The 64,136-nt window shown below is 34.3% G+C and overlaps 6 protein-coding genes, 2 non-coding genes and 2 pseudogenes across 9 annotated transcripts; 8 read left to right on the top strand and 2 right to left on the bottom strand.

The window, feature by feature from the left end:
- Positions 1-11,354: 11,354 nt before the first annotated feature.
- LOC120197187 (probable transmembrane ascorbate ferrireductase 3) lies at positions 11,355-12,321 on the top strand. Its single transcript, XM_039198789.1, has 4 exons — positions 11,355-11,555; positions 11,636-11,684; positions 11,768-11,967; positions 12,054-12,321. Exons 1-4 carry the CDS (start codon positions 11,382-11,384, stop codon positions 12,309-12,311), a joined length of 681 nt encoding a protein of 226 aa, XP_039054720.1. The 5' UTR covers positions 11,355-11,381; the 3' UTR covers positions 12,312-12,321.
- Positions 12,322-12,518: 197 nt separating this feature from the next.
- On the bottom strand, positions 12,519-14,262 carry LOC120197154 (zinc finger protein 7-like). Its single transcript, XM_039198758.1, has 3 exons — positions 14,251-14,262; positions 13,383-14,104; positions 12,519-13,207 (listed from the first exon to the last, which is right to left on the bottom strand). The coding sequence occupies exons 1-2, from the start codon at positions 14,260-14,262 to the stop codon at positions 13,427-13,429; spliced, it is 690 nt and encodes a 229-aa protein (XP_039054689.1). The 3' UTR covers positions 12,519-13,207; positions 13,383-13,426.
- Positions 14,263-18,380: 4,118 nt separating this feature from the next.
- Positions 18,381-18,971, bottom strand: LOC120197221. Its single transcript, XM_039198823.1, has 2 exons — positions 18,849-18,971; positions 18,381-18,709 (listed from the first exon to the last, which is right to left on the bottom strand). Exons 1-2 carry the CDS (start codon positions 18,952-18,954, stop codon positions 18,474-18,476), a joined length of 342 nt encoding a protein of 113 aa, XP_039054754.1. The 5' UTR covers positions 18,955-18,971; the 3' UTR covers positions 18,381-18,473.
- A 23,037-nt stretch (positions 18,972-42,008) lies between these two features.
- On the top strand, positions 42,009-43,693 carry LOC120197134. Its single transcript, XM_039198746.1, has 4 exons — positions 42,009-42,101; positions 42,512-42,772; positions 42,994-43,152; positions 43,233-43,693. The coding sequence occupies exons 1-4, from the start codon at positions 42,099-42,101 to the stop codon at positions 43,464-43,466; spliced, it is 657 nt and encodes a 218-aa protein (XP_039054677.1). The 5' UTR covers positions 42,009-42,098; the 3' UTR covers positions 43,467-43,693.
- Positions 43,694-48,752: 5,059 nt separating this feature from the next.
- Positions 48,753-51,030, top strand: LOC120197133 (small nuclear ribonucleoprotein Sm D2-like). 2 transcript variants are annotated; one of them, XM_039198744.1, is made up of 6 exons: positions 48,753-48,851; positions 50,124-50,179; positions 50,306-50,324; positions 50,456-50,533; positions 50,630-50,734; positions 50,835-51,030. In XM_039198744.1, the coding sequence occupies exons 2-6, from the start codon at positions 50,175-50,177 to the stop codon at positions 50,949-50,951; spliced, it is 324 nt and encodes a 107-aa protein (XP_039054675.1). In that variant the 5' UTR covers positions 48,753-48,851; positions 50,124-50,174; the 3' UTR covers positions 50,952-51,030. The 2 variants fall into 2 exon arrangements, with proteins under 2 accessions (XP_039054675.1, XP_039054676.1); XM_039198745.1 differs by lacking the exon at positions 48,753-48,851 and adding an exon at positions 48,912-49,212.
- On the top strand, positions 48,964-49,055 carry LOC120197250 (annotated as a pseudogene).
- LOC120197249 lies at positions 49,129-49,214 on the top strand. Its single transcript, XR_005523252.1, has one exon. It is a non-coding gene; the product is annotated as a small nucleolar RNA Z159/U59 (small nucleolar RNA).
- LOC120197251 lies at positions 49,338-49,421 on the top strand. Its single transcript, XR_005523253.1, has one exon. It is a non-coding gene; the product is annotated as a small nucleolar RNA Z159/U59 (small nucleolar RNA).
- Positions 51,031-52,728: 1,698 nt separating the features above from the next.
- Positions 52,729-55,554, top strand: LOC120197131 (vacuolar iron transporter 1-like). The gene is made up of 4 exons (XM_039198743.1): positions 52,729-53,130; positions 53,261-53,346; positions 53,444-53,558; positions 55,134-55,554. The coding sequence occupies exons 1-4, from the start codon at positions 52,886-52,888 to the stop codon at positions 55,429-55,431; spliced, it is 744 nt and encodes a 247-aa protein (XP_039054674.1). The 5' UTR covers positions 52,729-52,885; the 3' UTR covers positions 55,432-55,554.
- Positions 55,555-57,257: 1,703 nt separating this feature from the next.
- Positions 57,258-58,838, top strand: LOC120197153 (annotated as a pseudogene).
- The last annotated feature ends 5,298 nt before the right edge of the window (positions 58,839-64,136 follow it).

Here is a 64,136-nt window from a genome sequence, read left to right as displayed (position 1 = left end):
GCATGCGTCCCTCAACATTGCTCTTGTTCTTTCTAACAAGGTTTTGTTCATCCGCTCTGCCACTCCATTTTGTTGAGGAGTGTTTGCCACTGTGAACTGTCTTTTGATGTATTCTTTCCTGCAAAAGTCATCAAATTCTTCGCTTGTGTATTCTCCTCCATTATCTGTTCTGAAACACTTGATCTTATTTCCAGAATCAAGTTCCACCCGCACTTTAAAGTTTTTGAAAGTTGAAAACACGTCTGACTTCTTCTTAATAGGGTGCACCCAACATCTCCTGGAGTAGTCATCAATAAATGAGACAAAGTATTTTGCTCCACCTAGGGACGTTACTGGTGCTTGCCATACGTCAGAGTGAACCAATTCTAGAACACTTTTGCCTCTAGAATTTGATGTGTTGAATTTCAACCGGTGCTGCTTACTTGTTATGTAATGCTCACACAAAGGAAGTGATACCTTTGTTAAGCCTGGAAGTAGCTTTTGCTCCACAAGGACTTTCATTCCTTGTTCTGACATGTGTCCAAGTTTCTGATGCCATAGCATTGCCGAATCTGAACTACATGAGGCAACAGAGACTTCTGCTTCTACCAAAGTCCTCCCTTCAGCATGTACAAGTTTGCAGCTATTTTTTCGCCTTTCAGTACCACAAGCGCTCCACGGAACACTTTCATGATTCCTTTCCGTGTTTCAATCTTGCTAGCATTATTATCCAACAATCCGTAGGATAATAAAATTTTCTTCAGACCTTTCACGTGCCGCACATCTCGAAAAACTTTGATTGTTCCATCGTACATCTTCAATTTGATGGTCCCCACGCCAACGATCTCTAAGGCATGATCATTGCAACTATACACAGATCCTCCTTAGACAGGTTCATAATGATGGAACCATTCTCTTCTTGAGGTCATGTGATATGTTGCTCCCGAATCAATGAGCCATATATCTGTAAATCGTTTTCTTCCTTCCACGGTGGTTGACGCTTCACAGCATAGAGCATCTCCATCATCTGAAGTGTTTGCGGTATTGCCTTGTGGATTGGAGTTTTTATTTAGACTCCAACAATCCTTCTTCAAGTGACCCTTCTTTCCACAGTTGTAACACTTTAAATTCTTCTTGCTTCTCGACTTCGATCTACCATGTTTGTGACTGCTGCTTTGGCCACGTTCTGTTGATCTCCCTCTCATCGTTGTCATTGTTGTCAACGCTTCTGCTTGTTGCAGATTTACTTGTCTGTTTTCCTTGTTCTTGCGTCGATTTTCTTCTTGTAGAACAGCAGCTGCAACGTCATCGAAGACTAAACTGGTGACATTACTGTTTGTCAAGTTGATGATGAGTTGATCATACGAATCCGGTAGACTTTGAAGTAGAAGTTCAGCACGTTCTTGTTCTCCTATTTTACAACTTAAAGATGTAAGCTGAGAAAATAAAGTGTTCAGTGTATTTAAGTGCTCCGTCACTGAAGTAGATTATTGCATACGGAGAGTGTACAATTTCCTCTTAAGGAAAATTTTATTGTGCAGCGATGTGGCCTCGTACAGTTTGGTGAGATGATCCCATATCTTCTTAGTTGTCTTCTTCTCCTCGATGCTTGACAATACTTCATCTGCTAATGCTAGATGAAAGTTTTCCATAGCATTCCCGTCCATCTTGTTCCATTTGATGTCATCTGCGAAATCCACCGGCCTTTCATTGATAGCCGCTAGATACCCGTCTTTCCTTAGGATGGCCTTCATCTTCAATTTTCACAATGAGAAATTTCTCCCATTGAATTTTTCAATATCAAATTTCGTTGCCATAGCTTCTTCTACGGATAGCTCCCACTATTTCACTATCGTGAATAGTTCTCTGGAACCTTCAAAAAATGGGTAATAACTTCTTATTTTCTTATTTTGGAGGATCCATCTTTTGGTGGCAACCACAAACACAATAAGCAGATATTACACACTATAATCTAGCTCTGATACCAATTGTTACGGAAGACGACTATCGGATAGAGTAAAATCGCAACTGATAATTTGAGAAAATAAAAATAAAGATAAAAAGAGACACAAAATTTACGTGGAAAACCCCTAAATAAAATAGGGTAAAAACCACATGCAACGGTAGAAGAATTTCACTATGAGAAAATAGGAATTACAACCTCTCTCGATCTACCAATGAGAAAACAATGATAATTCTCTTTCGATAAAAAGGAGAAAACAACTCTCAAGAAACTCTCTAAATTCTCTCTAGTATTGGAAGAAAGCTAGAATGCTTTGGGATGGTTTTGAAGCTAAATGAGCTAGGGTATTTATAGTTGAAAGGACTAATTTGTAAATACCCTAAATTATAATGACTAAAATTTAGATTTTACCATTTCAAAAGTCATAAAAATCATGCTGCCAATTACTCCAATTGCTCTAATTGCACCGAAAGTTTCTCAATTAATTTCCACCGAAAGTTTGGTGGTTTGCAGTTATTGTTGACTTTTCAATTTGTATTTCAACAAGGAGTGTATTTGTAATTGACTCTATATTTGCCACCGTTAGTAGCCCAATCGGATCCATCCCATATTGTAGCATACATAGACATTGGCTTAGAGGGGAAATCTCCACCCATTGCAGTTGTTCTTTTGAACTCTTTAATGGGGATATTGTCTACGTAAAATCTGCAAAGCATGAGAAACATATCCGTTTCAAACACATACACGTACCCGACACTCGTTCACGAGTCCGAGCAACGTAGAAAAGCCCGGACGGATGAAACAGGGGGTGCCATTAGAAGCAAAAACCAGAGTTCACATTGTGTAATAAAATTAAACATGCCAAAATAAGAACTCCAACCCTACATTACAATTGAAACATCAACATCAAAATCAGAAACTCTTCAAAACAGCTAATCATACAATGTATCAATGGTAATTTCTTAGGCTCTTTCATTGAATATGATATTTCTTCTGTTTCATTGGGGTATAAGGGTTGTCTTAGAATTCGGGTGGAGTTGGATGCGAATAAGCCTCTAAATTGACGGAAGAAACTGGCCTTAGCTAATGGTGGGTACATTTATGCGACATTTAGGTACAAGAAACTGAGACTTTTTTGCTTTCTTTGTGGGAAGTTGGGGCATGGCGACCTATACTGTCCTCTGCGGGTGCTAAGGGAGAAAAGAGATTTAATCCCACAATGGGATATTTCTATTAGGGCGCAGCTGCCTAGAAGGGGTATTCTGACAAGTCCTTAGTCGGTTAAATCCTAAACATAGGGGAGTATATGCATAGTTTACCCTAATTTATTTTATAAATTTCCAAAAGTTTATAGTATTTTTATACGCCCGACTCTCATGGGGGTTATATATTATATCCTATAGAACTCCACACAATTGTGGGGTTTATCTGAGCTGACGTGACATCTTTTCCCCTTCCACGTCAGCACCTATTAACCGTTGCACTTTTGCTTGACAATATAATATTTGGATAAATTACAGAAGTAGTCATCAATTTATTTATTTTTTTATAAATAACATTGTTGTGGAAAATAATTCGAACTTAAAGTATTTATAACAATATCAGTAATGTTAACCAATATTTTTCTTTTTTTTTATAAAAGTAATTTGAATTTACTTTAATACCTTTTTTGTCTATTATTATATTAGAAAATGTAATATATGTTTAGAATATTTCTTAGTTATTGATAACGTACGCAATTGTTTGAACTTAAAATCTCTAAGAAAAATAATAATCCCTTCGATTATTGAGGTCGTTTGATGAATTCTTCTCGTCGTCATCTTTCCCACTTTAATTGTTTATTTGAAGTGGCGGAGCCATAGCTTAGTGAGGGTGGGCACGTGCCCACCCTAAAATATGAATTTTTTTTGATTAGTTACTTATTTTACTGATAATGTTCACCTTGAAATTTTTCGTGTTCACTCTTGAATCTTAGTTTTTCTTCAATTAGTTATTTATTTGCCCACTATGAAATTTTATTTATATCCATCCCATTAAAAATTTTATATTGTTAATATTGTGTGCTCACTCTGAAAAATATTTTTGGATCCGCTATTGCTTATTTGGTTTCACAAATGATAAATTTAAATGAGTACATATATATATAACATGGAATTGGGAGAGCTTGCGCATGCATATGTTATAAAAGGTTGCTTGGGGGACCTAGAAAATAACCAAATATACCAAAAATTGGAGGAGAACTAAGGTCCCCACGCACATGAAATGATGGATGGAGCCAATGGCCAAGGTGTTGGCAATTTGTCATTGTTAGGCTTTCGACCATTTGGAAGAATGTGGTTCAACCTGGGAATGGGTATGGATCGGGTTGAGTTTTCGCTCAAATCGATCCGATACAAAATTATATATCCCTATCTGACTCGAACACCCATCATTTTGAGATAAAATTCAAATTTGATCCAACCCGAAATAATATTTTATAAAAAAATATTACTTTTATTTAGTAAAAATAATGATTAAATAAAAAAAATAATATATAGAATGGTTTTATTGTATTTATCCATAAATATATGGGGTAAAATTATATTTTTTTAGGTCGAGACGGGTCGGATATTTTTCAACCTAAATCTAAATCTACTCGTACCCGAACATAATCTTTAAAAAATCTGACCCAACCCAACTCGAACCTGAATTTTTTTAAAATATCTAATTCAATAGGGTCGGATTGGATCGTAACTCATCGGATTTGAGTCCCCTGTCCATCTCTAGTTGAACCAAAAGAAAATGATTTTTAGCTTTAAAATAGGCTTAAATATAAAATAAGTGCCCAAACTATATCACTTTTCATAAATAGGCGCTTGAAGTATTTTTTGACTCATCTCGGTGTCTAACGTTACAAACGTCATAATTTTAGGTGTTCAGGCCGTCAACGTTGTTAATTTTCTTCGTTAAGTAACACGTGTCATAATATGATAATTTTATAAATTTACTTTTTTAAAACTTAAAAATACTTTATTTTAAAAAAGCCCCATTTTTCTAAAATACCAAAAAAACCTCAAACTCTTAAAATCTTTTATTCTTGTCCCATTAACTCCAACCGTCAGTCATCTCTGGTCACTAATTTACCGGCGATCGACCACCCATACGTCGCCAACCACCCAATGATCGGTTACAACCCTTACTATCTTTTTAAAACAAAAAATTTCTAAATCCCTAAATTTTAATTTCTATTCTTAAAATCTCTAATACTCAATTCCTCAAATTCGATTGTGATAATCGGCCGTTTAATCGACTGTGACGGTCGATCATTTGGTAGGCCGCTAATCTACCGTTTGACCTTTGGTCGTTTGACAATGAAAGCAGGGAGCAGGGGAGGGAAAATAATATTTTTGTTTTTTTAATAAATTTAATAAAATTTTTATTTTTTAAGAATAATAATATTTCGGTTTTTTTGTTTTGAAAATAACTATAATATTTTATTTAGCGAAAGTTATATCAACAAACGTCTTGTCAATTATAGACTGAACAAATAAAATCAAGACTATCGAAGATAAAATATAATAATGATCGCTTAGTTATAGCCTGATTGTTAAAAGTTTCAAAGTTTGGCAACCAACTTTGGAAAATGTTTTTTTTCAAAGTTTGGTATATGTTTCTTTGAAAAATGTTTTTCAAAGTTTGGTAAAATTTTGGTAGATGTTTGTTGAAAATAGGAATGGGTAAATTCACTTTAGTCATTGCACTTTAGGGTATTTTCAAAGATTAGTCCCTAAGTTTCTACTATAAATACCCTTACCCATTTAGCTTCAAAATCATCCCAAAACATTTCTTTCTTCCTATACTAGAGAGCTTTCTTGTGAGTAGTGAGTGTTTTGTAAACACCTGTAAATTTTCTCTCTTAGTAAAAGATCTGCAGCAGCCCGGAGACGTAAGCACAATTGGCTGAACTCCGTTATCAATTTTCGGGTATTATTTTTCCGCTTTTATTTCGCATTCTCACTAATCTGGTTATAGGGAAATTACTTGTACTCGGTTTATTTTCCTAACAACTGGTATTAGAGCTTTTGGTTGTGAATTTTGTCAAATTTTCTGCGAGGTTACTATTCATTACTATTCACGTGAATAGTGAATTTCGTGAATAGTGAAATTCGGTCGGCGATACGAGTTTGTCGACGGTGGTGTTCTAATACACGGTGATTCGCAAGAATTGTCAGAAACGATCCAAACGAAGCCAGATTCGAGTGGGAGCGATGGCTGCAGACGAAGGGAAGGTGAAAATTAAAAAGTTCGATGGTGCGGACTTTGGCTTTTGGAAGATGCAGATTGAAGATTTTTTGTACCAGAAAAATCTATATCAACCTCTCTCAGGAAAGCAACCAGAGGGCATGAAGGATGAATATTGGGCTCTTCTCGACAGACAAGCCCTCGGAGTTATCCGACTGACATTATCCCGCAATGTTGCTTTTAACATAGCAAAGGAAAAGACCACGGCGGGTCTTATGGCAGCTCTCTCCAGTATGTACGAGAAGCCATCGGCCTCAAACAAAGTTCATTTGATGAGGCGATTATTCAATTTGCGGATGGCGGAAGGGGCATCGGTGGCACAACACCTAAATGAACTCAACACAATCACAACCCAGTTGAGTTTAGTGGAAATTGATTTCGATGATGAAGTTCGAGCTTTAATTCTCTTATCATCTCTACCAGACAGTTGGAATGCTACTGTTACAGCAGTCAGCAGTTCGTCGGGAAACAGCAAATTAAAATTCGACGATGTTCGGGATCTGGTATTGAGTGAAGAAATTCGACGAAGAGAATCGGGTGAAGCATCAACCTCCTCAGCCTTGCACACGGAGTCTAGAGGGAGAACTTCAGAAAGAAATTCAAATCGTGGAAGATCAAAATCCAGAAGGGGCAAATCAAGAACAGGAAATAAAGATTTTACCTGTTATAATTGCGGCAAGAAGGGTCACTTCAAAAGAGATTGCCGAGCACCGAAGAAAAATACCGGCGCACAGGAATCTGCCAACATGACGGAGGAGATAGGTGATGCCATGATTTTAAGCGTCAAAAGTCCGATTGAATCATGGATCTTGGATTCAGGGGCATCTTTTCACTCCACCCCATGCCGAGAAATCATGGAGAACTATGTCAGTGGTGATTTTGGGAAGGTTCATCTAGCTGATGATGAAACCTTGAAGATCGTCGGAAAAGGAGACATCCGACTAAAGCTGCCAAACCAGACCACCTGGAAGCTGACAGGAGTGAGACATATTCCTGGCCTCAAAAGAAATCTGATTTCTGTTGGGCAGCTTGATGGAGAAGGATATAGTACAACTTTTTCAGGCTGTGAATGGAAGATTACCAAAGGAGCACTCGTCATTGCTCGTGGTAAGAAGACCGGTACTCTCTATGTAACCTCAAATTTAGAGAATATCATTGCAGTAGCAGATGCTGATGGAAAATCAAACCTATGGCACCAAAGGCTCGGCCATATGAGCGAGAAAGGAATGAAGATACTTCTGTCAAAAGGGAAGCTGCCAGATCTAAAGAATGTAGATGTCGGACTATGCGAGGATTGCATCTTTGGAAAACAAAAGAAAGTCAGTTTTACAAAGATTGGCAAGACTCCCAAGGCATAAAGGTTAGAATTGGTTCATACTGACTTATGGGGACCATCCCTTGTTCCATCTCTTGCAGGCTCACTATATTATGTCACCTTCATCGATGATTCAACAAGGAAGGTGTGGGTTTATTTTCTGAAGAAGAAATCAGAAGTCTTTGATACCTTCAGAAAATGGAAGGCCATGGTGGAAAATGAGACTGGTTTGAAAGTCAAGTGGTTGAGGTCTGACAATGGAGGAGAGTACAGAGACAGTAGTTTCAGAGATTTCTGCACAAACAATGGGATCAAGATGGAGACAACAGTTCCCATAACACCGCAGCAGAATGGCGTAGCAGAGCGCATGAACAGAACTCTGAATGAACGTGCCAGAAGCATGAGGATACATGCCGGATTGCCCAAATTTCTATGGGCTGAAGCTATCAACACTGCAGTTTACCTGATCAACCGTGGGCCCTCAGTTCCTTTGGATGGCGGAATACCAGAGGAAGCTTGGAGCAAGAAAGAAATAAACCTTTCACACTTAAGAGTGTTTGGTTGTATTTCTTATGTACACATAAACTCTGCTGAAAGAAGTAAACTTGATGCCAAGTCCAACAAATGCGTCTTTGTTGGTTACGGTGGTGATGAGTTCGGTTACCGGTTTTGGGACTACGAAAATCGAAAGATCATCAGAAGCATAGACGTCATTTTCAATGAAAATGTGATGTACAAAGATAGGTCAACCGCAGAATCAAGTAATACCGAAGCTGAAACAAAGGAATTTGCTGAGTTCGAGGATATTTCTGGAAATGATGTTCAGATCAATCCTGAAGCAGTTCAAGAAGAACCACACACACCAGAACTGAGACGCTCCTCCAGAATTCCTAAACCAACCCAACGGTATTCGCCTTCTTTGCACTATTTGTTGCTGACTGACAATGGTGAACCAGAGTGCTATGATGAAGCAATGCAGGTGGAGGATTCAGTCAAGTGGGAGTCTTCCATGAAAGATGAGATGGACTCGCTTATGTCAAATCAGACTTGGGAATTAGCTGAATTACCACCAGGCAAGAAAGCGCTCCATAACAAGTGGATTTACAGGATCAAAGAAGAACATGATGGGAGAAAACGCTACAAAGCAAGATTGGTTGTCAAAGGTTTTCAGCAAAAAGAAGGTATTGACTACAATGAAATTTTCTCTCCAGTCGTAAAACTGTCTACAATCAGACTGGTGTTGAAAATTGTAGCTGCGGAGAATTTACATCTCGAGCAGTTAGAGGTAAAGACAGCTTTCCTTCATGGTGATTTGGAGGAAGAGATCTATATGAGGCAGCCAGAAGGCTTCATAGAGGCAGGAAAGAAAAACCTGGTATGCAGGTTGAAGAAGAGCTTGTATGGTTTAAAACAAGCTCCTAGACAGTGGTACAAGAAGTTCGATAGTTTCATGAGTAGCAGTGGTTTTACCAGATGCCAAGCAGATCATTGTTGCTACATCAAGAGGTTCGACAATAGTTTCATTATTTTATTGTTGTACGTTGATGACATGCTCGTTGCAGGCTCAAACATGCAAGAGATCATAAACTTGAAGCAAAAATTGTCAAAGCAGTTTGCTATGAAGGATCTGGGCGCTGCAAAGCAGATTCTTGGGATGAGGATCAAGAGAGACACAAAGTCGGGGACTTTGATGTTATCGCAGGCTGAGTACATCAACAAAGTACTCTCCAGGTTTAACATGCAAGATGCTAAACCAGTAAGTACACCTTTAGGTGTTCATTTCAGACTCTCCAAAGACCAATCACCAAAGACGGAGGAAGAACGTGCACACATGGTGAAGGTGCCGTATGCCTCAGCAATTGGAAGTCTAATGTATGCCATGGTTTGTACCAGACCAGATATTGCTCATGCAGTGGGAGCTGTTAGCAGGTACATGAATAATCCGGGCAAGGTACACTGGGAAGCAGTCAAATGGATCCTCAGATATCTTCGGGGTACCACAAACAAAGCACTTTGTTTCAAAGGTGGAGATATGATACTGACAGGCTATGTAGATGCTGACTTAGCCGGAAATGTCGACATCAGAAGGAGCACTACAGGGTATGTCTATACTCTAGGAGGAACTGCAGTGAGTTGGGTTTCTCAACTACAGAAGATAGTTGCTCTCTCCACAACTGAAGCAGAATATGTCGCTGTTACGGAAGCCAGCAAGGAGATGGTTTGGCTCCAAAGTTTCTTGGAAGAGTTAGGCAAGAAACAAGAAAACAATATCTTGTATTGCGACAGTCAAAGTGCTATCCATCTAGCAAAGAATCCGTCTTTTCATTCCAGGACAAAGCACATACAATTGAGATATCATTTTATCCGGTCTCTTCTGGAAGATGGGATTTTGAAACTTGAAAAGATTAGTGGAGCTCAAAATCCGGCAGACATGTTGACAAAGACGGTGACTACGGACAAACTGAAGTTGTGTTCAGCTTCAGTTGGCATGCTAGAATAACAAGACCAGACATGCTGCTGCATTGATCGAGGTGTGAAGACATATTAAAATCAGTCTTCAAGTGGGAGATTGTTAAAAGTTTCAAAGTTTGGCAACCAACTTTGGAAAATGTTTTTTTCAAAGTTTGGTATATGTTTCTTTGAAAAATGTTTTTCAAAGTTTGGTAAAATTTTGGTAGATGTTTGTTGAAAATAGGAATGGGTAAATTCACTTTAGTCATTGCACTTTAGGGTATTTTCAAAGATTAGTCCCTAAGTTTCTACTATAAATACCCTTACCCATTTAGCTTCAAAATCATCCCAAAACATTTCTTTCTTCCTATACTAGAGAGCTTTCTTGTGAGTAGTGAGTGTTTTGTAAACACCTGTAAATTTTCTCTCTTAGTAAAAGATCTGCAGCAGCCCGGAGACGTAAGCACAATTGGCTGAACTCCGTTATCAATTTTCGGGTATTATTTTTCCGCTTTTATTTCGCATTCTCACTAATCTGGTTATAGGGAAATTACTTGTACTCGGTTTATTTTCCTAACACTGATAAACAAAACCATTAACAAGTGGAGCAATGACGTACATAAACTGAACACACCAACGACTTCGAGCATTAAAACATGGAGGAGAGAAACTTGAAGAAGAACCAAAATGATCAATGAAAAAAGCAATCTCCCATTAACAACAATCCCATCCAGCACATATATGCGATAACCAACGAACCGTCTTGTACAAACGAACAGAGGAACCAAACATCAGGAAAACAACCAACCATGTATCCAGTGAAAAACAAAAGACCGATAAAAAAACCAATAAAAAACCTGTACCAAGAGTCTAAAACATCGGTAGCCATGATACCCTTTATTAGAAAAAAGGTAAAGAAAAATTATTATTGAAAATACAATAAAAAAAACTACAAATGACATGGTGGTGGCCGGAGAAGACCACCACCGCTGCCATAAAACAAAAAAATTGTAAAAACTGCCCAGTAAACTATGTAACTTACGCAGCAGAGCAATTTGAATATTAATTAAAGAGGTTATTTTTGTTTAAATACTCTTTTAATCAATTTTTCGTAAATAATGTTATGTTAGTCCCTACAAAAAGAATTAGTAACCATTAGTCCGAATTGTGCTTTGCCAAATCTCAAAGTTTTCCCACATCCAAAGTGCCAAAACCCTGCAATAAGCAATCCAAAAGTTGCAGATTCGTCCTTTAATTTCTTCTTTTTGACAAAAGTTGTCCCTGTAAGAAACCAAGCCACTTTAGCAGAATCAATGTGATCATTATATATCTAAGCCCTCATCCCTTGTTCTGTCATGCACATCAACCCCATCCACCGAGTTCTCAATCATCATGCATTCCGATCACCAAGTAACGGTCCCGCATAATTATCGACGTTCGGCCTCTCGGCTAACAATATTCTCTCACTTGTTCGGGATTCTAGCTTTCATCCTCATGCTGGTTTGGTTGCTGCATTATCGCGGAGGTATCGAGTACGGTTCATACGACGGTTCTCGAGTTTTCAATGTGAGTAAAAAACCGAACAATCTTTATACGTTCTTCATTAAATGAGTTTCAACTTTTAATCTCATGCCATGCACATGCAGGTTCACCCATTTCTTATGTTCTGTGGATTCATATTTCTCTCCGGCGAAGGTAATCGGTAAATTAATGAAGACTAATTGGATTTTCATTAGAGCTTCGTACTGATAACACGAATTATTGTCAAAAACATGCAGCGATGATGGTGTACAAGACGGTGCAAGCGACACATATGGTCCAGAAGGTGGTGCATATGATGTTTCAGCTCGGGGCATTTGTGCTCGGAGTGGTCGGACTTTGTTCTGTGTTCAAGTTCCATGACATGTCCAACGTCGAAGATGTTTACAGTCTACATTCATGGATTGGGATCGCCACTATTACTTTGTTTGCAGTACAGGTAAATCGAGCCGGAGATGAACGTATAATTTTATGCAACTATTTCGTTTATATGGTTTGATTTCAAATATCTCCGTGTCGGTGCAGTGGTTGGCGGGGTTGATATCCTTTATGGCTCCTCAACCGGAGGTGACAAAGCACAGCCTGCTTCCGTGGCACATTTGCGGCGGCCGGACACTGCTATACATGTCGATAGCGGCGGCGCTCACGGGGTTGATGGAGAAGGCTACGTTCCAGCAACTGCAAAGCGACCGGGAAGCTCGTTTGGTTAATTTCTTGGGGCTTTTCATCCTGTTGTTCGGCATTTTTGTTGATCTCAGTGTTGCTCTTGCACGTTATGTTTGATCTTTGTTCTCTTTTGGGGTGAATTTTTTACGATTTGATTGATGTTGTATTAATATTTTATAATTATATTTTAATTAATCAACCCAAAATAAATAAAATACAAGAGAATTTTAACAAATAAAGCAGAATCCAAAAATAAAAAAAGAGCTTAAACTGGCAATAAAATAGAAGAAAATTTAAAGAGAAAAAAGGGGTGTTTAAGCCCATTGTTGCTTTGTAGTTTGCATTCTTTCCAGCAAACCGGCAATCTCTGCTTGCATTCTTAGTTTCAATTTGTAGTAATCACAGTGTGAATGTTCCAAAACATTTAGTTCTTCGATTTTGTTCCGTCGTCTTTCCTCGGTCTCGTGTAAACAGAGTTTCGATAGCTTCTCGGCGTACTCCTCTTCCAACTTATCGGATTTTGCCTGGATCATCCTCCTGTAACTCTCGACTTCTCTCAGTGCTTCGCCTGCTTTGCTTTGGAACAATATTGCTTCTGCTTCCTTGATCCTTATAGCACTTTGAGAGTGTCTCCTTGGTGAGATCAGATCTCCTCTCGAGTCGGCTTCAAAGTCGAACTAATTCTTCCTTCCTCTCGGGTGTTGCTATAAGGTTCCTCAAGTATTCTTTGGTCAATTCAAGTGTTTCATCAGGCAGCTCCTGCATCATTAGAGCCACGGCAGGAATCGACTCGAAGACAATGTCGAGAAGCATTCTTTCCTAATCTTCCTGGTTCTCCTTCCATCCATACTGTTCAAAACTCTCCAATTCTCTGTATCCCTCCTCCTCGAATCCACCGAATGATTATCGACACACGGCTTAGCGACCAATTTCGATGGGAACAATGAATGATTATCCGAACTAGAAGTCCTATGAAGACTATTGCACGAATCCTTATTCACATGCCGGTTAACCTGCATCATAACACCAGCACCAGCCAGAGCAACTCCATCACGCGTTATAAACATTGTTTTTATGAGGGAGCATGCACGTGGGTTGAGTTTCAATTGTTAAATAAAAGGTACACTATCAATAATGAACATTTTCACAAATAAAATTAAAATCATATTAGCTACTAATCAAACCTACACATAATCAGTGTTTCGTTTAGATGGAACCGAAAACGAAAAATATTAGAGCTTTAAGGTAAGATCGAGTGCAGATGGATCTGTTCCTGGTGGTGATGCCATTGCTACAAATCCTATATTTGAACTTTGAGCCGTGTCCAAATTTTGGTCGGTGCCGGCTCTTTTATCGTCGTTCACCTGCCTGAAACTCCCGGGCCAGAACAAGTCTACATCATCATCTTCCATGTGCATTGGGATTCCGAAATACCCTTGATCAAACCGTGCTCCGGTTCTCTCATCTATCAGCCTATGGCCGGATGATGGCATGGTTCCTTGGTGCATGGCGGAATGAGCTTCGATCCCGAGGGACCGGAATGTTGAGCCGTGAAGGGGCAGAGATGCTAAGCTCGTGTAACTATAGGATAATATGCCTATCCGCATGGCACGCTTTGCCATTGTCCGCTCCCTCTTGTGCGCATTCTGGTGTCCCCCCAATGCCTGCGAGCTATAGAACTTGCGCCTGCAGTAATTACAAGAGAAAACCCTCGGCGTCGTCTGGCTGAAGTGCAGAGTCAGGTCGAGGGAGACCGACCCTGAGTCCGGTCGACCCTTCGAAGGACATGAAGCAGTAGTCATGACGTCCTTCGAGGGATCGGGTGATGCAGATACGTCGGAAACCACTCGGTCGGGTAAATCAGGACGTTTTGTGCCTGTCCCCTTTGGTATCCTGTATGGATTGCTACACTACTAATAAGTTACCTCTTCAACACCTGCAGTACATACCAGAAAACAATGGATCATTTGCTACACTACTAAATGTACGCTATCAATTGATTACGAAAATTTCTGATCAGATATTATATTATAATCATCCGAGTCTCAGAATCAACCGGATTATACATCTATCGAAGTGAATTATACTAAAACCCCAAGCTGAAAACAGCAGCAAATTTAGGAAAAAAAAATAACACTGCAAAAGCTGGATTCCTGTGAGATGGTGAAAAAGATTCTTACTTGGAATGATATAATACCTTGTAAGCTATGTGTGCTTCTTCTTCTTCTTCTATTTTCTATCACAGACAGTACAGTGATTGTTGAAGAAGAAAAAGAATGTTAATAAATGGGGATAAGATTACCAAGCAGGGGAGAGACAGACAGAGAAATAAAAAAGAGGTTTATAGAGATGGGTACGAGGGAGCAAAGTCAGAGAATTCACAAATCCAAAGAGAGAGAAAAAAAGATATTACACTTAACAAGTGTGTGTTAAATTTTGGGCTGTTCCAGTGTTCCAATAACCTGCAATTCAATGAGTGGAGAGAGAAAGTGAAATATTTTAGTATAAATTACATATTTAATACATAAATTATTAATTTTGATATATTTTCAAATTAACATTTACTTTTTATTTTATTTTAGTATTATTCCGTTAAAAATTTATCGCGTTTAGCATCTAAACTATCAATTTTGGTCCGCTTTAATACCTAAACTTTCAAATTTTTCAAAATTTAATGTTGAATTTTGAACATGGTAATAAAATGAAAAAAAATTAAACTTTAGGTATGATTTTAAAAAAATTAAAAGTTTAAGTACTAAAACAGACTAAAATTGATAGTTTAGATACTACAAAGTTCATTTACCCAATATTTTACCATTCACAACAAAGAGGTAAGCAAAACAATACTTTTACTGTGATTCTCTTCACACAGGCCACAGCTCATTTAACATGGCTAGTCAATTGAATAAATTATAAGTAAATTATACGTTTAATATCTAAATTATCAGTACGTTTTGGTATTTAAATTTTTAATTTTTTTAAAATTATATTTAAATTTTAGTTTTTGTTTCATTTTAGTATCTCATTCAAAATTTAACGTTAAGTTTTGAAAAAAAAATTAAAAATTTAAGTACTAAAACAACCAAAACTAATAGTTTAGGTACTAAACACATTAAATTTTCAATGATGGATACTAAAATGAAACAAAAACTAAACGTTAGACATGATTTTTAAAAAAAAATTAAAAGTTTTGGTACTAAATCGGACCAAAACTGATAGGCTAGGTACTAAACGCGTTAAGTTTTTAACGACGAGATACTAAAATGAAATAAAAATTAAACATTAAGTATAGTTTAGATACTAAATACATAATTTATCCTAACTTTTTCTTAATTTAAAAAGTTGTTTGTGGTCAGATTCTTCTTCCCATTATCACTCCACAGCATTGTCAGATTCATTGCCATGCTCACTTATGGAATTTGCATGGATATGCACCAATCTAGCCCATACATTTTGGCCTTTTTGCTGCTCTGCTCCTTCGACTTTTATGAATATCACTTTGGCATAATTAAAAACATTATCCTTTGTTTGTGGAAGGGAATATAATGTTATGTATGTTACATGTACATGATTAATCTGATTCAGATGATCAAATCTACAAGATAAGCTTGCTTGATGTTTCTATTCAGCAGTGGGGGACAAGAATCATAATGCAAAACAAGTGGTAAGTGGACCATACTTTCTTTTTAATTTTTCTCTCTCAATATTTCTTTTAACAATTACGTCGATAGTTGATAATTCACTCTATTAATTTGGGTGGAGAATCGTACTCAATGGTTATGAATAAGACTTCCGGATAACTCCTCCGCAATTAGGACTCCGAAAAAACATCTTCATACATAGGACCTCCGAAACCTTACATCTCTCGAAAAGTCATGATCTTTTGACAAGACCAAGTCTGAGCTAAAATCAATTAACAACTAACCACATCAACTGGGTCTATTCACCATATCAACCTACAAATAGTTATCATGATTTTACACTAGACATTAACGTGAATAAAAAGTCAATATATAAACCTTATACTATATGAGAGAGAGAGGGGGGACATTCTTCTCCTTTTTCATCCTTTCTCCTTCATCTCTTTATCACTTACATATCGATCAGTTGTCGATCGATCACCACTAAAGAAAAAATAAGATAACATATTGTTAGTGAAATATAAACACCATCAACACCGATATAAAAATGTATACAAGTTTCATGATAAAATACGAGTAACCATCGTTTGATCAAAGATATAAAATATCACTCTCCTAAACAAATGAAGAAGAAAAACTAAAAAGAAATATAAAAAGAGAAACAAAACCTAGGATATTTAATAATGGGGGTTCCACAAATAGCCCATTAAATGGTCCATGGATCCAGTTGCATTGCCTGGGTTCGACCCCCTTTGAGACATCTACTTCGATTAGTTAGATTGATTACAAAATATTGTCCAAATGGAACATATATCTTCTATGTAGTGTCCTCCTCTATTTCATTAAAAGAAAAGAAAAATGCTCACACAAGTTGTGCTAAAGTACAAAGAATGCATGATTTCATCCATGTTATGATTGTTTCTAGCAACTTGGTATCTGGTTTTCATGATATTTCAGGGTTGTCCCAGTTGTTATGTCTGCTTCAGCAATTTGGGCATTGCATGACCTAGCTACAGCCAAATGTTTTTGTTTTTACCAAGTCACGTACAAAAACCCTAACCCCACATAATTGTACATGTCTGTTAACTTTTATATTGCCTTAAAAAAATTACAGACTCTAACTCCACCTTGCACAGGACACAAGGCGAGAATCAGAGTGGACTTTTAATAATTCCAAATACCCATTAGATAGGTAACACCTCGATTTCTATGTTATACCATTAAAAATAGGCTAGATTGAGCTTGCTTTGGGTTGGTCTTGAGCCTATTAGGACTTAAAATGAGTGTTTTTTGTTTGGGCTTGGAAAGAGGAGGACTAATGGAGAAAATAACCCTTCCTTTGTCTCAAAGACTGACTTCAATTCAATTTTAATGATGCCATGGGACAAGGAAAGGGGAAAAGCTGAGCACTCTCTCATATCTCATTTTTCTCATCAACTTTATTTTCTTCTTCACTTTCAAAACTTATCCTCCTCCTTGTGCTTAAGCAAAGGTGAAAACTTGTTGATTCTCATTTCTTAATCCAGATTTGTGAAGGTAAGAAGTGAAATCCTTACCTCTCAAGCTTCTTTTCAAGTTCTTTCTTCTGAGTTTTGGCCAAAGAAAACTAAAATTATGAGTTTAAGATGGGTTTTGTGATTAGTGAAAGTTTATATAAAAAAACGGATCAAAACTGGTAGTTTAGGTATTAAATGTGTAGTTTACCCATTTATTTTACTCGTGTGTCATGTACTTCATCACTTGTAAATTTCACCTTTCTTGTCACCCATTGAATTTCTAGTTAAAAAAAATGCCATTTTTTACTACTTTACGAAGTTATTATGTAAGAATGGCACAAGAAAAGTTCAGATTAGTACAGTAATTTTCCAAAACCTCTATTTAAACCTTTGTTTTCTTTCAGCATTGCCCATCACTCCTTTGTTACAAAGAAACAATGGCGAAACTTAGAATCCTTTTCTTCATAGGCATCGTATTTGTTCTCAGGGAAGTTGTTGAACACACTGTACGTACATATATGTATGGTTAGCATTTGGTAAATGATGTTTCGGGGTCAAAACTCGCAGTGTCGGCTTGTTCGTTTAATATTCGTTTAACATTCGTGAACATGTTTGTTTTTTTGCGTGTTATAATAGGGAAAATAGTAAAATTACACAATTAGTGCTTAAACTTCTTATGATTCATAGTTTAAACTCCAAATTTCATCATATATTCAATTTAGTATGTACCTTCACTAATATTAAAATTATAAAAAGATAAACGAGCTTCTAAACGAACTTTTGAACGGGCTTATAAATGAGTTTGTTCGTGAACATAAATGAACCAAACACATAAATGTCCGTGTTCGTTCGTTTATTTAATGAACATAAAATATTTGTTCATACTAACTCGTTATTTAACTTAATTATCATTCGATTATTATTACATTTTCTTGAAGTTTTATAACAAGCAATACTTCGTGGATAACTAATTTCTTACAATTCAAATAAATATTATGTAAAAGCACACAATACACAAAGTACATAGCACAGATACTCTGCCCCGGGTGAATCGAAAGCGCAAGGCAGACTCTATTCGGACTATATGATGGAAGTTGAAACAAACCAAAAAGAGTTGGAGATTCAATTTCTTTTAATGGATTTTAATGACACAATCTATTATAAGTTGTGCAGTTTTGCCGTTTTGGTCGGTTATTGCCAGGGACACAAAGATAACCACGATTACTCCTTGAGCAAGCTGCCATCGCCGTGACCGCGTTTCGGGTTCTTCCAGTTATGCCGCCACGTGATGTCGGAGGTGAATCCCGGCCGGCCTGAGACGGTGCATTAGATGATGCATGTCCCATTAGTCCCGCCTTGCTTTGTCCATTTCCATCTTCTGCGATTCCAAGCATTGGATCAAGATAATAACAACATACAGGGACGATCCCAAGATTATTAATAAAAATATAAAGAAAATACGTAAAATATAAGATAATTTAAAATTTTCAAAGAACGAATGAAAATGATTACGTTACCTTGAACCTCGAATAAATTACGAGAGGCTGTTCCATAGGAGAAGATGAGGACCGATGCCAAAACACAGCAGCAAATGATGAGACAAAATGAACGTTTGGTTTCCATAATTTTTTCAAACCAAATTATTGCTTACCACTAGATGTTTTCAAGTGACAATCATGCTGCTTATAAATGCATGTATTCCATTTTAGTATGATTTGGGCTAGTGCTTCACCTCCATTATTGTACACGTAAAGTCGACGTTAATGTCGTTTTCCGACTACATTTGCACATAAAATGCCTTTGCATGTGTTGACCTAAGCTGACCGGTGACCTCCATTGCGGTGTGAACGTAACGCATAGGCCAGACGTAGCTTTAAAAAGCAATTACTTGTAAAATTCGGAGAAGCATGGCGAGACTTTGACAGGGTATACTTTTAACCTTAGTACTCCTTTCGTAGGGCATGCATGTAGGGCTCGGCTACTTGCAAATGTTAGTAAAGATAGGGTAAAGTACACAAATGGTTCCCGATTGTAAGGTTGTTGCTTTGTTGAGTCATCTACTATTAAACGTTAGAAAATGATCCCTCGACTATAGGACATTATTTTGTCGAGTCCTTTGACTATTAAAAGTTACAAAATTGTCACTTGACTATTTATATGTTCCAAATTCGTCTTTTTTCGTTAAAAAGTTAACAGTTGTCTGAGTTTGACGTTAATTTATTAACTGTGATGTGATAAAAAAATATCCCCCGATATAGTGTGTTGTTTTATTGAATAAACATGCTAACGTCTAGCTCAGACGATTAACAAATTTTTAACGAAAAAATACTAGTTTGGAATTTATGAATTGTCGGATGACTATTTTATAACTTTTAATAGTTAAATGACTTAATAAAATAATATCATATACTTAAAGGATCATTTTATAACTTTTAATAGTCGAGAGACTCAACAAAATAATATCATATAATCGGACATCATTTTAAGACTTCGTTAAATAATTTCCCAAACGGAAAGAAAAAAATGCGTCAAACGAGAGCACTAACTAGTGGATAATATAATCCAGCACACTAAACCTCGATTTTATATATTGATAGGTAAATAATTTTAGGTTTTCTATCAAAAAATTATGAAAAAAATATCACATCATCGTAACATTAAAATATTAACGATCAAGTGACCGAAAATTGAACTTGAAAATTTTATGATTATAATACCAATTTTACATGGTTTAATAATGAAATAGAAATATGCTCAAATTTTAATGATTAATGATATAATTATCTATACAAATAGAGCTTAATATTTTATAATATATGAATATTAGGATTGTTAAAGAGAGAAAAGTAGGATGGCAGAATGACCCGAACCCGACGAGAAAATCCGAAACCCGGTCAAGATCGGGTCGGGTATCGGAGATTTTTTTAGGTTCGGGGCAAGGTATCCCCGCCCCTCCCCAAATATATATATATAATATTTTTTATTTTTTATATTAATTATATATAATATTTTATATATTTTATATTAATTATATATATAATATTTTCGGGTTCAGGTATAATATTTCGGGTCGAGTTCGGAGACAAGACAAAAAAAAATCCTCAACAAGGTGCCCCAATAAAAAACCCGACAAGGATCAGATCGAGGACGAAGCGAGCAAAACCCGTTCCGAACCCGCCGGTTGCCATTCTGAAGGATTAAACTTCAATAAAGATTGGCTCCATAAATGTGGTAGACTTGAACCAATATTCCAAGTCTTTGTTTGGAAGTCAATTAAATACGGCATGGTAGGCCAATGCAATTGAAGTTGTCTCCGTTTTTTTTTTTTATTTAAGATGAAGATTTATTCATGCAACGCTAAAATCATTATTCTTTAATATTTTTTTCGATCACTTAAGACATCGTCGAACTCGTTTTTTCGTCTTCTTCTACTTAATTTGTTTAATTTTTTTACAAAAACACTTTAAAATTTATGAAACCAGCCCAACCTCTGAAATTCGTGAAACCCTAAATTGCTATTGTGCACAATATCACCATTTGATCAGCGTAAACTCATAATGTACAACCCGCTTTCTAGGGGTGGCAATTTTACCCGCATCCAAACGGTTCCGACCCGATCGAATCGGATTTTAAAAAAAAACTCGGGTTTGGATGGAGGGTGAAAAAACTCTGACCCGATCAGACCCGAGAATAATAATGTAATTCCCTTAAAAAATTATTTTTAAATTAAATTCTTAATTTATACTGGATCGGGTCGGGTCGAGCCGGATTTATACTCTAAAAATCAAATCGGTTGAAGAGTATATATTTTCGGGTCGGGTTCAGGTGAAGGGTTTATATTTTCATATCGGTCGAGTTGACCAAAAACCTGACCCTAACCCGATCTATTGCCATCCCTACCACTTCCTCATTCTTTACCTCCCTACTACTAAAATCTGAAATAAGATATTTCATCGTTGAAAACTCAAAAAGAGATCATACAATTTTCATACAAACCGAAAGTTTTGAAGTTATTTCATGATTTTTGAAAGAAATATATACAATCATAAAGTTTTTGAGAAGATATCTAAGAAGAAAACATAATATTATAACCATGGTGCATCCAAATAATATTCTAAAACCGATGGAGGTTCCTTTATTGAGAGCTTTTTCAGGTATTAATGTCCCTGTTTGGTGTCCTTGAATTCACTTGACCTGAGGTGTGAGAGGTTTCCATGGCACGCCAACCAGGTCCTGGACATGACCTACTTCCGGGTACATGTGTACATGGACTGCCATTACCTGTAGTTGCGTTTTTCATAAATTGAAAATGATCATATAAAAGCTTAAATTAGCTATTACATGTACAAAATTGATAACATTACCTGGACCTGGAACCGACCGTTTCTGACAGACTATCCCATGTGGGAAGAAGACGAGCCATGCCAAGAGGGAGCAGCAAAGGATGAAAGAAAACGAAGGCTTCATAATTAGCTTCTCCCAATGCTCAGAGCAAACGAAAAAATAACTAATATTGTGGCTATTTTACCATGTGTTTTCATATGACAGACGGTGCTACTTATAAATAGTGAGCCAGTTGTTCAATTTTCTCACCAACCCATGATTAATTGGGTTGGTGTGAAATTGCACTGCAAGACAGAAATTGTCCCTCGTCCGACATAATAATAAGGATGTGCTTATATTTCTTCACTTCACCATTTGCTGTTTCCCGCTCTGATGTGAACGTAATGTGCTAAGTTAGAAAAATAGTTTGTAATATAGGTGGGTAAGCCCAACCCTAGCCCTAGCAGGCTAAACTCTCGAGATAACGTTCTCGAACAAATTATTTCACGAGATAATGCTCTCTCAGGATTAATTGCTCAAATAGGGTGAAATCTACAGTGTTGATCGTAGGTCGCCATGCTATCCGGGTGACCTACTAGGTCGCCATGCCATCCGGGCGACCTACTAGGTCGCCATGTCTTCCCGACGAGCTATGAGAGAGATTGCATGTTCAATGCATGTTCCAACACGCTGGGTATCCGAGGCCATCCGACCGAGGGCATCCGATCGAGGCTATCCGAGCGAGCTATGCGAGGGCATCCGAGGGCAAGAGGAATCACGCGAGGAGCAGGAGGGAGTGCATGGCGACCTACAAGGTCGCCAGGAGTGCATGGCGACCTACAAGGTCGCCCGGAGTGCATGGCGACCTACAAGGTCGGAGTAGGTCGCCCGGAAGGCATGGCGACCTACGGCCAACACTGTAGATTTCACCCTATTTGAGCAATTAATCTTGAGAGAGCATTATCTCGTGAAATAATTTGTTCGAGAATGTTATATCGAGAGTTTAGCCAACCCTAGCGTATTTGGGATGATACCTAAACAGACAAACCCCAACAGTTGTGCCCAGCATCCTAGAAAAAACATTCATCAATACACAAACAAATACGGAAATAATGGATCCCCTTGAAGAAGCCCCTGGCTCCCTCAAAATACCCAACAGACCCACCATTTAAGGAGACCGGGAATTTAGTAGAAGTGATACAAACTTTCAATTTTTTAAAAACATACTTAATGTTTAGTTTTTATTTCATTTTAGTACTCGAAGTTAAAACTTTAGTATATGTTTCATTTTAGTATCTCTTTCAAAATTTAACGCTATGTTTTAATTTTTTTGAAAATTTAGGTACTAAAACGGATTAAAACTAATATTTTAGATACTAAACACGATAAGTTTTTAATGGCGGATACTAAAATGAAATGAAAATTAAACATTAAGTATCGTTTTGAAAAGATTGAAAGGTTAAGTACTAAAATTGATAGTTTAGCCTAGATTTTTTCTTCTCCATTTGGTTGACTGCAGTGCCCAACGCTAACCGAGAAAAATAGTTTGTAAATTCGGAGGAGCATGGCAAGAGACTTGAGTGGGTTTACTTCGACCATTATATTAGTATTTGTTCTGTATCTCTAATGCCTTAAATTTTACAATAAACTATAGCATTGGCCGTTAAAATTTAAGGTATTGGACCACTAAAATATAAAATACTTTAAGTTTTCACTATTTTTTTAATAAACCTTTAGTATCATGTGTTAACATGAGGACAAAAAATATTATTTTTTATTTATTTTATATTAACAGATATATAGCGAAGTACATTTCATAATTCGGAGTTCTTCTACGGAAGCTGCTCTCAACCTGATATTGGGGACAACCTATTATCTTACCTCCCCTTACCCCATTACATACGGGAACAAGGGACAGCTAGATATATAGTGAAAGTATAACAAATTTATATCTCTTCTGGAAAAAAAATGATTAAATAAAACTTGGGGATTAAGTCCATTGGGAGTCTTTCTGTAATAATAACATGAAATTGTTGGGGACTAAGTATGTGTATATATATATATATATTTAGTGGCACGTGTCACAATATGATAATTTAGAGAGAGAAAATTTTAAAATTAAAAATATTTTATTTTTGAAAAAGCCTCGATCTTTTCTAAAATATTAAAAAAAACTCTCTGAATCTCTTATTCTAGTCCCTTTTACTCCAATTGTCGGTCATCTCCGATGATCGATCACCCATACGTCGCTGATCACCCACTGACCGATCATAACCCATACTATCATCTCAAAACCCAAAATTTCCAAATCTCTAAAATAGGGGGTGTTCAAAAATACCCGACCCGTTGACCCGCCGTCCCAAACCTAAAAAGATGGGTAATTCTCTAAAAACATTATACCTGATCCGTGATTTTTTTGGGTAATTGGACCTGATCTGGGCCAAAAAAAAAATTTGTAATCGGATACCCAATCCGATCTGGTATATATATATATATTAGTTTAAATTATATTTTTATTTTAGGTTCTTTAATATTTTTACCTTCAAACTAAATTTGAATTCCTAAATTTTTCATAGGTTTGTATTATGTACTCTTAACTTAAAAGTTTTAATTTTCTTAAAAAAATTATTGATTTGTTAATATCATATTCGAAGATTAAATTACAATTGATTTTAATATTTTTAATGTTTTTCTTTTGGAAATAAATTTTAATATATATATATATATATATATATCCTTAAAATTAACTTTAAATCATCAATTTTTATATATGAATGGTGTATTATGAATTTTTAAATTTTATTTATTTATTATGTAATTTTTTTAATATTTTAATATTGTTTGATTTAACGTTTACTTAAAGAATAATGACGAAAAGTAATATTTGTTCACTAGTAGTTGAGGGAAGGTTTCATCCATTCATTGGTAAAAAAAAGTACGCAACTTTTCATCAAAATGACATCTACCTATACGTCAAAAAGACATTCTTCTTCATCAATTATATAAAGGACTTTAGTATGAGTGTTACTCTCACAGCATCCTCACATATTAATCTGAAATTACATATCAAAATTTTGTTTTGTCGTGGGACATGGACCAAGGACAAGTCATGCGTAGGTATGTAAGGCGATTAACCCAGATCGAAATAGACCAACGCGTCATAGTGTTCCCATTTGCCGTTGTGGCTGTCCTGTTCCAATTTGAAGAAGGTATAAGGTTTACCGTCGACGTCGTAGACAGCTTGAAGAAGAAGTGGGTATTTCTGGGCACATCCCTTGCGCATGAACAATTTGGGAATTGTGTGTCTTTTAGTTGGCCACAATTCTCGATGGAGAAAGGTCTGAAGGCGAACGACGAGATCACGTTTATAGAAAGACATCGACGGGACTATGAAGAGCCTGAGAGCAGGTTCAAAATTCAAATCAAGAGACAGATCAAGTTATTTGGAGCGGACATATGGGGAGAGCTTCATGTCTAAACTTCACATTTGCTCTTCACTGAGGGGAACCACATGAAAATAAAATCATGTCATTTATGACAGAATATTTGTTATGTAATAAAGTTTGTGGTCCGAAATAAACATTTGTCTTCTTTATTTTTCAATTTCAATTGAACGTACTTTTATCTTATCAAGAAAAATAAAATATAAAAATAATTACATTTTCACATTAAAATTATTTCACTAATTTCTTAAAAAAAAACATTTTTCTTTCATATTTTGCTCGTGCTAGTGACATGGTGAATGTGCTCAAGTTTATTGTTAATTTTTGTTGATAGTCCAAACTTAACACAAATTGAAATATATAATGGCTTAAATGAGTATTATTATTTTATCGGTGGATGAATAAAAATTTAAATTTAATAATGATTTCGAGTGTAAATATAGTCTATTCTAAAATGCGACTAAATATATCGTTTATCCTTTTTTTTCTAACATAGTTAACGATTTAAGACAAATTAAAATTTAGATTTTAAGGAAAACTTAATATAAAATGTGTCGTTTATGGGGAAAATAGTGCATTTAAGCCATCGATCTTATTCTGAAATGTTTTATCTTATAACTTGATGTAATGCACGAGGTACTATATTCCAAGCAGAAGAAAATTGTAGGGACTTAACGTGAAAAAGAGAAGACCGCAAGGGGGACATGTGCAATTTAATATAGCCAACAGAACAAGGCTTCGTCCTCGTCGAACTGCCACTGAAGAAATCTGAACAAATTATCAACAGAGACATACTCGTTTTTTAGATTTTAGTAATGTTTGTAACAGAGACATACATGTCGTTTCATCCAAGTGGTATCCACCTATACGTTAAAAAGACATTGTTCTTCGTAAATTATATAAAGAATTTTGGTATTAGTGACATGCTCACAATATCTTCATAGATTAATCTTAAATCAAATATTTAAATTTAGTATTGTAGACACTCGTTTTTGTTCGGGTTTCCATTATTATTATTATTATTAATTTACATTTTACAGGTTCATACAAAGAAAATCTAACCCATTACAAAAGGGCCCAAATCAAACCCAAAGTAGTACTAGCCCAACCTGAAGCCACTTAGCAACTCAGGATCCGACCAGTATCCGACTCGAACCGGCCCACTTGATAACCCAAAACATATTAGGGTTTTCACCCTAATCTTCCAACAACAGTCACCGTTGCCGGTGGACGAGGATTGTCCCATTTGTTGTTGTGAATGTCCTATTCCAATTTGAAGAAGGTATAAAGTTTTCCGTTAACATTATAAATAGTTTGAAGAAGAAGTGGGTATTTGTAGGCACATCCCTTGCACATGAACAACTTGGGAATTGCGTGTCCTTTAGTTGGTCACAGTTTTCAATGGAGAAAGATTTGAAAACGAATGACGAGGTCACATTTATTGAAAGACATCAGCCACACTATGAAGTGTCTCGGAGCAGGTTCAAAATTCAAATCAAGAGACAAATTAGATTATTTGGAGCGGATATATGGGGAGAACTTCATGTCTAAACTGCACTATGTTCTTCAATGAGTGGGAATCACAAGAAAATAAAATTATGTCATTTATGACAGAATATTTGTTATGTAATAAAGTATATGGTTCTAAATAAACATTCGTCATCTTTGTTTTTTAATTTCAATTGAACGTACTTTTATCTTATCAAGAAAATAAAATATAAAAATAATTACATTTTCACATTAAAATTATTTCACAAATTTCTTTAAGAAATCATTTTTCTTTTATATTTTGCTCATGCTAGTGACATGGTGAATGTGCCCCATTTATGTTAATATTTTTAATAGTCCGCACTTAATATAAATTGAAATATGTAATGCCTTACCTGACAATTAAATTATAAGAGTATACAAAATTAAATAATTTCTTTTTGTGAATTGTTTTCATCATTATGTTTAAAATTGTCTAATAAATATATTAAATTTTAAATAGAAAACATCAAAAAAAATTATTAAACACTCAACTACTCACACAAATTTAAGAGGGCCCAAGTACGATTTCAATCTTTTCCATCTTATTAAAAAATAAAAAAAAAGAACATTAAGTGGAAAATAGAAAAATATTTAAAATTTATCACGTCAACATTACCATTAATTTTTTAATAGTAGATAGCAAAAATGTTACATTAAATATAATTTTTCAAAAAACAATATTTAAAAGACTAAAACAAAAATAAAATAATAAATGTATGACTAAATAAATACTTTATCATTTTTTAATTGTATATAGACTTTTTAATTATGGGCGTTGGGCTGATGCCCTTATTGTACAGGTTCAAATACAGGATTGAAATGTCGTTTAAAATTATTGTATTCTTTTCATATTGGTTCATTAATTATTTCAAACATTTGGTCAAGAAAAATCATATAATATTATACGTATAATCAATGCAAATTAGTTTGATTCATCGTTTACTTAAAAGAATAATGACGAAAGTAATGTCTGTTAACTAGTTGAGGGAAAACTTCATTGTCTTGTCATCAGAATTTTCAAGCCTAAACTGTCTTAATATCAGAGTTAAGGTCTGACGGGACGTGCGGCCTTAGACGTTTCTTGACACTTCTGGATCTTCTCTGCGATTAAATAGGTCTTATCCAAGCCTAGTGAGCATGCAAACTCACCAAAGTTGGAATCAAACCATCAAGGCTTCTAGGATGCGGAAGCTTTAACACCAACGTGGCTACTCCAAGTAGCCAAGGTTGGTCTATGGTGTGGAAGTGCAAACACAAACGTAGCTACTCTTAGCCACCAAGAGAGGCTACAACACAAAGAAAATAAAAATAAAAAACAAAGAACAAAAGAGATAGAGTAAAGAGGAAAATTGCATGTTTTTTACCTCCAATGGTATCCACTTATACGTTAAAGGCTTTAGTATGAGTGATATTATCACAGTATCTTCATAAATTAATTTAAAATCATATTTAAATTTAATATTGTTGTGAGACATGGACCAGAGATAAGGCAGAACCAAATCGAAATATACCAACGCGTCATAACGTTCCCATTTGTTGTTGTGGTTGCTCTGTTCCAATTTGAAGAAGGTATAACGTTTTCTGTTGACGTTATAGACAGCTTGAAAAAGAAGTGAGTATTTATGAGCACATCCCTTACACATGAACAACTTGGGAATTGTGCGTCTTTTAGTTGGTCATAGTTCTCAATGGAAAAAGATCTCAAGGTGAATGACGACGTCACATTTATAAGGAATCAACGAGACTATGAAGAGCCTCGAAGCATGTTGAAAATTCAAATCAAAGACAATTCAGGTTATTTGGAATGAACATGTGGGGAGAGATGTATGTCTAAATTGCACATTTGCTCTTCAATGATGGACCCATATGAAAATAAAATTATGTCATTTATGACTTTCTTATGTAATAAAGTATGTGGTTCCAAATAAACATTCATCTTCTCTATTTTTCAATTTTAATTAATCTTACTTTTATAAGATATCCCTTAATCCATTCGAATGCGATGAAAGAAAAGTGATATGATCCTGATTATGATGATTACCGAATCATATATGAAGTTTGCTCGATTGTGATTCTAGTAAGCATTGGACTTGTAACTTGTATTTTGAATTGATACTTGATAAGATGAGAAATAAAAGATAAATATAAATATAATTGAGAATTTGTAGTAGCATTTGAGTGGCTTTACTTTTTATTCTCTTAGAATCTTTCATGTCAACTCATGAATTTCAAAGTTTTATAACCTTCCAGACTTCTGCTAAATTTACCAGACCCTTCGTAATTAAATTCAATGTTAGACGATCGTATCTATTTAGTTTGTAGAGTCGTCTTATATATTTTCAGGGCCTTGAGCAAAATTAAGTTATAAGCCTTATAAAACGAGAGTGTATTCTATTACTTTGAACAATTAATTTAATATTACATTAAGTAGAAAAATGATTAAATTAAGGGATTAAACTATAAAAGTAAAAAAGTGTGATTTAAAAAATTACGGAGCTCAATTATAAAGGTAGAAAGTGAGATTAAAAAAAATTAGGGGCCCCCAATTTTAAAAGTAAAATGTGAGATTAAAAAAATTAGGACTAAATTATATAAGTAAAAAATAAATTAGGGCTGAATTATATAAGTAGTCGAGGGAAGGTTTCATCTATTCATTGATAAAAAAGTACGTAACTTTTCATCAAAATGACATCTACCTATACGTCAAAAAGACATTTTGCTTCATCAATTATATAAAGGACTTTAGAATGAGTGTTACTCTCACAGCATCCTCACATATTAATCTGAAATTACATATCAAAATTTTGTATTGTCGTGGGACATGGACCAAGGACAAGACATGCGTAGGTATGTAAGGCGATTAACCCAGATCGAAATAGACCAACGCGTCATAGTGTTCCCATTTGCTGTGGTGGCTGTCCTGTTCCAATTTGAAGAAGGTATAAGGTTTACCGTCGACGTCGTAGACAGGTTGAAGAAGAAGTGGGTATTTCTGGGCACATCACTTGCGCATGAACAATTTGGGAATTGTGTGTCTTTTAGTTGGCCAATATTTTCAATGGAGAAAGGTCTGAAGGCAAATGACGAGATCACGTTTATAGAAAGACATCGACGGGACTATGAAGAGCCTGAGAGCATATTCAAAATTCAAATCAAGAGACAGATCAGGTTATTTGGAACGGACATATGGAGAGAGTTTCATGTCTAAACTTCACATTTGCTCTTCACTGAGGGGAACCACATGAAAATAAAATCATGTCATTTATGTCAGAATATTTGTTATGTAATAAAGTTTGTGGTCCCAAATAAACCTTTGTCTTCTTTATTTTTCAATTTCAATTGAACGTACTTTTATCTTATCAAGAAAAATAAAATATAAAAATAATTACATTTTCACATTAAAATTATTTCACTAATTTATTTAAAAAATCATTTTTCTTTCATATTTTGCTCCTGCTAGTGACATGGTGAATGTGCTCAAGTCTATTGTTAATTTTTGTTGATAGTCCAAACTTAACACAAATTGAAATATATAATGGCTTAAATGAGTATTATTATTTTATCGGTGGATGAATAAAAATTTAAATTTAATAATGATTTTGAGTGTAAAATATAGTCTATTCTAAAATGCGACTAAATATATCGTTTATCCTTTTTTTTCTAACATAGTTAACGATTTAAGACAAATTAAAATTTAGATTTTATGGAAACTTAATTATAAAATGCGTCGTTTATGGGGAAAATAGTGCATTTAAGCCATCGATCTTATTCTGAAATGTTTTATCTTATAACTTGATGTAATGCACGAGGTACTATATTCCAAGCAGAAGAAAATTGTAGGGACTTAACGTGAAAAAGAGAAGACCGCAAGGGGGACATGTGCAATTTAATATAACCAACAGAACAAGGCTTCGTCCTCGTCGAACTGCCACTGAAGAAATCTGAACAAATTATCAACAGAGACATACTCGTTTTTTAGATTTTAGTAATGTTTGTAACAGAGACATACATGTCGTTTCATCCAAGTGGTATCCACCTATACGTTAAAAAGACATTGTTCTTCGTAAATTATATAAAGGATTTTGGTATTAGTGACATGCTCACAATATCTTCATAGATTAATCTTAAATCAAATATTTAAATTTAGTATTGTAGACATTCGTTTTTGTTCGGGTTTCCATTATTATTATAATAATTATTATTATTATTATTATTAATTTACATTTTACAGGTCCATACAAAGAAAATCTAACCCATTACAAAAGGGCCCAAATCAAACCCAAAGTAGTACTAGCCCAACCTGAAGCCACTCAGCAACTCAGGATCCGACCAGTATCCGACTCGAACCGGCCCACTTGATAACCCAAAACATATTAGGGTTTTCACCCTAATCTTCCAACAACAGTCACCGTTGCCGGTGGACGAGGATTGTCCCATCTGTTGTTGTGTCTGTCCTATTCCAATTTGAAGAAGGTATAAAGTTTTCCGTTAACATTATAAATAGTTTGAAGAAGAAGTGGGTATTTGTAGGCACATCCCTTGCACATGAACAACTTGGGAATTGCGTGTCCTTTAGTTGGTCACAGTTTTCAATGGAGAAAGATTTGAAAACGAATGACGAGGTCACATTTATTGAAAGACATCAACCACACTATGAAGTGTCTCGGAGCAGGTTCAAAATTCAAATCAAGAGACAAATTAGATTATTTGGAGCGGATATATGTGGAGAACTTCATGTCTAAACTGCACTATGTTCTTCAATGAGTGGGAATCACAAGAAAATAAAATTATGTCATTTATGACAGAATATTTGTTATGTAATAAAGTATATGGTTCTAAATAAACATTCGTCATCTTTGTTTTTTAATTTCAATTGAACGTACTTTTATCTTATTAAGAAAATAAAATAAAAATAATTACATTTTCACATTAAAATTATTTCACAAATTTCTTTAAGAAATCATTTTTCTTTTATATTTTGCTCATGCTACTGACATGGTGAATGTGCCCCATTTATGTTAATATTTTTAATAGTCCGCACTTAATATAAATTGAAATATGTAATGCCTTACCTGACAATTAAATTATAAGAGTATACAAAATTAAATAATTTCTTTTTGTGAATTGTTTTCATCATTATGTTTAAAATTGTCTAATAAATATATTAAATTTTAAATAGAAAACATCAAAAAAAAATATTAAACACTCAACTACTCACACAAATTTAAGAGGGCCCAAGTACGATTTCAATCTTTTCCATCTTATTAAAAAATAAAAAAAAAGAACATTAAGTGGAAAATAGAAAAATATTTAAAATTTATCACGTCAACATTACCATTAATTTTTTAATAGTAGATAGCAAAAATGTTACATTAAATATAATTTTTCAAAAAATAATATTTAAAAGACTAAAACAAAAATAAAATAATAAATGTATGACTAAATAAATACTTTATCATTTTTTAATTGTATATAGACTTTTTAATTATGGGCGTTGGGCTGATGCCCTTATTGTACAGGTTCAAATACAGGATTGAAATGTCGTTTAAAATTATTGTATTCTTTTCATATTGGTTCATTAATTATTTCAAACATTTGGTCAAGAAAAATCATATAATATTATACGTATAATCAATGCAAATTAGTTTGATTCATCGTTTACTTAAAAGAATAATGACGAAAGTAATGTCTGTTAACTAGTTGAGGGAAAACTTCATTGTCTTGTCATCAGAATTTTCAAGCCTAAACTGTCGTAATATCAGAGTTAAGGTCTGACGGGACGTGCGGCCTTAGACGTTTCTTGACACTTCTGGATCTTCTCTGCGATTAAATAGGTCTTATCCAAGCCTAGTGAGCATGCAAACTCACCAAAGTTGGAATCAAACCATCAAGGCTTCTAGGATGCGGAAGCTTTAACACCAACGTGGCTACTCCAAGTAGCCAAGGTTGGTCTATGGTGTGGAAGTGCAAACACAAACGTAGCTACTCTTAGCCACCAAGAGAGGCTACAACACAAAGAAAATAAAAATAAAAAACAAAGAACAAAAGAGATAGAGTAAAGAGGAAAATTGCATGTTTTTTACCTCCAATGGTATCCACTTATACGTTAAAAGGCTTTAGTATGAGTGATATTATCACAGTATCTTCATAAATTAATTTAAAATCATATTTAAATTTAATATTGTTGTGAGACATGGACCAGAGATAAGGCAGAACCAGATCGAAATATACCAACGCGTCATAACGTTCCCATTTGTTGTTGTGGTTGCTCTGTTCCAATTTGAAGAAGGTATAACGTTTTCTGTTGACGTTATAGACAGTTTGAAAAAGAAGTGAGTATTTGTGAGCACATCCCTTACACATGAACAACTTGGGAATTGTGCGTCTTTTAGTTGGTCATAGTTCTCAATGGAAAAAGATCTCAAGGTGAATGACGACGTCACATTTATAAGGAATCAACGAGACTATGAAGAGCCTCGAAGCATGTTGAAAATTCAAATCAAAGACAATTCAGATTATTTGGAATGAACATGTGGGGAGAGATTTATGTCTAAATTGCACATTTGCTCTTCAATGATGGGCCCATATGAAAATAAAATTATGTCATTTATGACTTTCTTATGTAATAAAGTATGTGGTTCCAAATAAATATTCATCTTCTCTATTTTTCAATTTTAATTAATCTTACTTTTATAAGATATCCCTTAATCCATTCGAATGCGATGAAAGAAAAGTGATATGATCCTGATTATGATGATTACCGAATCATATATGAAGTTTGCTCGATTGTGATTCTAGTAAGCATTGGACTTGTAACTTGTATTTTGAATTGAAACTTGATAAAATCAAAAAAAAGCAAACAAGAAGATCAAAAAAATTTAGCCTAGGACCCTATTTCAGAAACATAAAAATTTCAACAAAAAACACACAATGCGAGCTGAAAATGGGAAAGTGCAAAAGAGGTAAAGTTTACTTCCGGATAGCCCAAAAGAGAAAATAAATACCTTCTTGCAAGTGAGGGGAAAGGCTAAGAAATAAACGCAATCGGTGTTGTGTTCCAACAATTCTTCCTCCATTTTTTGTTTGTAAATAAAAAGCTGAAAGACAGAACACTGCTTGGGTTTACAATTTTACATGGCGGAAAATTGAAGAACAAAAACCAAACAAGAGGTGAATGCGCAATTTGAGATTTCATTATATTTGATCATATGTTGGAAAATCTTTAAGCACAATGATTAAACGAAGAAATTATTATTGCGTGTCTTTTAGTTGGTCACAGTTTTCAAAAAAGATTTGAAGACGAATGACGAGGTCACATTTATTGAAAGACATCAACCAAACTATGAAGAGCCTTAGAGCAGGTTCAAAATTCAAATCAAGAGACATATTAGATTATTTGGAGCGAACATATGGGGAGAGTTTCATATTTAAACTGCACTATGTTCTTCCATGAGTGGGAATCACAAGAAAATAAAATTATGTCATTCATGACAGAATATTTGTTATGTAATAAAGTATGTGGTTCTAAATAAACATTCGTCTTCTTTGTTTTTCTAATTTCAATTGAACGTACTTTTATCTTATCAAAAAATATATATAAAATAATTTCATTTTCACATTAAAATTTATTCACTGATAAGTCTTATTTTATTTTTTAACATAATTACCGATTTAAGACGAATAAGATAACAATTTAGACTTAAAGACAATTCGATACAAAGTTTATGGGAAAATAGTGCAATTAAGCCATTGATTTATACTGAAATGTTTTTTTTTTTCAAGACTATAGAAGAAATCAAATGTGGACACCTGTAAATGATTTGTTTAATGGTACGAACAAAGCCCAGAACTCAAATTCACCTAATTAAACACTTGAATATGTTAGCCAAAGACAAACCTAAGCTTGCCATCATAGCCGGCTAAAAATCCAATTATCAACAAAGACATACTCATTTTTTTAAATTTTAATGACATGGGACGGACATAAAAATTCAATGTTCAAAAATAAGTATAAAACAATTAAATTATAAGAGTATACAAAACTAAATAATTTTTTATGTGAATTTTTTTCATCATTATGCTTAAAATTATCTAATAAATACATCAAATTTTAAATAGAAAACATCAAAAAAATTATCAACGCTCAACTACTCACAAATATTATACGTACAATCAGTTATAATTGTTTGATTTAACGTTTAGTTAAAGAATAATGACGAAAAGTAATGTTTGTTCACTAGTAGTTGAGCGAAGGTTTCATCCATTCATTGGTAAAAAAAAAGTACGCAACTTTTCATCAAAATGACATCTACCTATACGTCAAAAAGACATTCTTCTTCATCAATTATATAAAGGACTTTAGTACGAGTGTTACTCTCACAGCATCCTCACATATTAATCTGAAATTACATATCAAAATTTTGTATTGTTGTGGGACATGGACCAAGGACAAGACATGCGTAGGTATGTAAGGCGATTAACCCAGATCGAAATAGACCAACGCGTCATAGTGTTCCCATTTGCCGTTGTGGCTGTCCTGTTCCAATTTGAAGAAGGTATAAGGTTTACCGTTGACGTCGTAGACAGTTTGAAGAAGAAGTGGATATTTCTGGGCACATCCCTTGCACATGAACAATTTGGGAATTGTGTGTCTTTTAGTTGGCCACAATTCTCGATGGAGAAAGGTCTGAAGGCGAATGACGAGATCACGTTTATAGAAAGACATCGACGAGACTATGAAGAGCCTGAGAGCAGGTTCAAAATTCAAATCAAGAGACAAATCAAGTTATTTGGAGCGGACATATGGGGAGAGCTTCATGTCTAAACTTCACATTTGCTCTTCAATGAGGGGAACCACATGAAAATAAAATCATGTCATTTTTGACAGAATATTTGTTATGTAATAAAGTTTGTGGTTCTAAATAAACAGTTGTCTTCTTTATTTTTCAATTTCAACTTAACGTGATTTTATCTTATCAAGAAAAATAAAATATAAAAATAATCACATTTTCACATTAAAATTATTTCATTAATTTATTTTAAAAAAATCATTTTTCTTTTATATTTTGCTCGTGCTAGTGACATGGTGAATGTGTTCAAGTTTATTGTTAAGTTTATCGTTGGATGAATAAAAATTTAAATTTAATAATGAGTTCGACAGTAAAATATAGTCTATTCTAAAATGCGACTAAATGTATTGTTTATCCTTTTTTTTAACATAGTTAACGATTTAAGACAAATTAAAATTTAGATTTTAAGGACAACTTAATATAAAATGCTTCGTTTATGGGGGAAATAGTGCATTTAAGCCATCGATCTTATTCTGAAATGTTTTTATTTTCGAGACGATAGAAGCAATCAAATGTGGCCACTGGTAAAAGCTTTGTTTAATGGTACGAACAAAGCCCAGAACTCAAATTCACCTATTAAACACTTGAATATATTAGCCAAATAAAAAGGATAAATAATAAAACATATAACTTGATGCAATGCACGAGGTACTATATTCTAAGCAAAAGAAAACTGTGGGGACTTAACGTGAAAAAGCGAAAACCACAGGGGGCACATGCAAAATTTAATATAGCCAACAGAACAAAGTTTCGTCCTGCCACTGAAGAAATCTGAACCAATTATCAACAGAGACATACCTTTTCATACAAGTGGTATCCACCTATACGTTAAAAAGACATTGTTCTTCGTAAATTATATAAAGGATTTTGGTATTAGTGACATGCTCACAATATCTTCATAGATTAATCTGCAATCACATATTTAAATTTAGTATTGTTGAGCGACATGGACCAAGGACAAGACAGACGTTGGTACGTAAGGCGATTAACCCATATCGAAATAGACCAACGCGTCATAATGTTCTCATTTGCTGTTGTGGCTGCCCTGTTCCAATTCGAAGAAGGTATAAGATTTTCGGTTGACGTTATAGACAGTTTGAGGAAGAAGTGGGTACTTGTGGGCACCTCCCTCGCACATGAATAACTTAGAAATTGCATGTTTTATAGTTGGCCACAATTCTTAATGAAAAAAAGTCTAAAGACAAAATGACGAAATCACATTTATAGAAAGGTATCAACGCGACTATGAAGAGCCTAAGAGTAAGTTCAAAATTCAAATCAAGAGAAAGATTAAATTATTTGGAGTGAACATATAGAGAGAGCTTCATGTCTAAACTTCACATTTGCTCTTCAATGAGAGGACCATGAAAATAAAATTATGTCATTTGACTTTATTCCCAAATCCATTCGAATGCCATTGGGAGTGTTCCACAGTTCGGTCTCTGCCCTTAGAGCTGTGCACTTAAGTGGCCATTGGTAGAGATTTCTACTGTCAGGGATGGACCGAGAGGAGAGTTGCTAGTTAGTCGCTATCGTATAGTTTAGATAAAGTACATCATCCCCTACTTCTAAAAGTCCACCCGACGCAAAATCTTGCGTCCGATCCTGACTACACCACCTTCAAAATATTGAATCAAATGAGGCAGCCACATAAAAATCAATTATTTTTTCACTGTATATTGAATCATAGTATTAAATTTCACAATTTGATGCCTGTGCTGAATCCTATTTTCCAAGCTAAACCAAAAATACTGAGGGAATCCCTCCCCATTTCCACCACAAAGTAATTCAATCTGGGTTCGTAATTTCCCTTAACGCTGTAATTGAAACAGCCGGGGAAACCTACGGAACATTGAAACCGATTGCCTGTGAGAGAATCCGATTATTCGGAAGTAATCAATGCGGGGGATGAGTTTATTTTCCACGCTGCAAGACAGTAAGGAAGTGTGTTTTCTTACCTCGGAGATTCCGATGCTTAGGAGGAAATACAGGGCGGGACGCAGCTGGGTCTCGACGTCGCACGCCAGTAATCTGGGCCGTCTGTTGAAAGACAGGGAGGAGGGAAGTTGGTTCGACGGTGAGGATATGGGGAAACAAGCAAAGATAATATCAATGATGTGTACAACTTGATATGGAATTTCTATTCAAAATTTTACATTTCACAGCCTTCAACTCTAGGAAACCAACAAAATAGGTCACACCTTTTGTATTCTCCGTGCTTAAACATGGGATCTTAAATAATAATAACAATTCGTTTATTATTAAAGTCATTCGATTCATCCTTATTTAAGATATTTATATAATATAAAATTGATTAAGTTTTTAAAAAATATAAAATAATTATCAAATCTGTTAATTGCACAATCGTCGTGATGTTATAATAAGTGTAAAAATATATAAAAATTAAATAATACCTAATATTTCAATAAAATTTAATGATTATTTTATAATAATTTAATAAAATTTAATGATCATTTCATATGAATTAGATAAATTTGAAAATACTTTTATAAAATATAAAAAAAATCAATTACTAGAACCATTATATAAATAGAGTTAATTGCATCACATGTCCTCAAATTACGATTCTCATTCTAGATTAGTCCCTAAACTCTTAAATATTCCAATTATATCCTTAAACTATGATTGTCATTCTAAATTAGTTTCCAAACTTTTGAACATTTCAATTCTATCCTCAAACTATGACCTTCACCCTAAATTAGTCCCCAAGCTTTTTGAACATTTCAATTTCATCTCAAACATATATACTATTCACGTCTCTTGTTAATAAAACCGTTAGGCCAAATTATAACATTATATGTTTTAAAGAATAATGATAAACTATGGTTCAAACTAATTACATATTTAGATGAATTTCGGTTAAACTATATGAGTGTGTGTATATATATATATTATTTAGAGGGATGGGTAATTTCAACACAAGCAAAGGTAACGTGTGAAGGATATATCATATTAAAAGAGTGTTCAAAATTTAACTCCATAATCATATGATCTTTTAAGTAATTAAACTTATATATATATATATATATATAAAGGTTCGGTTGGTGCTATTTGGTAAGCTGTTGGCCACCAATAATTGCACTAGCGACTGTAGCAGGGTGATTGAGTATTCATAGTCAAATGATTGAAGGCATTTAGAACAGATACGACGAATCTAAGCATGGAAATAAAAGGTAAGATATAGAAGTGGTGGGTTTGGGTTAGATACAATGAGCATTGGGTTTGGATATTTGGTAGATAACGAAAGAGTGGACATGGGTTAGGTTATAGCATAACTGTGTCTGTCCGATTTCTTAAAATGCTGAACTATTGTTAAACTTCCTATACTTTGGCTGGTATTCTGGCTGAAATCTGTATGACATTGTCTCTTGTGTACATATGCAGATCATATTCGATAAATTACGCGGAACGACTCGCTTGACGATATAATGTTTCAAACATTAGTTCTACAACTTAATGTTATTTTAGTTTCTGTTATGTTTTAATATATGTTTCCAACATGGAGTTTGTGTGTAAAAATATCTAGTCTTATTTTTCCCAAGGTAAGCAAAGAGTGGGCAATGCTGGCTAATGTTGACAAAGCTCATGCAGTGTGCATTAAATCTATAACTTGGAAGGATTGTGGGAACCGTATCTTCAAAGTGGACCTAGAATTTACAAAGTAAATATTATGGCAGAGACTATATATTATTATTAGCCAGGTGTTTGCAATGGCCGTTGATAGGACAACAGTGACTTCGTGGAAGTAACCTATGGTACCCAGTTTCATCGTGCTAGGGGACCCCTAACATTTTCTAGATATCGATGCTGAATACGAACCGACATACAGAACGAATAGTAGAGTGAGATTTTTTTTATAAGGCGTGGTGGAAATTATTTTTTTAAACCAAGACTTTTATTATAGTACTAAGTGGAAATCGTCACGATTTTTATCTGAAATCTTCCTTTTCTACTTCGTGTGTATAAGAAAATAGTTGTATAATCGTGACGAGTTTCATAAGATATTACCTGTGAGTTTATTTATACCTACGAGTGTTGATACAAGCGATTGAGATTTAGAATTTGAGTTTATAAGACCAAATTCGAATCCTATCATTGTTACTCTTGGTGGACAATCTGTAAATTTCTATATAAATCCTAATTGAGTCTTAATATGCCCTGGCCCTGAACTTGGGAGTCACACTTGACCTAAACTTACGTATAATCTTATTATTTCCATCTCTAAGTCAAATAATATTTTTAAGGTAAATTACATCGGATACCATCAAACTTTAGATGTTGTATCATTTATACCGTTAAACTTTTAATTTTGTCAATTATAGTACTGAACTTTGATTTTCGTTTCAATTATACCACTGAATTGTTAAATCGTTAACAAAACGATGATGTGACACGAACTAAGCGATATCGGTAGTAAAAAGACAGAGTTGCACAAACCAAGCGATCTCGTTAGTAAATGAATTGTTATTATTTCTTGAGGTCTCGAGTAGGACTATAAACAAGTCGAGTCGAGTTCGAGTATTACTAAGCTCAACTCGACTCAAAAACTTGTGAGCCTAAAATTTTCAAGCTCGACTCAAACTCGAAACTATGAACTAAAGCTCAAAAAAACTCGCAATGAAAAAAATCTTAAATTTAACTCAATTGAAACCCCAAAACTCAAACTTAAAACTGAACTTTAAATACATGATATTGTACATTTTAAAAAAATCAACACATAGATATTAATATTATTAATAATTTATTTAAAAAAAATAAAATCTTAATATATTATACTTTTGAGCTACTCGCGAGTTTTTCGAGTCGAGTATCAAGTAGCTCGTTTAGGCTCATTAAAAACTCGAGTCGAGTATTTATCGAGCATTGACTGAGTCAATATCAAGTAGCTCACGATCTATCTCATCTCATTTACAATCCTAATATCTGGTTTGAGTACTATAAATATCAATGATGTGTGCGTTTAATGTCAAATTTAAACCCTAATCTTAATTAAGCTTTGAATTATGAAAACAAATTATTGATAAATAGTTAACTTATCAGAAACACTAATTCTTAGTCTTAATCCAAATGGTAATAAATATGATAAGTCAAAATTTTAAAAAAAATCTAAGTAAACAATTAAATCAAATCATTACACTTTGACCAAAAAATTTTAGGGTTTGAAATACATTGATTTCAAAGTAAGCTTTGATTTTTTTCCCCTAATAAAAACAAAAATGTCAACTCTTAGTTTTGCATTTTCAGAATTTTTGGAGCAAATATTTTTTACCCTTTACATGTATTGGACAGCCTTTATCTTTGTACCTTTATTGGAAATAAAGGCATCCTTTTTTTATTTCTTATGATGCCCCTACTAAAAGTCAAATTCCTTCTTATGTTATTTAGGTTTTCTTTTGGCTTAAGGGTCATATTTGCTCTTATAATAGACTTAGTTTATCATTTTCGTCTTTATCGTATTTTCGTATCAATTTAGTCATCAAAATTGTTTAATTGTATCATTTTATACCTTACCCTTAACTTAAAACTCTAACTTATAAACCTTAAATTAGAATGTAGGTTTAGGGTTTAAGGCTTATAATTTAAGATTTTAAGTTAGGGGCATGGTATAAATAATGCAATTGAACAATTTCGAGAGTTAAATTGATGTAAAAATATGATAGGATTATTATAAACCCTAAATTATTTATTTTTTAAAAATGACAAAAAAAAAATTCACTCAAACAAGTAACCAATCATTTTAGTTTTTTTAAAATCTACCTATAATTTCACTTAGTGAAGTTGTTATTAGGGATGAACTTTCGATCGAGTCGACACAAGTCAAAAAAATTCGAGTTATTTGAGTTGATGAGCTCGGAGTTTACTTGAAAAATTTTCAAGTTGAGTTGAGTCGAATTTTCAAGTTTTTGTCTAAATTTAGTTATAAATATTTATAATATTATGATATTAATTGATTTCAATTTAAATGGTTTTTTTTATAATCATATATAATACATATATATAATAATGTGATTTTTGATAAAAAAAAATACGATACATATATATATATTTTTCATATGTGATATACATATATCACAAAAAATTGAGGGGCTCCACTCAAACTTGAAAATTTATCCACTAATTACTAAAAATTTTGAGTTATTCGAGTTGTATTTTACAACTCGATTTGAACTTGAATTTTTTTCAAATCAAGTAGAGTTTATGAAATTACAATTCGAAGTCATTTCAAGTTAAGTTTTTTTGAATTGAGTTGAGTCGAAAAATTATTATTTTCGAATTAAGTCGAGTTTTACTCACCCCTAATTGTTATGTAATAGTTAGGGTGTTTATCATTTGAAAAATATTAAATATTTTTTAAAAAATAATATATAATGAGTTATCTAACTCTATATAATTACTTTAAAAAATAATATTAAATATTTTTTCTCTGCAAAATTCCATTCCTTATATCACCAGTCTTTCCACATTCCGTGGGCTTATTTTCTCACTCTATTTTCTCTCTTTTTTCCCTTAATCTGCAAATTCCAATTTGCAAAGTGTATTCATTGCAGTATTGAGCAGAGCAGATAAGGATTTCTATCATATCAAATTCAAAGCGAAGAAAATGGTGAGAAAATTTTACTTCTTTTCTCTGTTTGTTTCCTAGGAAATTTTTTAGATAAAGACACTGAGAAACAGCACTATCCGTGCAGCTTTATTCAACTTATTGAAAAAACCCCACCGAATTAGCTTCTTTGGTTTATTTAATTTTGCTGAAAAAAGGTTCAGCCTTTCATGAATTCAACAACTGTTACAGTTTGTGTTTGAATTTTATCAATTATACTTATTCCAAGTGGTATATTCACAAAAATGTTGAATCTTGTAATGGATTGTAAATGAGTAAATCCATTGCTTTTGAGTACTTATTAATCATCAAAGGTGTAATTTTAGAATGAATTGTGAATCCATATGCTTGAAAGCTCATAACTTTTCTCGAGCCTTTTCGATTCGAATGGATTAAGAATTTGGTTATTGCAGGTGGGTTGCGAGTTGTTCATCAAGGAGGAAACAGATTGGCTTAGTACCCTTCTTCAAACCGAATTCTTTAGCCCTTGCTCTGATCATCAAGATCTTCGAAAAAACGAGAAGAACGTGTTCTGCATCGATTGCAGCCTCGGGTTTTGCCGGCACTGTAAGGTCCATAGCCAGCATCTTTCGCTTCAGATCTGCAAATATGTCTATCAAGATGTTGTTCGACTTCAAGAAGTGCAGAAACATATTGATTGTTCTAAAATTCAGGTGATTTCCCAGTGCCTACCATTGGTCTTTAGTTCTTAAAATTTCATTGTAAGTGTAATGAATTCAATGTGATTCATTTGCCTTGTTGATTTGATAGTATCATAGATGTGATCAATGATTGTTTTTGGGTAAATCACTTATTAGAATGCACAAACTATATCAATTTTGTTGTGATTGTTACTGTTACATGCATACATGAATGATTTGTAATCATTTTGCAGACGTATAAAATCAATGGTGAAAAAGCTGTACATTTGAACCCTCGGCCTCAAGCTAAAGACGCTAAACTGTCGATGAAACCGAGACCGGGCGCCTCCTGTGAAGCTTGTGGAAGATACCTTCAAGACCCTCCTAATAGATTTTGTTCCATTGCATGCAAGGTAGAGTAAAATTCAACCCGGTTTCATAACTTGAATTATACCCCATTTCACTTGACTTGAACTTTTAACATGCATTCCAGGTCTCAACCGTTGATCATGTGAAGCCTAGAAACCGAACCGGTAAACTCGAATTCCCCGGTCTTCCATGGAAATGCAATAAAAATTCACCGGAAATAAGCACGGAAGAGAAGCAATCATCCCTTTCATCAACCGATGTCTCCGAGGAGACAAAAACATCGGTGACCAAAAGTTTAAAGCCTAGGAAACAATCGATGAAACGGAAAGGCACTCCTCGTAGAGCTCCGGTTGGTTAACGATTCGAGGCTTTTCGGTCGATACTCAACAAAGGGTACTTAAATTAGCTAGTAACAATTTCATCAAGCCATACTTTCTTTCCCTTTTTTTCTCAATGAAAGAGAAGATTAGACCCTCATTTTGGAACTTAGTTGGGGGGTTAGTTGAGAAGGTCAGTCCCACAATGCCATGAAAGGGTAATAATTTTTTTTGTAAAGCATGTGAAAAAATGGGCATTGAGTTGAGGTTGATGGGCAGCAAATGGCAATGCTTTTCAAAGATGTATTGTATCTACCCCTGGATCTATAATGATTTTGTTTTCCTTTTCGGTGAAATAAAACTCTTTAATTTTACACTGATTTACAATCATTCGACGAATGCAAAGATATAACTCAAATAACATATTTCTTTTATAATCACGTATTCATCAAAACTCAGAGTTCAGTTTAGACGGTCGAGTTGGCATGTTGTCTCCTTAAAGATTGTGTTATTTGTCTCGATTATCGTCGGTTTTTTCGTGTTATTTGTCTCGATTAACGTCGGTTTTTTCACGTAAGTGTGTGTGTTTTATGTTCGAATGACCTTTGGTTACGATCTAATTTTGGGACCCTTGAATTCTTGTTGTATGATGGGAACAATGTCTTGTTTAGGTTCATATGAATGTGGCAGACAAAAAGAGCTGCAAAAAAGGGAGGGAATGGTGTGAAAATGGAGAATCCCACGAAGCAAGTACGAAACGAGGTAAAAGGGAAAGCAAAAGAAAGTGGAAAATTTTGAGGGGGCAGCTAGCAAGTTGCACATGGGCATGGCTACAAGATATGGGCAATTTATGCAGTTATATACTTAGGGATAGGATCCACCTTACCGTGTAAAGCTCTTTTAGTTTTACACATTTTTAAGATATTCCGCGAGAGAAATTAAATGTTAAGATTAACGGTAGAAAATGATAAGATATTTATTGGAATATATATATATATATATATATAAATGTTAGGATTCACTTCCACATAATGTAAAACTAAAAGTTTTATACCCTTTAGGAGCGTTGGAGGAGGAAAATCGAAGGCTGAGATTAACTAATTATTTTTTTTCAAATGAATATCTTCTCATTTCTTAATGTTAATCTCAACCTTTGATTTTTCCTCATCCAACGACCTAAAAAGATGTAAAACTTTTTGATTTTACGTAGTAAGTATTAAGGAATAACTAGTAATACATTTTTTTAATCAAATGGTTTCAGGTAAGGAGTGAGCTTTAGTTTTGGGTTCAATGTAAGTATTAAGGAATCACTAGTAATATATTTTTTAATCGATTTTGTCACTAAATTTTACTTTAAGTATTAATTTAACTATTGTCGGGTAAAATTGTTAACATTGGTTAATCGTTTCCCGTCATTCTACTAAAATTTTTGTATTTCACTTATGTTTCTTCTTTTGATATTGACTTTTTACGGAATTTACTCTAAATCGGTAAAAATTAATATAAAAATTTAACGTTCTAATACTTCGATCTCCTCCGACAATCGACTGATGAGACTAATTTAGAACATCTTATTCGTCTTTTTCAAAAAAAAAATGTTTCTCACCCTTCGTATTTTCGTATAATGGATTAACATTAATCTGTCATATATATATGCTCTAGCAGAGTATAATAGTTAAGCACGTGAATGTGTAGGAAAGAAACATGGGACGCTCTTTCATAATGGGTTGCTAGTTCTATTTTTTATATACGTCATAATGGGCTGCTCTTTCATATTTATTTATTTTTATATATATGGGAATGATTTGAAGGTAAAGGAATGTTTGCTGTTGTCTTTAATAGGCGTGAGAAAATTTTACATTATCCACCCGATTTAAAAAAAATATATACCCTCCACTCGACTCGGATTTTTGAGATAAAATACGAACCCGATCTGACCCGACCCAAAATAAAAAAAAATTTATTTTTATTCAATAAAAACAATGATTTAATTAGAAAAAAATAATATATAGAGGGTATTATTATAATTATTCTTAAATATATAAGGTAAAATTATTTTTTTCAGGTCGGGTATCTTTTACCTTAAACCCGAATCCGACCCGAACCCGAATTTTAAAAAAAAAACCTAACCCGGTTGGGTCGGAACCCATCGAGTTCGGGTCGGAGCCCATTGAGTTCGGGTCTCATGCCCTGCATCCATCTAATATTTGTTTTTTCCCCTAAAAAATTCTATTTTATTTTTATTAAATTATGTAATATTATATAATTAATATATCACAAATTATGTTTAATCATTGTGCGAAATTAATATTTGTTTCTTTTTATTTGTGATATAATTGGTATTAAAGTATATATATATATTTTTATCTTTCTTCTTCTCAGCTTGATTTTTTCCTTCAAATTTTCCTACAAAAAAATAAAAACTTTAATCTTATTTTGATTCGATCTGTAATTTTCATCATTTGATTCATGTGAAATTGTGATATATTGCTTTTCTTCTCCTTCTAGACCTCATCATCATTTGAAAGAAAGTATTATTGAAGTTAGTAGATCAAAAGAAGTATGAAAATCTAAGTTTGGGGAGATTTAGGGGGGTTTGCACAAATTTTCCAAAAAAATAAACGCTGTTAAAAATGATGGTCTAATTACCTAAACGATTGAAATTTGAAATTTAAATGATTAAGTTAAAAACTTATAGTTAATGGCTAAAACAGAAATAGTCTAAACATCGAGGGACTAAATGTGTAGTTTACCAAAAAGCCTATTTGTGATTTGATTACTTGAGCCCATAAACTAAAACAAACTATAGCCCAAAACCCCAAATGCATTTATGTTTGATACTAAACACTGACAAAATTGGGCCAAAAGGCCTAACGAGTAAGAATTAGTTTATTAGGTTATCTATAAAATTAATTTATAATTTATTAAATTTGTTATAATGATTTGACACTCATCACGTTAATGTGATGAGTTTAAATAAAAGATATTAAGATAAATTATATCATTGATCATTTAATTATATAGTCCTTTTACTTCAATCATCGATCTTTTAATTTTGTCAATCTGACCACTTAACTATTTAATTGTTGTCAATCAAGTTGCTTGTCGTTAACAGTTGACAAAATATTGATGTGACAGTTAACAAAATTAACATAATTCTACATTTAGTTCTCAATATTTATACATTCTATTAATTTGGTCATTATTTTAATTTAATTTAATAAATTTAATCCTCTAGTTAGATTGTGACATGTGTCACAACATGAATCAATCAAATAATGACATGTGTCACCGTCAGATTCGATGGAAAATTAGCAATAGAACAGAAAATCACCCTAAAGGGAAGGGAGAGATTTAAACCTAGGTATTGTGGGTTATGAATCAACATCCCAATCACTAGGCTAGACCCTCTAGTTGATTGAAAGTTGCATAATGCAATTTACATATGGTAACTAATTAAACTTATATATATATATATATATATATATATATATATATATATATAAACTTACATATTATAACATATTTTTAATAAAAATAAACTTATATATATACATGAGATTATTAGTAAAAATTAAAATTATTCAAAATTTTATTGCCAGGTTCAAAACTTTTAAATAATAATTTTAATTTTTAGTAATAATCTCATATATATATATATATATATAAGTTTATTTTTATTAAAAATGAATAAATTATTTAAAAATAAATTAGTTGATAAATTTAATACTAATATATATATAAGAATAGATTTAAGCTGTATAACTTAAGTAATAATTTTAAAAAATTTATTAATAATTCCTTATATATATTTAAGTAATAATTTTTAATTTAAATAATAATTGTATATCTGTTAACTTAATTTATTTCTATTAAAAATATATGAAATTATTTTGTATTCCTTTTTGAACTTTCTTTTTATTTGTTCTGTCATTTTGTTACAATATGTAATTTGCACTCTGCAGCTTTCAATCAAGCGGAGGGTTTAGCCTATTGGTTTATCCAAGCCGGTGACATATGTGGCTATTTGATTGAGTAGAAAATAAAATAATAAATTTATTAAATCAAATTAAAATTAAGATCAAATTAATAGAATGTATAAACATCGAGGACTAAATGTTTAATTATGTCAATTTTATTAACTGTCATGTCAACATTTTCGTCAATTGTTAATGGTAAGTGATTTAATTGATGATAATTAAATAGTTAAATGATCTGATTAATTATACATTTAATCCTCAATATTTATACATTCTATTAATTTGATCATAATTTTAATTTAATTTAATCATCTAGTTAGATTGTGACACATGTCACAACATGAATGAGGGATTTTTTTTAATTTAATTAATTTATTTTCCACCCAACACAATCAAATAAAGACACATGTCACCGTTAGATTCGATGAAAAATTAGCAATAGAAGAGAAAATCACCCAAAAGGGATGGACGAGATTTAAACCTAGGTATTTGGGGTTATGAATCAACATCCCAATCAAGTTGATTGACCCAAAAATAATAATTTTAATTTTTTTAGTAATAATCTCATACATATATATATTTATTTTTATTAAAAAGGAATAAATTATTAAAAAATAAATTAGTTGATAAATTTAATACTAATTTATATATATAAGCATATATTTAAGTTGTATAACTTAAGTAATAATTTTAAATTTTTTTATTAATAATTCCTTATATATATTTAAGTAATAATTTTTAATTTAAATAATAATTTTATTTTTATTAACTTAATTTATTTCTATTAAAAATATATGAAATTATTTTGTATCTTTTTTAACTTTCTTTTTATTTGTTCTGTCATTTTGTTACAATATGTAATTTGCACTCTGCAGCTTTCAATCAAGCGGAGGGTTTAGCCTATTGGTTTACGTGACTATTTGATTGAGTAGAAAATAAAATAATAAATTTATTAAATCAAATTAAAATTGAGATCAAATTAATAGAATGTATAAACATTGAGGACTAAATGTATAATTATGTCAATTTCATTAACTGTCATGTCAGCATTTTCGTCAATTGTTAATGATAAGTGATTTGATTGACAATAATTAAATAGTTAAATGATCTGATTAATAAAATTAAAATATCAATAGTTAAAGTAAAAGGGTTATACAATTGAGTGGTCAATGATATAATATATTTTAAATATTATTTAAACGTAACGAAATTTTTTTATACAGTAACATTTATCGTAAATCTTAAATTAAATTTTAAAAATGATCTAAATTTATCTATTGCGACAATTTTGCCCCCAAACACTAGTTTTAAGCCCAACAACAAAAACCCTAATTTAAAACTACGGGGTTTCTCTTTGGTCGTCGAAGGACCGAAGGAATCTCTATAAAACGGCTCTTCCCTCTGCTTCTTTTCAAACCAGATCTCATTGGTCAAGGTGCTCATCAGGTAAATTCATTTTGAATCTCTTCTTTTCCCGCTCTTCACTCCTTTCAAATGTTTGCTCAGCTAGTTTTTTTTTCTGTTTAGTGTTTTCGATAATGTAATGATTCCGCAAAATATATCTGATGATGATTTAAATTTGAAGAACTTTCGTTCTTCCGAGAGAAAAATCCATGCGGAATTCTATATGGAGACCTGAGCTGAAGAGATATTATAGTTTGTTTTAATATTTTATTTCATTTTGTACGTGGTGTGTTTTATTGATTGAATATTTATCCTGTTTGCCTCTGAGGATGATTGAAAATGAAAACTTTCGTTCTTCCGAGAAAATCCATGCGGAAAATTTCTGGAGACCTGAACTGAAGAGGTTGATGTAAATTAGCTTATATCTGCTGTTGAATTAGTGTTTAGGAAAATAATTTATTTTGCATTTCAGTTAATAACGTAGCTTGTATTTGATCTTTTCGTTATTAGGCATTGAAGTTCTTTTGTCACTCTGATGATGTTTAGTATGAAACTTTCGTTCTCCTGAGCTAATAAATGCTGAAAGTTTATGGAGACCTGAGCTGAAGAGTTTCAGAAGATCTTTCAATACAATTTTTGATCCCTATTTAGTCATGGTTATGGATCAAGTAATGTTTGATCCCTATTTAGTCATGGTTATGGATCAAGTAACCTTTGTTCTGTATGTTGCCCAAATCTTTATTTTACTGAAGTAACCTTGTCAGACACTCATGTTTGATCCCTATTTAATCATGGTTATATATATATATATATATATATATATATCTTTAACATACCCATGTCTGACATTCACTATCGAACTCAAGTAGCATGAACCAAGTGACCTCGGTGATAAAGTAGTTGTTATTTCTTGAGGTTCTGGGTTCGAGCATTTGCCATTGGTGATTGTTTAATATTAAATGGTTCAAAGTTATCTTTGAATAGATATTGCCTTTTACTTGCCTCAAATTAATAAAAAAAACTCGAACTTGAGTAGCTTTGATGATTTTCATATGAACATAAAGTAAAAGTAAAACCGAGCCATTGGGTTTTGACTAGTAATAGTTTGTTTTTGATCATTGGTCAATTTTGTAGTGAAGATCAAGTAATGCCATTTCCATTTGGGCAAATTCTGTAGTGTTTTTTGGTTATGCATTTTCATATTCTACAATTTTTTCGAAAGTGTCCAGTTCTCCCCTGTTGGTTCCATTGTAACATGTACAGAGCATTTCTCGAGTTTTTGGTTTTAATTGTATTTGTTTTATTTTTTTGCAGGTTTTTGTTGGGGTTACCAAGAGATTACACTGAAAGATTTCGTAGTTGAAAATGAGGTGCTGATTATTTTTGCCCTTTTCTTCTGTCATTTGCTCTGTTCATTTAGTAGCATTAAAATGTTGCTCGTTGCATTTCGTGTATCATATGCTAATCCTCTCTTTTGTCTGCTTTGCTTTTTGCAGTCGACCGATGGAAGAAGATGTATGTATCCTTAAATGCTTTTTCCCTCTTCATTAAATCGAAAAGAATGCTTGTTTTTGTTTTTCATACGCTATCGTGTAAAACATATATGTTTGCTGATATCGGTTCATTGCTTGCTTACCTGCCTGCAGACTGTGAAGAATGAAGAAGAGGAATTTAACACCGGGCCACTATCGGTTCTGATGATGAGCGTTAAAAACAACACTCAGGTAATATTTCAATATTCTGAACCCCTAGCAATGCTCATCTAAACGTTAATCACACCATGATTTATTCAGAACCGAATTTAATCTTTACGGAAGCAGGTTCTCATCAACTGTCGAAACAACAAAAAACTCCTAGGCCGAGTGAGAGCTTTCGACCGCCACTGCAACATGGTTCTGGAAAATGTCAGGGAAATGTGGACCGAGGTAGTTTCTCGTTTCCTTCTTTCGTATGCCTTCATCTTATACATTAATCTGTGTGACGGTCGAATTAAAAGGTTAAAATCGTTTCTCCATTCGAATATAGGTGCCGAAAACCGGGAAAGGCAAGAAGAAGGCATTGCCGGTTAACAAGGATAGATTCATCAGCAAGATGTTTCTGAGGGGAGATTCTGTTATTATTGTTCTTAGGAATCCCAAGTAAGTTTAGCATAGCCTGTGCTCCCAGTTGTTGAACTTCTGTAGTTGTCTGTATTCAACAATGGAAAACATCTTGCCTTGTTTGTAAATTACTAATTATTATTACCAATTGCTAAAATCTTTAATGGATTATTATAACAATTTATAGTGCCTAATTAAACACCCAACTGTACTTATTGGTACATGGTGTTGGTGTTGGTGTGATAAGTCAAATAAATTAGGGTACACTGTTTGTAGATGCTTTAACTATTCGATTTTGAAATTTTGTTAACTATTTTGTGTGTGTCAAATTAAGTAAATTATTGTTAATATTTTAAATTATGTGTGTAATATTTAAATGATCGGTTTTCGTTTGTTTTAATATTTAAACTTTTAATTTTTTTTAAAATCATATTTAAAGTTTAAAATTTGTTTCATTTTAGTATTATGGTGTTAAAAGCTTTGCTTTTTGTTTTATTTTAGTATTTTGTTCAAAATTTAATGTTAAGTTTGAAAAAAATGAAAGTTTAGGTACTAAAATGGATCATAATTGATAGTTTATGTACTAAATGCGAAGTATGGTTTTGAAAAAAAAAATGAAAATTCAAGTACGAAAATGGACCAAACTGATAGTTTAGGTATCAAATATATATTTTATCTTAATATTTATGCAAAGGCAAGGGCGACCTCCTAACCCAATTTGCTCCAATCGCAATTGTTAAGATTTGGACCCTTGACCTTGCTTAAAAGATCTAATGTCTTATTCTATTAAATAAACTATTTATTGGTTATGTCACCACCTTATTTTTAAGTTAGCACTAAACTATCATTTAGTTTGATTATTAATGATTTAATACATTAATATTTTAACTCAATTTAAAAATAAAATGTAATATTAAAATTAAATCACTTTGAAATTCAATAATAAAACCAATATAAACTCCAAACGTCATTCACACTTAAGGATAAGGCTTAATTACAAAATAAGTGTCAAAATTATAACATTTTCATGAATAGGTCCTTAAACTACTTTTATACTCGATGGCTAATGTTATCACTTTAGGTGCTCAAACTGTTAACATTGTTAATTTCCTCCATTAAGTGGTACATTTCATATTCTGATAATTTTAAAAATTTTATTTAAAATTTTAAAAATTAAAATTTAAAAACAAAAAAAATCAAAATAACCCCAAAAACTTTAAAAACTCTCATTTCAACCCCTAAAACCACGTCGGCCGTCACCCTTTGCCGTCGATGAAGTTCCACCCGACCTCACCTCTCCCGACGACCAAAACCCTATGAAATTGTGACCGATTGATGTTTTATACCCCACGAAGCCTAGGATGAAACCCACGCGATTCTAATGGCCAATCAGCGACAACTACGACGACGTATGACTAGGAGGACGATATGGACTATGTCAACGATGGTGGTCGTGACCAGAAAGGATAGCAATAATGAATTAGAGTTAGGTTTTGGGGTTTTTAGAGATTTTTTTGTAATTTAAGAGAAATTAGAGTTTTTTTTATAAATATACTAATATTTTAATAAAAGTAAATTTCATAATTACAATAACGTGACATGTGTCATTTAAGAAAATTAACGTCGTTGTCGGTCCAAATACCTAAAGTGATAACGATTGTAGACACTGACAACATTTAGAAAATAATGTAATTATTTTTTTTATAAATACCGCTATAATTTAAACACTTATTTTATAAAGGGTAAGGATAATTTACCGTAATAAATAAATAACCTGGATTCGAATCCAATTAATTGCGGAGTTCGGCTTCATATGGAAAAAGGTAACACTTGCCAAACACGCCAGTATTTTCCCTTCTTTATACAAAAACCAGAGCCGCCCATATTTGTTGACGACTTCCCATTTCGATTCCCTTTCAAACCTGCAATTACTTACCAAAACAACAAACAAACGCACACCCACGAACTCGTTTTCCGATGGCAGCCGAGAACGGTAGAGGAACCGTTGAACCCGAGAAGCAAAGCCTCCTCAATCACCACAAGGAGAAACACTTCACCGCCGGAGAGATCGTCCGTGACATCATCATCGGTGTTTCCGATGGTTTAACCGTGCCATTTGCTCTCGCCGCCGGATTATCCGGCGCCAACGCTAGTTCTTCAATTGTTATCACCGCCGGCATCGCCGAAGTTGCCGCGGGAGCCATCTCCATGGGACTCGGCGGGTAAACTCAAAACACGTATATTGATATTTTCGTTGTTTAGATATGTTTGGGACAATGGGTACTGTTTGGTTTCTAAGAAAATGCGAGCAAAATGAAAGTGGAAAGGTGTAAAGATGTTAGGCCTTTGCAGGTACCTCGCGGCTAAAAGTGAAGCCGATCATTACGCAAGGGAGTTGAAAAGAGAGCAAGAAGAAATCATCAGTGTGCCTGATACTGGTAATAGTTAAACTTATCATCATGAATACGGCTGCATTTCATGAATACAGTAGTGTCAAAATTACTGGTTTCTTTCTGTTGTTTGGTGAAAATGCAGAGGCTGCTGAAGTGGCGGAGATACTGGCGGAGTATGGCGTAGAACCACACGAATATGCACCGGTGGTAAATGCTCTAAGAAAAAGGCCTCGGGCTTGGCTTGATTTCATGATGAAGTAAGTTCAAATTTATATTTGCATTCATGTTATCAATCCTTCAACAATGGCGTTATGGGCGGAATCCATTGTTTTACAAGCGATTCCAAGTTTTAAGTACCTAACAATTAGATAAAAAGAATAGATTCAAAGTAAACAATTGTTTGTTTGCTTCTCTTGGAATGAATATTAGCTAGATTGTAGCAGTTGAGTTGTTTGACGAATTGCGTGAATGAGTCTCTAAAAAGTAGAGCAAAATGCCAAATTTGCTTTTCAAATGTTCGGCTAAAAGCTGTTTTCTCTTTTAAGAAGGTCCCCATGTGGCAAGGGATCAGACTGCATCAGATTCTTGCATGCAACTTTGGGGGCCATTTTGATTTACTTTAAAGAAAATTCTCTTTGTTTGTATGTGTAACAAAGATTTCCATACTTCTCTATTACATTCTCTCGTTATTCTTCAGTGGATCATACTTGAGGACAAAAAGACAACCTATCAACTTTTATTGATTCAATTAGCAACCGACCATATGTACTTTTTAGTATGATTTTAAGTGTTTTTAAGGATAAACTAGCATTTAGTACCTAAATTATAAGTTTTGGTCCGTCTTAGTATCTTAACTTTTAATTTTTTTTAAAATCATATCTAATGTTTAGTTTTTGTTTCATTTTAGGACCCGCCGTTAAAAACTTAACGCGTCTAGTACCTAAAATATCGGTTTTGGTCCGTTTTAGTGCCTAAATTTTCAAAAGTTTTTCAAAACTCAACGTTAAATTTTGAACATGGGAAGTAAACTGAAACAAAAACTAAACTTTAGGTATGACTTGAAAAAAATGAATGTTTAGGTACTAAAACAGATCAAAACTGATAATTTAGATACTAAATGTGTTAATTTATCCATTTTTTAATTATAAAAAAAATTATATTGAGAGATTTTTTTATTTTATTTTAAAGATTCATACCAATTCAACTTCGAATATTGTTATGGTTTATGTGATGATCAGATATAAGTTATAGATCATCCTATGTTCATCTTTATTTTATTTTCATAAAATTCCAAGGTAGTAATACACAACGACTGGCGAAAGGTTAAATTCTTCTATTAGTCAATGAATTATATTGTAAGTTGGATTTAGTTTGTCTATGTACTTTAATTTGTTCTTAAATCAAACAGTAGTTGTGAAATCTGTTAAGTTAAACTACGTTATTATGTATGGGGGGACTCATACTATATCAAGGGTGGATAAATTTGGATTTTCTTTTATTAGTTATTAATTTTATAGTCTATTCCAATCCTAAGATTTTATTTGGGTTCACCCATTTTACGTCGTTGTTAATATACGTGTGTTTACCCTGGGAAACATTTCTGAATTCGTCATCGGTTATTAGTCTCTATGTTATTTTTAAGTCTTATATTTAGTTCCTGATTTCTGATTTGGTTATTTCAAGTTTTTGTAGTTTAATCATATCATCCTTGTATTATTTGAGTCAAAATTAGAATTTCAAAATTCAAAAAAAATACAAGGGTTAAAATGAATTAAAATAGAGTATAAGGACTAATGAGTAATCACATAATTTGACCTTGATAAAATATGCAGGTTTGAGCTGGGATTAGAGAAGCCAGATCCAAGGAGAGCACTGCAAAGCGCATTCAACATTGCCATTGCATACATATTTGGTGGATTGGTGCCACTCCTTCCCTACATGTTCATCCCAAGAGCCAAGGATGCTGTGGTTGCATCGGTGGTCATCACCATAGCTGCACTCCTCATCTTCGGTTACGCCAAAGGTTACTTCACCGGAAACAAACCGGTTAAAAGCGCTCTCCAAACCGCGCTCATCGGTGCCATTGCATCCGCCGCCGCTTTCGGCATAGCTAAGGTTATCCATCCTTAGTTCTTATTCACTAATGTCTGAAGAACCAGATAGTTTATAATGCAGGGTTTGATGAGAACAGAACATCTGGGTTTCCTTTGATCCGTTTAATGTTGGTATTTAGATTTAAATCCCACATCCTCATGCAATTCTCTCCTTGTATATGTACTCTCATTAAGAGTGGATGCAAAGCTATGATTCGAAAATTCATAATTTATGATTCCGATCACCGTCGTTCTTAACGAATCCCCACCCAAATTTCGATCACCGATTCACCGTCGTTCTTATCGACTCTCCACCCAAATCAGAAAGGTGAACCGTAGTCAAACATCACCGATCTCTTAATTTTGCATCAACAAATACTAAGCATGAATCTCCCAACCCTATCCGATTGAATAAAAAAGGAGAATAAACAAAACGTAAAGCTAAAAGAAGGAATGTATTAATGGGGCAGAGAAGACAAGCAAGCTTGCTGGTCCCATGTTTGACAAGGACAAAACCATGCTCCCATGTGCCTTTCGAGACTGATCTCATGCTCAGCATAGAGTGACAGAATCATGTTTGCCTATGCAACTGTATCAGTGTATGTATATTGTATGTGTTTATATATATATATATATATATATATATATGAATTAATTGCATCGTATATCCTCAAACTATTACTCTCATTTTAAATTGGTTCCTAAACTTCTTAATGTTTCAATTTCATCCCTAAACTATGAATATTATTCTAAATTAGTCCTCAAATTTTTGAACATTTTGATTTCATCCTTAAACTATGACCCTCTTTCTAAATTGGTCTCCAAACTTTTTGAGCATTCCAATTTCATTGCAAACTATACGTATATACAGATCACATTCATTGTTAATAAAATCGTTAGTCCAAGTTATATAGTTATATGTTTGAAGAAAAACAAAATTTAGGTTAAATTATGACTGAAACTAGTTACATCTTTGGATGAATTTGGGGATGAAATTAGAATATTCAAAAGTTTAGAGACTAATCTAGAAAGAGGGTCATAGTTTAGGGATGAAAATAGAATGTTCAAAAGTTTAAGGACTAATTTAGAATAAGAGTAATAATTTGGGGATTAACTTGAAACATCCAAAAGTTTAAGAACAATTTAAAAGGAGAGTTATAATTTGAGGATATATGATACAATTAACTCTCTCTCTCTATTACTGTGATTCTGTGAAAGGCAGTTATTTTATATGATTTTATATTTTAACCATTTGATTCCTGTAAATTATATATGTCAAATTTTGAGTAATTTGAAAATATACTCTTTGTTTGTTGTGAAAAACTTTTAATCGTTTAAAGGGTAAACTACGCATTTAGTATTTAAACTATCAGTTTTGATCCATTTTAATGACTAACCTTTTAATTTTTTAAATCATACCTAACGTGTAATTTTCATTTCATTTTAATATCATGCCGTTAAAAACTTAACGCGTTTAGTACTTAAACTATCAGTTTTGCTCCGTTTTAGTACCTAAACTTTCAGTTTTTCAAAACTTAATGTTAAATTTTGAACGGGATACTAAAATGAAACAAAGACTAAAGTTTCTAACGGTAAGATACTAAAATGAAACAAAAACTAAACTTTAGGTATGAATTTGAAAAAATTGAAAATATAGAAACTAAAAACATAATTTACCCAAAATTTAAAATGAAAGTCATAATTTGAAAATGTTTACTACGATTAACTCGTATGTATATTACCAGACATGATATACAGCATTAATGTAATAAAACAAATCAATATAGTATTGATTCCTCCATGATATGCACGTGCATGCCATTTTCTCCCTTAATTTCTATTTAATCTCTACAAATAACAATAATGGTGGAGGTTGATTCTACTCCGACTCCACTCATCAGCGGTGCCGACGGTGGTAGTGACAATGAAAGACAGCCACTTCCAGATTCATTTCATGTCAACGGTGGCGATGGCGCTTACAGCTACACCAGAAACTCTTACTTTCAGGTCTAATCTTTTTTTTTTTAAAGTTTTTAATTCATTAATTGGTAAAATTATACATGAACCTCTTTGAATTGTAAAACTATAAGTTATATGATAAAATTATATAGGGTAAATTTCGCGTTTAATACCTAAACTATCAGTTTTGGTCTATATTAGTACCTAAACTTCCAAGTTTTTCTTTAATGGAGGGTACTAAAATGAAACAAAAACTAAGCATTAGGTATGATTTTGAAAAAAAAATGAAAGTCTAGATACTAAAAAGGACCAAAGCTGATAGTTTAAGTACTAAATGTGTAATTTACCCAGTTATATTTTAATCTCTTAAAATAAAATTTGTGATTTATTCATTCTAAACAGAGACAACTGGATAGGATATCCTCAAATTACGACTTATTTTAAATTAGTCTTTGAGCTTTAAAATATTCTATATCGGTCTTCAAATTATGACATCATTTTAAATTGGTCCATAAACTTTAAGATATTCTATATATGCCCTTAAACTATCAGTATCAAAATGGAATGATATGATAGTTTGAGGAATGACATAAAATGTTTTAAAGTTTGATCAACTTAGAATGGGTTATAGTTGGGGACCGATATAAAATGTTTTAGAGTATGGAGACCAATTTAAAATAGAGGTTATAGTTAAGGGACCTCATGTGGAGTTAACTATTCTAGAAAAAGGAAAGTTTGAAGTCAAATCAATGGTAAAATTACATTTTAACTCCTATAAAAATTTGTAATTATCACAATTGGCAGAGATTTACTGCAAATGTGGTTAAGGATACAACATAAGTACAGTGTCCGATGTCCGAAATCCGACAAAACACTCGAATTCCTAGTGTTTTTCAACGACCAACCATCCATCGATTTCAACACACTCTTCATGTCTCTCCCTCGGGGAACGCCCTACTTCCCGGCCGGTGTGCCGGGCTCGTATCACCGCCGGTTGTTCCCGGCATCCTCGATCCATTTCGCGCACAGCTCGTACGCTCTCCGTTAGCTTTCCAAGGTACCAGAAGAGCTGCTAGCCTGCTAGACAAAAACATGAGTGCATGGAACAAAGGGAGGATACACTACACCAATGCTTCCGACGAAGTAGTCCGAGTTTACGCAGCTCAATTCACCACGGACATGGAAGATTTCTTGTGTGCGAGAGGAACGAAGATCGTTAGTGGCGGCATGATGGTCATCAGCATGCCCAGTATTCCCAATGAAATGACTTATTCTCAATTGACCGCTAGTCTAATGTACGGGTACATGTCGTCGAGCTTCATGGGTATGGAGAATGAAGGGTTGATAAAGGAAGACAAAGTGGATTAGTTTAACTTGCCGATATACACCCCGTCGCCGGAGGAGATGGCGGCGACAGTAGAGAAAAATGGGCAGTTTAGCATCGAGATTTTTGATAAAAATGGGCAGTTTCCCAATGAAATTTGATATTCATTTAGTCCCTCCACCTTTATAATGTTATTGATTAGATTCGCGTGATGCTGCGGTGTTGCCTACGACGTCTCTCCACTGCATTGGCTGTTTCGGTTGACGAAAGCACTGCAAGCCGAGCGTTATCCGACGTAGTTCGAAGGCAGGATTCACGTACATACATCAAACCAACATAATTTGCAGCATATCATACAATGTTCTTTCTTTTTTTCTCAATTACAACCACTGGTATTTACATTAGACAACATCGATCATACTAGGGAAACATTAACTACCCAGATTTACATACTTCGGACAACAGGAAACATATGCCGAACCGCCTCAATCCAAACCCAATCCACGTCGAAACCGGCTTTCCAAAGACGACGTATCCAAAGCTCTCCGAATGCTCGTATTCTCTTTCTTGGTTTGGATCAGCTTGTCATAAACACACCAAGCAAAGCTCAGAAAATGATCCCTATTCATTCCTTCATTATACTGACCAAAATAACTTGGATGGTATGTGACATTGTACCAAGCCAAGGCTTTTGCATATGCATCGTCTATTTCATCATCCAATCCACTTCGCTTTTCATTGAACCATGACCTAGTTTCCTTTTTCAAATGACCTCACGTCCATACCATCGGCTTCCGTGTCTCTTCTCTTAGTGAAAGATCTCGACATTTTCATGACACAACCACTGAGGATTTCGGCCTCGGTCTTGATCCCATAATAGTCCATCAAGTTCCCCAGTTTGTAATCGTAATTACTTTTGTGGAAGAATGCATCGTCGATATAATCCTCGAAGCCATCGACTTCCATGTCGGGATCATAAAACCTCTCCATTTTCTCCCGAGTTAAGGAATTGATCGAGCATTCGTTGGGTGCAAGACTTTTCACCTCTCGGAAAAGCTTTCCAATAATTCTATGTGATTGATAACTTGGTTTTTCCGACTTCTCCATGATATCCGGATATTCTATGACTCAATTCTTGCGGAATTTCAGCTGGTACGCCTGTTTTCGGAAAGTCAACCGCAATCGAATGCAGCTTCGCAAGCTCCAGGCACGAGCGGCTCATCGCTTTGCCGGTTTCTCTATCAGGAAAAGCAACATGGGCATGTGAAATGATTCCTAAACTTCCATTGATCGTGTAGTTTGTGAAATATTCTTCAATTTCCTACACCAAAACATTATAGCAATTATCAATGATCACAGCATTAAATCTCCACAACCCAGCAAATAAAATCGCATAGGATATCGAGTTCGAAAACGGAAGCTACTGCCAGAAACAGACTACACGGTATGATCATTAAATGATTAACAACATGAACAGAACACCTAAAAGAATAATACCTCAATGGTTACTTCACGATCCAGTGTAGCACTTGGAGCTGGTGGGTAATCCATAGGCTCAATTTGCCTAGGCGGAATAAAATCCGTGTCCCAACAGACAAAGTAAATATCACCATCCAGATCACTTCCCGAACATCGTTCGGATGAGGTCTAAGAATTTGATTCGATTTCGGGTTAGTAAATCATCATGCAGGGTGAAATTTATATAGAAAACAATCACAACTACCTTCTTGTTTATCATGTGTAAATACATTGAAAAATACAGATAGCTTTCATAAATTGAGCAGGATCTAACACAAATACACAAGAATACAGGTACAGCTAATCGGTAATTCCGTGATGCCCTGCTAAACAAAATATGTATGCAACTGTACCTTAATCCTTGAACTGGATGAACATGTTCGAACAAAACTATAAATTGTTATAGAAGTCATTTTCCGGTTAGCATATAGCATATTCACGTCCATGTAAATGATGCATGCTATAGAGGGGATAAACAGTATAAGAAAAGGCATGGCCTTGATGTACCTGGTTCCTTTCTGTGGAAAGACAACACAATCCACCATATGGTACAAATCAGGCACATCGGTTGCGCTCAAGACATGCACGTCGCCAGGGTGCAACCAAGGGTTTCTCGCGACAACTACCTTACCCTGAACGAGTAAACGTTGCCCAGGTCTAGAGCCAGAAAACTGCACAAACACTTGGCCATAATTCAATGTTCTGGTTTCGTCTAGGCATCCCATTATAGACCGCAACTCCAGCAACTTCGACTCTCGGAATGTTTGCAACATCATGGAAAGGAATGGTTCTTCATCAGGCTTATAACCACACTGGAGCATTTCCTTGAGAATGTTGGTAGTTTCTCCGGGAGACATCACCTCCAGCGCCTCCTGAGCCTTCAAGGGATCCCTCAGAAGGGCATTGAGTTGATCTACTACTTCTCTTTGTTTTTTTCTCGAAAGCACGGTCCGGCACTCCGAGTGTAGACAACAGAGTAATCAACTCGCGGTTCAGGAAACAAGGTTGATGCTTAGTCCAAGTCAAGACATCTAGTTTTGTGTTTTCTGATTCATACTTTTCTATACTCTTTCTGAGGGATAACTTCCAAGGTGAGGTGGGGTCAACAGCCACAACACCTTTGAATCCGCCAATCCGAATCTGAAAGGCCGACGGGACGGGACCATTCAAGTGGCATTTAGCATGTTGAAATAGAGAGAAGAGTAATGAGAAACAATGGCTTGAGTTTTCCATTGATTAAGAGTGAATATATATACACAAAATTGGACACATAGAAATAGGAAACTAGCCTAGAGTTAGGGGATTACAACTAATTACAAGGCATAGAAATAGGAGACTAGCCTAGAGTTAGGGGATTACAACTAATTACAAGAATATTATAATTGATTACAATAATTTAAAATATAGATAAAATCTATTATAATTAATTCTCTAATATGCCCCCTCAAGATGGAGCTCCGGAGGAGACACCAATCTTGACCCTTAAATCTTGGAATCGGCTTCGTGGAAGCGGTTTGGTAAGAGCGTCGGCAAGTTGATCTGCTGAGGAAACATGAGTAACACGAAGAGCACCTGATTGAACTTGACCCCGAATAAAGTGATAGTCAAGTGCCACATGTTTCATGCGCGAATGAAAGACTGGATTAGAACAGAGATAGGTGGCACCAACATTGTCGCAGTAGATAACAGGCGGTGTAGAAAGAGTGATGCCAAGTTCTGTGAGAAGGGAACAAATCCAATTGAGTTCAGAAGTAGTAGCGGCAACTGATCGATACTCAGCCTCCGTGGAGGATCGAGCAACTGTACGTTGTTTCTTGGATGACCAAGAAATAGGATGACGACCAAGATAGACAATATAGGCACTCGTTGAGGTATAATCATCTTTGTTTCCAGCCCAATCAGCATCTGAGAATGCATGAAGGGAAAGTGGATTTGCCTTGTGAAGGAATAATCCATGAGTTAATGTGCCACATAGATATCGAAGCAGTCGTTTTGCAGCATTCCAATGTTCAGACGTCGGGCGATGCATGAATTGAGAAAGCTTGTTGACAGCATATGCTATGTCTGGGCGAGTGAGGCAAAGATACTGTAGACTGCCAACAATTGTTCTATATTCTATGCAGTCAGTTAGAGCTGTACCTGAATGAAGTGTAAGATTTCCATCTGTAACAAGTGGTGTAGCAACAGGTTTTGCACCAATCATTTTTGTCCGGGCAAGAAGATCAGTGATGTAGCGCCTTTGAGTAAGCAGCAGACCGGATGGAGTAGTTAGAACCTCAATGCCGAGAAAATAAGACAATGTGCCAAGATCCTTGATTGAAAATCTTTGTGCCATGAGGTCAATGTAGCGCTGAATAATATTGGTGTTGGTGCCTGTGATAATAATGTCATCCACATAAACAAGTAGATATATAGTAGTGTCACCTGAGTGAAGAATGAATAGGGAAGTGTCTGCTTGAGAGTTTGTGAACCCAGACTCAATGAGGAATTGGTGAAGTTCAAGGTACCAAGCCCATGGGGCCTGCTTGAGTCCATATATTGCCTTCTTTAGTTTGCATACATGTGTTGGATTGTCTTTATCAACAAATCCTGGAGGCTGGGCCATGTAGACATCTTCGGAAAGATGGCCCTGAAGAAAGGCATTATTAACATCCAATTGTCGCAATTGCCAACCTCTACTGACTGCCAGGCTTAGAACAAGTCGTATTGTTGTCGGCTTGACAACCGGACTAAAAGTGTCATGATAATCCACTCCAGGTATTTGATGAAAGCCTTTGGCAACTAATCTAGCTTTGTACCTGTCAATAGAACCATTAGGAAGCCGTTTAATACGAAAGACCCACTTACATCCAATAAGATTCTGCAGAGAAGTAGATGGAACAAGCTCCCAAGTTCCATTCCGAACAAGAGCATCAAACTCATCATTCATAGCTTGTCTCCATTTGGGATCTTTTAGGGCTTGAGAAACAGTATGAGGCTCAATGTCTGATGGTTGAGAAATGATAGCAGTGAGGTTTATTTTGGTTAGGGGTTTATGGATGTTTTTTCGATCTAGTGGTCATGGGATGGGTATTTTGATGGGTGGGTTGCGCTATGATTGAAGCAGAAGAGGTCTCAGAATTGTGTGGTTCTAGTGGTAAATGGTCGACGATGGTTTCTTGGCGATTAACCGAGCTGTGTTCGGGTAAAGGGAGGTCTATGGATAGGGATCGACGGTCGACTGATGAGGAAGGGCAGTGGTCTGTTTGGGTATTTTGTGACGGATGTTGACATGAGGAATCCCTTTGTGGAGGCGTATTGAGTGAGCCACTTGAAATTGGTAAAATTTGGACCGGGGGAAGCCATTTGGAAATGATCTCTGGGGTGGGACGCGCTAGATGGATTTGGTGAGTGCTAAAGGGAAATAAGTTTTCAAGAAATTTGACATGACGAGAAATGTATATTTTAGAAGTGGATAGAGCGAGACAGATATATGCACTTTGTGTTAAAGAGTAGCCAAGAAAAACACAAGGAGTGGAACGAGAGTCAAGTTTGTGCTGAGAATAAGGACGAAGCCACGGATAACATAAGCAACCAAACACCCGAAGTTTAGTGTAGTTGGGTTGAGACTCAAAGAGTTTCTCAAAAGGAGATGAAAAATGTAGTGTGGGTGTGGGCATACGGTTGATGAGATATACAGCAGTGGCAAAGGCGTAAGTCCAATAAGTTAAAGGCATTGATGCATGAGTAAGGAGAGATAGACCAGTTTCAACAATATGTCGATGACGTCGTTCAGAAAAACCATTATGTTCTGGTGTATGGGGTGGTGTAGTAAGATGTGATATACCATTGGTGGAGAGAAAACGATCAAGGGCTTGATATTCACCACCATTATCTGAATAGAGGGTAATAATTCGGTGTTTAAATTGGTTTTCGACTAATGCCTTGAAACGTACAAAGAC

This window comes from Hibiscus syriacus, unplaced genomic scaffold (genome assembly GCF_006381635.1).
Source record: "Hibiscus syriacus cultivar Baekdansim isolate YM2019G1 unplaced genomic scaffold, ASM638163v2 tig00117047_pilon, whole genome shotgun sequence".
Classification (NCBI taxonomy): Eukaryota; Viridiplantae; Streptophyta; class Magnoliopsida; order Malvales; family Malvaceae; genus Hibiscus; species Hibiscus syriacus.
Note: the sequence above shows the minus strand (reverse complement) of the source record. Positions and strands in the feature narration are given on the sequence as shown.

Bases quoted from the DNA above. Each gene is read 5' to 3' on its own strand.
- LOC120197187 (XM_039198789.1), top strand. From the start codon at position 11,382: ATGCATTCCGATCACCAAGTAACGGTCCCGCATAATTATCGACGTTCG. The intron at 11,556-11,635 runs GTGAGTAAAAAA...ATGCACATGCAG, and splicing joins ACGGTTCTCGAGTTTTCAAT to GTTCACCCATTTCTTATGTT. The intron at 11,685-11,767 runs GTAATCGGTAAA...AAAAACATGCAG, and splicing joins CATATTTCTCTCCGGCGAAG to CGATGATGGTGTACAAGACG.
- LOC120197221 (XM_039198823.1), bottom strand. From the start codon at position 18,954: ATGGAAACCAAACGTTCATTTTGTCTCATCATTTGCTGCTGTGTTTTG. The intron at 18,710-18,848 runs GTAACGTAATCA...TTGGAATCGCAG, and splicing joins TAATTTATTCGAGGTTCAAG to AAGATGGAAATGGACAAAGC.
- LOC120197134 (XM_039198746.1), top strand. The intron at 42,773-42,993 runs GTGATTTCCCAG...ATCATTTTGCAG, and splicing joins TTGATTGTTCTAAAATTCAG to ACGTATAAAATCAATGGTGA. The intron at 43,153-43,232 runs GTAGAGTAAAAT...CATGCATTCCAG, and splicing joins TTTGTTCCATTGCATGCAAG to GTCTCAACCGTTGATCATGT.
- LOC120197133 (XM_039198744.1), top strand. The intron at 50,534-50,629 runs GTAATATTTCAA...TTACGGAAGCAG, and splicing joins GCGTTAAAAACAACACTCAG to GTTCTCATCAACTGTCGAAA. The intron at 50,735-50,834 runs GTAGTTTCTCGT...ATTCGAATATAG, and splicing joins TCAGGGAAATGTGGACCGAG to GTGCCGAAAACCGGGAAAGG.
- LOC120197131 (XM_039198743.1), top strand. From the start codon at position 52,886: ATGGCAGCCGAGAACGGTAGAGGAACCGTTGAACCCGAGAAGCAAAGC. The intron at 53,347-53,443 runs GTAATAGTTAAA...GTGAAAATGCAG, and splicing joins CATCAGTGTGCCTGATACTG to AGGCTGCTGAAGTGGCGGAG. The intron at 53,559-55,133 runs GTAAGTTCAAAT...TAAAATATGCAG, and splicing joins TGGCTTGATTTCATGATGAA to GTTTGAGCTGGGATTAGAGA.